The 53,390-nt window shown below is 37.3% G+C and overlaps 1 protein-coding gene across 1 annotated transcript; it reads right to left on the reverse strand.

The window, feature by feature from the left end:
- Positions 1-3,609: 3,609 nt before the first annotated feature.
- kcnk12 (potassium channel, subfamily K, member 12) lies at positions 3,610-37,689 on the reverse strand. Its single transcript, XM_079854516.1, has 5 exons — positions 37,634-37,689; positions 36,516-36,776; positions 36,166-36,252; positions 35,671-36,086; positions 3,610-4,816 (listed from the first exon to the last, which is right to left on the reverse strand). The coding sequence occupies exons 4-5, from the start codon at positions 35,993-35,995 to the stop codon at positions 3,924-3,926; spliced, it is 1,218 nt and encodes a 405-aa protein (XP_079710642.1). The 5' UTR covers positions 35,996-36,086; positions 36,166-36,252; positions 36,516-36,776; positions 37,634-37,689; the 3' UTR covers positions 3,610-3,923.
- Positions 37,690-53,390: the final 15,701 nt, after the last annotated feature.

Genomic DNA, 53,390 nt, shown 5'->3' on the forward strand with positions numbered 1-53,390 from the left:
ATACCGCTACATAATGTGATTGATCATTTTGTTCATACCGCCCACCCCTGGTCTTCATTACATTTCAAACACGTCGTTTGTTCCAACCGAGTCCACCAACACTGCCAGATGTAATACATGAACATATTTGTATATAAAAATAGACCTATAAGAGATACAAGTGGCTCTCGTATGGCTTTACCATAGTAGCATGCAAAAAACTATCAGAAGTTTGAACTACCTGAGGTTGTACATTATAAGCAAGAGCCGAAATCTTCAGTCATTTCACGGTTTCCCTTTTGCAATATGCAAAAAGAATCAGAAATTGTTCTGCTTGACTGTACCGCACTATTTACATTGACGTTTGAGTTACATACAGGTAGATTGATGATAAGAGTATAGGTAGAGAGTGTGCTGTGTGTGTGTTTTTGTGCGTTTGTGTGTTGTGGATGCAGACATGAGACAGCTAATGAAAGCTGTGCGTCTCTGGAGCAGAAGAGAGCTGAGCAGAGATGTTATAGATCACCTGGAGAGAGCTAGCTAATGCAAATACATCTGTGCTGATGCTTTATCAAGTCTTTCCCTCTCTTTCTCCCTCCTCAACTCTTCCTATGTCAGGATTTCACACTAGCATATGTTTCTGCCTGCTACACACACACATGCTGCACGACAGCTCATTTAGCATCTATTGCAATTCATCAACCAGGTCCTTTTATATTCCTTTTATGTGCTTGTTTTATTAAAGCATTTTAATTGATCATTTGGGGAACGGGGAAGTTCGCACAGGCAGATTTGCAGTGAGAAAGCAACCGGAAGTCATTCATTTTCAGTGAGAGTTGGTGATGTGAGACAACATGAGTGACTTTGTTGTAAAGCAACAGAAGTTAATTAGAGTTCAGCTTTATGCAGAAGAGCGGTAATGCATGGTGGCGTTTACCAGTGCAGAATCATGTTTCAAAACTGCACAAAATGAGATGAGGGCAAATGAGTATATGAGCTTATACTGAGTGTGTTTACATGCACAACGAAATATTGATAATTATCAAAAATCTGCTTATTAAAAAAACTGACCCTTCGCTAAGCCACGCCCGAAAACCGTCACAGGCCAATCGTGGCTTAGCAACCGTAACTAGGCGCGGGAGGTCTGGCAAGCTTTCGAGCGAGGGAAACGCCGAAGCGTTGTGCGTATGGATTGTGCAAATCTGATACCCGGTATCCTAAAAGTTTGGACAGAGGGGTGGAATCTTTTCCCTTCCCGAAACCTAAAACCCAAGGGGAGAAATGCCGGGATGACAGGATTAACAAAAACACCTACGTTTGCTCCACGATGTGTTGCTTTAGCCTGGCGCGTTAAAAATATAAGCGGGAGAATGTTATCATTGCAAAGTGGTCAGGCTAATGTCTTGTGTTTATTCCACAAGATTTATGGATAAGCTGTTTGATTTATAATTATTATATTATTTTCAAATTTCACTCACCCAGCTGTGCATGCACATAGCTGTTCCTCAATTTGTGTGTCCCATTTGAACGGTCAGCGTATGAGGCGGCTGCTGCTTGCGCTGGGACCTATAGGCTTTAGCTTCAATTTAGATTAAATTATTCATATTTTGTTGTGGATATATCCCTCAAATGCATACTGCAGTCCCTTTTGTCTTGCTCTCTCAGATATTTCACCTGTTCGCCAAAAATGACTAATTATCTCCTTGGGAATGTCTGACACCTGTGCATTCATACTGTAATCGACGTGCCAGGTGCGAAAGCTTGTCAGGCGTAACAACAGTAATTAAGGAGGGCGGGGCTTAGCGAAGGGTCAATTGTGCAAATCATGAAACTGCCAACACTCACTTTAAATGAGATTTTGAAACGATCAGGATTCAGTGTTACACAGTCACGTCCACACTGAATAAGATGACAGAATGTCGATCAAGTCATTTAAATGCAAAGCAGAATCGTAATAAGTATGTTAATGAGTGCATTCACGTGTGTGATCGAAGGTCATGTCGAAAACAGCTTGACATGTTCTTTTAACTGGGAAGGTTGCAAAAGGTTAAAGCAAAACTGAATTAAACCAATTACACCCATTCCACTTTACATGTAAACACACACACACACCAGCATTTTGTTGCTTTACTCAGTTTGTGCATGTCTTGTTTACATTTTGAAGAAAATGATTTCAAAATCTCATGTGCGTTTCACGCAAATCTCATTAAGCTCACGTCGTCTGCGTTCAGTGCAGGATTGTGCATGTAAACACATTCATTGTGTCGAACAATATAGCATGCACAAAGCTGGTTTTCTTTCTAAATGTTTCTAGACTGTTCTATAAGAAGCTTTCTCTGTTGAAAACCAGGCATCCTACCACACTATATTTTCAGGACAGGTGTAGAAAATATCATCTAAGCGGACGTTTCCTTACTCTATAAGATGATAGCGGAGGGGTTGAGGGCACTAACGTTCGGTCTGGCAGATGAGCTCCGCTGGAAGTCTAGTTCTGCGCTGATAGATGGCTCATATTCTCTCTCAGGGGTTCTTCACTTTATTCTCCTTCACTCTGTCTCACTCCATCTCTTCAGCTCCTCCTCTCTCCTCTTTGGGGAACAACAGAGTTTGGCTTTGAAGTTCTCATTGGTGCATCTCATCATGTTACTATGCGAGGGTGTAAAACCCTCAGCTGGATTTTTCCAACAGTGGCACTTCTTTTCCATGAGATCCCTATTGACAGGAACACCGATTTGAAGGGGTACCGTAAATGCACTCGCTTATACAGTACAAACCTCCCAACTTCTAATCTGCATACTGTGAAGTCGTCATTTGCAAGTATAGAAATAAGCTTTTGCTCTACATTTCTCTTTGACTAATGCTGCATACTAGCTCGCATAATATCCATCCTCAGTTCTAGGTGCATGAACAAACTGTACAGAACAAGTGAGCCTGTGTTATTTTGAGATTTTGTAGTATGTCCAAATACAAACACACACTTAAAAGTAAGGACTTTTCATTGAGGAGTGAAGTACATACATTTAATGCACAGCATAAGTATGCGCACTGGTTTGCGACATGGAGATGATGCATAGTTGTAAATCGAGTGTGCTATCCGAACGGAGTAAAAAGGATGCTACTTCTACATATTTGAGATTTGAAAAGCTCTACTGATATGAATAGCCACTGGTTGAATAGTCAAGTCTTCAGAGCGTTTGTTTAGGTTTAGTTAATGTAGTACAGGACTGTCTACAACTTCTAGAAAACATGATAATCAGGGTTTGTTATGGTTGATTACTTGAATATGTAAAGTCACTTGTGGTGCGAGCAAGTCCTCCAGGGAAGTTCGTATTTACGAGTTGGGAACGTCAGGTGCTTTCAAATAACTTTGGTCGGAGCAAGATGGCCTACACTTACAAAATGAATAAAGAATGCGCTTTGGGTGTGTTTTCGCTTTTTATGTTTTTGATCAATTTATGAAGGTGCAGTAAACTGATTTATTATATATGCTATAGTAATTGTACAATACTATCTGTATTATTATATACTATCTAGTATATGATATTTTACTATGGGGTATTTTGTACATGCAACTTAGTTTTATTGTTAAAAATAACTTGATACAGCTGCTGCATCTGACATGTTTTCTCACTCAGTGTGTCTAATTGTAATTATGACTTTGTGGTGCCGTTCATGTGCATTTAACTCGTAAATACGATCTTTCTAACATGATTTGAATGCACCATTACTTCCTAGCATATGCTTGCAGTCCAAAAACCCTAATGGAAATCCTACACAGTTCATGCATGTCATGCTGTTCTACACAAGCTCAAGACAGAGTCGGGAAATTTAAACTAAATCAATCGCAAATCCAAACCGCGTTACTTCCAGAGAGAGTTGGAGAGGTTTTACTGCTAAAGATAATCGTTTTTGAGATGCTTACCCTGTTTAGGCTAAAGTTAGCTCTACCTAGAGTCACTGGTTTCTGCTAATCGGTTGTTCATAATGCCGAGAGCACCGACGCCACCGGAAAAGCCGTTTTGCCTCGAGCTTCCGCAGACCGTTCTGGGATATCCGTTTGCTGACTCCGACAGCTGTTTCTGCATAATAGCCAGTGAGATTTTATTGGATCCCGTCAGATCCCGCATGGAGATCATCTCACCCGAGAGTCTACGGCCCTCCGTGTCGCTATCGCAAGGCCCGTCCGAGTCCGGCGTTTGCCCGAATCGTCCCTTTCGGAGGCGTGAGCCGGGCCTGATGGCATTGCGGCGTCCCAAGAAAGCGTTTGCTTTGTTGCAGCGTTGGCAACACAAGCAATTCATTTTCCCCAACATCCAGTTGAGGACCTGCTTGATAACGATTGAGATGACATTGAAGAGAGAGTAGATGCAACACACTCCAGCCAAGATGAAGAGACAGTTAGCCAACCGGTAAAGGCTTTGGTAGCCGTACACAGCACTCTGACTGCTCACCAAATCCCCGAAACCAATCGTGCTGAAGGTGACGAAGCAAAAGTAGAGCGAGTCCAAGTACGCCCAACCCTCGACTGGAGTGTACATGGCCGACGCGCAGCAGGAGATCACGATGGCCGATAAACCCAGAATGAGCATCACGTGGTACACCGAGGGCTTCCAGCCTGGCAACGTACTTGCAGCGAAGTCCTGGCAGATTCCCGGCGGGAGGAGACCACTGGTCCTCAGACGACGAAGACGAACGGCCTTCATCACCACAGCCAGCAGGGTAATGATGCGCTCCAGAAACAGGTTGAAGAACAGGATGGTGGCCGCGCAACCTAACAGGCCGTAGAAGATCAAGAAGATCTTTCCAGCTACCGTCACAGGGGTGGTCATCCCGAATCCTGCGGAGAAAAAGACCAAAAGAGCTCATTACAATGAGCACTGCTACAGAAGCATACACTCTTATAGAAAAAAGGGGGTAAGGTTCATTAGTTAGCATGAACTAATAATGAACTGCACTTAAACAGCATTTATTAATCTTTGTTAATGTTATTTTCAACATTTACTAATTCTTTATTAAAATCTTGTTAACATTAGTTAATGCACTATGAACTAACATGAACTGACAATGAACAACTGTATTTTTATTAACTAATGTTAACAAAGATGAACAAATACAATCACAAATGTATTGCTCATTGTTAGTTAATACATTAACAAATGTTAACTAATGAACCTTATTGTTAAGTGTTACCAAAAAAGGTACTAATATGTACCATTTTAGGTCTAATATGCACCCCTTAGGGGTAAATAAGGTACAGAGGTGGTCACTTCTTATTCAAAAGTACAGTCAGATCAATATTATTGATTTGACTGCACTGACACTATTGGATTAGAAAAGAACTGAGCTGGACGATGACATCATTGTTTTCTACAGAGTTGCTTTATAGATGAAATGAACTAGTTTAATAATTGATGTTCTCTATGACAGAACTGAATCAACACTGAAGTGACGTCAGTTGAATAATGAGACTATTTTCTTTTAGAGCTGCAGTACAGCCGAAATGAACTCTGTTTGCATCATTAAATCATTTTCCTGTTATCACTGCTTGTAAATACGCTTTGAAACAATCTATACTGTATAAAGCGCTATAGAAATAAAGGTCACTTGACTTGACTTTTAAAAAAGGTACTGCCCTAAGGCCTTTGTGCCTTCTGAGATTGTAAGGGTAAATCTGTCAAGAACATGTCTGTGTACAGTAAATATATTACATATAAAAGAAAATGAGGCCTGTTTGCAAGACAATTAAGATTTATTTGCATTTTGACATTTTCATGACTATTAAGGCCCTATCTTGCACCCAGCACAATTGACTTTTTACACTGACGCATGTATCATTCCTATTTTGCACCCGACACACAGCGGACTTTTCCCTCGACAGACGCACGTCGGTAAATTAGGGAATGAACTTGCGCTCCCGGGGGCGGTTCAGCGAAAGGAGGAGGCGTGTTCCGGCGCAAACGTTCCCTGGTGCTATTTTGCAGTTTCAGAAAACAATTCCACCACTGACCAGGAGAAACCTCGTCTAAAGTCAGTGGTGCATTATTCAGATGCTATTTTAAGGGTGCATGCTTGGCCATAATGTTGCGTGCACAACGTGCATACACTTTGCTTCTCTCATCAACACAGACGCAGCAGTTTTCATTTTTGCAAACCATACATAATTACATGGAAAAATATTACCACACGAGGGAAATTATTGTGGTGTCCATGAAGATGTGAAAAAATAGGCATAAATCTACCTTACATATTTACCCAAATTATTCAGGCTAATTGTAGTAATGACGGATCAAACCTGTTTGACCAATAGTGGCAAGACATTCCGCCGTTATAATAGCAATCCGCCATGGAACAAGCGCGCCTGCTCTTAAAGGGAATGTGAGATGATGCTCTAATTGGTTTATTTCACGTTACGCCCAAACCACTCCTATGAGTAATGAAGCGACGTCAGACCAACACATTTTAGATTTGCATCGGGCGCAAGAGTCATTTATCCCGCCGGTATAATAGCAACAGCGCCCGAGATCCGCCCACAAAGTTACTTGCGTTTCGCGTTTGATACTTGCGTTTCAGATCGTTAAAATAGGGCCCTTAAACTAATTTCCTCCCCAAATTCTCATTACTTCGAAGCATAAAATGGTACATTATTTAAATTTTATGATCACACTTTATATTAGGGTCCAATTCTCACTCATAACTAACTATTACACCTTTTGCCTCAATAAACTCTTAATTACTGTCTATTAATAGTTAGTATGGTAGTTGTTAAGTTTATATTGGGCTTTAATGGATGTAGAATATGATCATGCAGAATAAGGCATTAATATGTGCTTAAACAGCCTAATATGCATGCCTATAAGCAATTAGTTAATAGTGAAAATTGGACAATAAACTAAAGTGTTACCAATTTTACAAAACACAGTAGTTACATGCCTTTAATTTATGCCGATTAAAAAAAAAAAAAAAAAGTTTTACACTAGGTTTTACTAATGAAATGTAAGAAATGTGGCATTTTTGTGAGATTCTCCCATATGCTGAACAGTATTATGTTAATATTTATAAATATAAGGTTATGAGTAGAAGAAGTCTTCAGAGATTTCTCTGCAGAATGTGATGGCTTTCGCTGTCCAGATGAAGGTTGCAAAATCATTGACTGTAACTTGACTTGACTTGACTGCGAATGCTGGGAATTTGTTTTAGCTGATATCCCCAAAAATTGATTATTCCAATAAAGACTGACCTTCAGCAATGCTGCCACATGTACGAACATCCCAGTGATTAAACTAGCTCATCTTTGACAGGTAGCTGGAACTGATTTAGAGGGCTATATATTAAAGAGGATGTTTTCTGGAGGATTGCATCTGGAACACATCAGCGAATAGAGTCTTCTGAATAATTAAAAAATCCCTGGGAGAAAAAGATAAAGCCCTTTTTTAAGCAACACTTTTGCCACTTCAACTGATTAAAGGGAGAGAAAGAAAGAGAAACAGCACAATGAACTCTGCTGAAAAACAATAGCATTAAGATTTCAAGTAAGCTTATGTGAATGCAAACACTTCTGGTTATATAAGCTTGATTTCATGTGTTGTTCATGTTCATTGCATAGTAGAGTAACATTCTGTGAAATTCTGTTAATTCCTATACCACCCGATGCACTCGTTACATCATAAGAAGAATGGCATCCACGCTAATGTTAGTCTTTCTGTTTATTCCGAGGTTTACTGTAATCAGCCGGATCTGGGTCGTATCCAGATCAGATGGTGGACCTGCGCCTGGACACGACCACAACAACACAGTCTCACCCCAAAACGTCACATACTGACGCGTCTTGACCAAACGGCAATATACGACGAAAAGGGTACCCCTAAAACGTCCGTATGTGACTATTCGGGTTATGGGTAGGTTTAGGTATGCATTAGGGTACCGCTAAGAGGCGCTGCTGGTGCATTTTTTTCCCATTCTGTCACTGATGGAGTTTTGGTTCCTTGCCACAGTTGCCTTGGCTTTTGGCTTGCTTGGGACATTTAACTTAATAATCAACAATATTATTGATCTGCCTGCATTGACACCGTTATATGAGAACTGAACTCAGCTGGACGATGACATCACGCTTTTCTCCAGAGCGGCTATATATATATAAATGAACTAAATTAATAACTTTTTTACAACAAAAATGAAACATCACTGAACTTACTTAAGCTGGACTGTGAAGCTATTTTCTTCTGGAAACAATCTTTGTTACATTATTTTCCTGTTATCTCTGTAAAGCTGCTATCTGTATTGTTAAAATCTAAATAAAGGTGACTTGACTTGTTAATGCAAGTCAATGGGAGATTTTCCAACTATTAAGCACAACAAAATGTATATATATAAACTGCTCATAATAAGGTTTTCCCCCTTAAAGATATTGCACCTGTTTACCAAGTAGATGAAATATGAGAAATAAAAAGTAAATGGTAAATATTTTATCACTAAACCACAAATATTACGAATATCACTTGTGAACAGAATATATATTATTCTGTGTAATTTCCAATCAAGCTTAACATTTTGCCAAATTATTCAAAAAGTGTGAAAATATTACTTAGTGGTGTGCAGGGCTGTGTGGGATAAATAAAATACAATACTTATAAATAAAATAAATAAAAATAAAATACTTATAGTCAACAGAATGTGTTGAAGGGACCATCAAAATAAAGTGAAACCAAAATTTTTGGCAATTTTGTTTTGTTTTTGCCATTTTATTAGTTAAAATAAACATGTCTATGTAGTTTTTATAAAGTTTTAGTTATTTAAGTACATCAAGTTAAACTAAATGAAAATGAGAAATGTTTCCTTGGCAACTAGCTGAATTAAGTTACATTTTATTTCAGTTAATGTTACAAACAAACAAACAAAGTAAGTGTAACATAATTTTGTTTTATTTTAGTTGCAGTTTTTACTTTGAATCAGACTTAGCAAATCAAAGGAATTTTCAGCAATTTTATAATAAAATAAAAAATAAATGAAAATCACAGTATACTGTTATCTGTTGGACATAGTTAGATAAAAAAACAAAAATGCCCATGGAAACACCCCATGATGCCTTCTGGACTGTTAGATAACACTTTTAGCCTCAGGAGGCACTGAAACATTATCCAACAACGACAACTAAAACATTCTCCTGATGCACAACAGCCTCTCCTGAAAAACAGCCCATTCGCTCGGGCATAAAACCACATGGCACTATCAAGCGGGGGGTCTTTAGAAAGAGAAAAAGAGAAAAAAGAGCACAGAATCAAATCTAGCCTCTTGGCCGTTCATCTCTAATTAATTAACCCTACTCGTTTTTCCACTGGCCTGGAGAGTGTTCTTGTTAAGAGGGCATTGAGGTTTCGTCTGCCAAGGGCTGTCCAGCTCTCCTTCATTAAAATCTCAGTTACCTCTGTCCCTGAAGCATCGATTCTGTGTGCTGTTTCAGAGCCAACACTTCAGACTGGATCTCCAGAGACTTCAGGGACAGAGCTGGAGAGAAGCAAACACTCCCAAAATAACCTGCAACATCCATCGCCATTGTGGAGAGTTACAACTCAAATCTGCTGCACAACTCAACAATGACATTGTTTTATGATCTTATGTTTTATGATATATTTGATATTCAGGACAATCTGGAAACAATCCACCGCAGATGTATATTTCGTTTTGAGGTCTGCATGACAATAAAAGCCTCTTTTCAGAAAATAATGTTAATTATCAAAGCAATTAAAAATTAGCGAGCAACAATCAAAATTCACAACCCATTTTATTTCTGTAAAGTAACCAAAGGAGGTCTATAATTCCTGCGGAAAGCGAGTATGTGAATCACAGGAGTGTAGAAAGAGAGGACAAAAATGAAAATTGGCCACTAGAAAAAACATAATGAATATCTGAGATTTAAAAGATCAGAATACGCATATAATTTTGCATGGCCTTCAATGGACGAAGATGCTCTTAGAATGGACTAACTGGACAATTCTATTAAATATAACGCATTTGCAAGTGAAACAGGACATATACATTCATGCATTTAGTAGACGCTTTAATCCAAAGTGACTTGCTTTATTGCATTCAAGGTTGACATTGTATGCATTATGCATGCATTTGCTGGGAATCAAACCCATGACCTTGGCGATGTTAGCATAACGCTCTACTGTTTGAGCTACAGGACGGTTATATTCAAGAGCTCAAACAGTTGTGCATGGCGCTAGCAATGGCAAAGTCATGGGTTTTGATTCCCATGGGAATGCATGAACTAATAAAATGTTTAGTGAACGCAATGTAAGTCGCTTTGGATAATAAAAGCGTCTACCAGATGCATGAATGTAAATGAACAGCGGGACATTATTGGAGTGTCAATTTATTGCATAAAGTGTGACAACATGCCACACTATACAGTCAATGTGTGTTCAACCAATTATGTCTGTTCAATAATGTTGGAAATGTTCAGCTTTTTTTTTTTTTTTTTAAAGAGTATCTATATAGAAATTGACTTTCAAAAATAAACCTACCCTGAAAAACATTCACTAGAGAAAGAAAAAGTGTGACAATTAACCCCTCTTGTTGCATATTTTACCATAAGTCTGGGTTGTTTTCATTTCGTATATATACAAAAAAGCTGTACCATAAATAGTGTAAGAATACAGATTTTAAAAAAAAAAATTTTTTTTTACCAAAACCATTTAACTATTGAGAAATAGCACTGGCAAATAAAACAAAACATTTAAAGTCCCCCTGTACTCAATAATTGTATCCCTTAAAACTCATCTTTGATCACCAAAACATTTTTGGCATCCTTGCCTCATTTAGTATACGCGGTTCTATGAATATGCAAATGAGCCCACTCACTCACTCAGCTCAGAGATCCACTGGTTGACGATCACACGTTGATCTGATTGGTTACAAGGTAGTTTGTGACGTCAGAAACACCAGCGATTGTGTTTTTGAGACTGTCTTTGGTTCACTGCAGTTTTAAGGAGAAAATACTCAGCAATGGTGTCGACTTATGAATTTACACATGGTTTGTCTTAAAGCATATTAAAAACACCACATAGACATATTTAGACAGACTAAATTAAAAGCTTGAGTTTCACCACATGGGGACTTTGACAACATCATCAACATTATTAAAATGTATTTTCCACTCAATCCACAACAAATACTTTAAATTGAACAGTATTCAAAACAGAACAAGAATGAAAAATATATGTATAAAACAAATTACAGTGGCATTCATTATAAACAACATGCATTATAAATGGCAAGTCTAAACAAATTTATTTAAAGCAAAACTGAAACTACCACCATGTAAATGGCCTGTGCAAATAACCTTGGGCTCGTGTTCCTCTCTCATCTGGCACCGATCCAATGTTTTGCTTGTTGCTTTGGAATATAAGTCACGGTATGTTTCAAATAAAAAACGACTTATGTTCTGTAAAATATGGTAAACATCATGTCGTTTGCCTGGCCTTCAGTGTGTTACAGTTTTTGTGCTGGTATGTCATGCAGTAAGTCAGTTTTCTCTTAAGAAATGAATAGCATATGAGTGCTTCACTGCGACAGATGGTTTTAGCTCGTTTCCAAACACAATGCAGCGTGCAGCAATCTTTGCCTCACAATATGCCAGCACAGTCTAGATATTTAGCACCTCTGAAAAAAACACATACACAGCCAGCAAGCACATAAAAACATCATTGTTCGCAGTGACAGTAAGAGGCATAATGTCACCAATCTGGCATTTTGCAGCCCTGGACAGAGACCGTTTCAGTTGTCCTGCTGTCTTCAGGGATCCGAGTATCAAGCCAGATACATAAAATACAGAGATGGGGGTTTTTTTTCCTGTGGAAATCATTAGTCATCGGCTGGAGTGCAGGGGGTCTGCGGAGAACGGGTCCTGGGTGAGATGGGGAGGAGAAGCTGAGTAAGAAGAATCTGGCTCGCTCTCTTCACTACACCACCATCTGCCCATCACTCGCCCTCATACACATCATGCGTCGGATTATTTATGGGGACACAAACACACTTTTTTTTGTTGCTGAACAGAACCCTGCAAAGGAGGGTTTTCACAGCGATGCCATTTATCGAGGGAAGGAGACATAAAATAAGGAGAAACAAGCAATGAAAGCATTGCTTATGCACGTCTTTGTAGATTTTCTCAGCTTTATGTTCCAAATGTTGCTTTTTTTTATGAAACTTACTCACATTCAAGTGTTAATTAAAAAAAATAATGCATAAAAATGTATTTTGTTCTTTCTTTTGATATATTGCATGGTCAGATATTCATACAATAAAATATTTCAGGGGCCACAACATTTTGGTGAAAATTATAAAAAATGTTGGAAGTGGCTGGCAACTTTGTTTTTACAACGCTGACAGAGAAAGAGTTAATTAAATTTAAACCCGAAATAACCTTTTTTTTTTTTTACTATAAAGAATTCATAGATGTTAAAGGTTCTTCATGGAACCATTGATGCCAATAAATAAGCTTTATTTTTAAGAATGTATGTTGCAAGAACAAAATTAAAGAACTTGAAAACGCAACATAAGAAGATATGGTTCTAAATTGAACTAAATTCACGGTGGAAGTAAAACGGTACACAATCTGTTATGGTGATGTGGAGATGAACCCAATCGCAGAGAGTAAATACTTCACACAAGGTTTATTAATGACGAAAACAGAAAACAAAACCCACAAGGGGGCAAAACAAGACAGGATAGACTATTTTAGACTGACAAGACTAGACTAAGACGCAGACAAAAAACTAGACAATAAACTAACAGCTAAGACAGGATCAAACTCTTCTTTCTGGACAAGACTTTCAACAGGTTACTCACGGATTGTTTCACACAATGAACCGGCACAGGACAGCAAACACAAGGGGATTAAATAGGGAGAAACTAATGAGGGAAATAGGTGACAAGGGTAAAGCAGTGATGACTAAACGAGGATAACAAGGGGGCGGGGCGAGGAACGAGACAACACAAGCACATGGCCCAGCAAAAGGCCATGTGTGTGAACAGAAAACATGGGTCTGTCATGATCCTTCCTCAAGACCAGGGAAAATCAAAGACTAGAAGGCAGAATCATGACACAATCACTGCTTTGGTGGCTGTAATCGTTCTTTAAAGGTAAATAAAGTAAATAAAAAAATTCAACAGTTATTTATTTTTTTAAATATAAACTTAATTTATATCATTAAACACTCTCTTAGAGACAGTTATGCAGCTGTGCAATGAGAGATATTTTGGTAACATTTTAAAACATTGATTTACACTTTAAATTCTCTTTATATCTACACCTGAGATAAATGCTGTCTTAGCAATTCTTTCATGAACAGTGTGACAGAAAATCTGTAAAGCACAGCAATTTAATATACAGAAATATATGCAAACAATATTTTTGAATACAATATATTATTTAAATGTCAATTTTACTGTAAAAAATAGTAGTTTAAAAAAATTTATGTCATGTCTCTTGCCTGGTCTACCGTTTGTTAAAGTTTTTGTGCTAGTGTCTCATGCAGCAAGTCAACGTGACCTTAAGAAATCCAACTTTTTTTGCTGTGCTAGCAGACTGAAAAACACCCTGCATGTGAGCAACGAAGCATACTTATTATTTATTGATTTTGCACAGTAAAGTTTATGAGTTTATATGGTGGCTTGCCACATGTAAGGCATCCGATCAATACTAGCAATGGTGAAATCAGCCGATCTCTTCATACACAACTGTCTGTAAATTGTCAATAAAAGCATTTACTGTACTGTTATGCAAGTCACATAGTAACGAGAGCTGACAACATACACAAACAACATGGACTTTATTTCAGCACTGATTCCACAGAACTGGGAAAAGGAGAGAGAGACGTTTGCAAAGGTTTGGCTCAATGCTTTCACTCTGTCACATCTTCATTGGCTGTTGCTTTTGCTTGTCAGGGACGGTCGGCCAAATTTCAAACTAGTTGGAAATGTATCGTAGCATCTGTGACTATATTGCAATGTTTCTTTCTAGAGCGCGACAGGCACATGCTGTGAGTTGTGCTCTTGGCTTCACTACACTGAAGGGGGGACATCTTTACATATATAAAGTATTTTTGCAATCAAAGAAGGTTTTATCTCTCACAAATACAATGAATATCCTAACCCTGCTCTCATTAGAGTGTTAGTTGCAACGTTAGTAGAAGCAACGTTACTTAAAGTCTACATGTCTGAAGGGGACCATCAAAATATTACCCCGATTTCTGCAAGCTTCATTTAATTATATAGAACTTTTCAGGATTCCCTTTCCGAAGTGTGTGTGTGTGCGGAAACTGTGCTTAAATTGTGTTTGAATGGGAAAGCACATACTGTGTTCAGACATGGGTGTTCACACAGCCTCTGAATGGAAAAGCTCACCTGCACCCCAACGAGAGCGTACAGAGATGTGCGAAACGCAGCGTTCGAACAGTAGAGGCGACTACATTCAAAGCTCAAGAAATGAAGATGCTGCATTAAAAAAGACACTCCGACTGCATTTGAACAAACACTGAACGATTCAAAAACTGTCAAAAGAGTGAGATAAACAGCAGAATCCAATATGCGTTGGTCACCATGTTGTGAAAGTTGACTGTAAAGTTGTTGTTTTTTTAATTAATTTATCTGCACTGTTGCTGGAAAACAACTATAACGCCCGTCTCACACATACTCCGTTTGCAGTGCAGGAGCAGCACGCGCTATAGTGCTTTCACACATGCTGCGTTTGCAGTGCGTAACTGATCCACGGCTGTACCACAAACACATAGTCACTATTTTTATTTCAAATCCAGAAGTTATGCAGCAACTTTTATTACAAAAAAAAAAAAAAAGTTTTGTCAGCATTGGGATTCTCTTTGTCCACATATACACTCTTTAATGGACATATGTACGTTTAAACACAATTTAAACAACGTAGGGCTATTATTCCATGCATTACTTCTATTAAGTTGCTCAAGCAAGTGATCAAATATTTAACCATGTACTTGTATCAAAATCGCAAACATTTTAAATTAAAACTTAAAATTGACAAAAACAGCCTTTTCTTTTGCATTTAAATCTTTATACAATAAATCTTGCATGTCACAAAGAACTTGTTTCTCCACCTCCACGAATGAGACGAGTGTTGTTCATTATTGCACCTTGTTGAGGTAAATTGTAGTTTTCTTTGCTTTACCTCGGTCTTAAAGTAAAAAGATGACTGTGAAAAATAGTAGTATTTAATTAAATACATTTATAGTGAGATTACTACATTTTCATGTCAATCTGCGTTCATTTTGACCATGAACCATTCGCTTTAATTCAGCGTTTGCAGCACAGCAGAAATAGACTCGTTGCGGAAACGATCGCTGAAAATCTGGAATCTGAGGGTGCAAAAAAATCGAAACATTGAGAAAATCTCCTTTAAAGTTGTCCATTTATGTTCGTGATTGTGCTGCATTCACTCACAAAAATAAATGTTTTATATATTTACGGTAGGAAATGTACAAAATATCGGAACATCATCTTTACTGAATATCCAAATGATTTTTGGCATAAAAGAAAAATCGATAATTTTGACCCATACAATGTATTGTTGGCTATTGCCAAATCTACCCGTGCGACATGTGACTGGTTTTGTGATCTAGGGTCACATTTAGTCTTATCCCCATCATTCTCATTGCGGCACAAGAAAAGAAGATTTCACTGGAATGACTGCGGAAAAGGAGGAAAGACTGACACTGCGGGTTTCCATCAGTGACGACTGCAACAACAGCTCAGCAAACATCCAAATCAACCAATTCCAGCTCTGCGTCCACATTCACTACAGCTTAACAGATGGAGATGCTTCTCCTGCATTAGATATTTCTCTGTTAGTGGCCATCGGGCCTGAACACAGTCTGGTTTGTTCGAGTGTCTTTCAGTATTTAATTTTACACACAATACAGAGGCGAGCTCAACGTCTCAGTCGTTCCTTCTATTGATTTATTGTGGAGAAACTGAGCAGCGCTGCCTCTCTCTCTGCTTTTATTTCCTTATCGACTCAGACTTGTTTTGCCACAGACACTTTAAAGTTGTTTGTGCAGTTCGGTGTCAGAGGATTACTCAGGTCTATGACATATTTATAGATATCATGGAGGAAAGGCTGGCTGAGACAGCATATCTTAGCTGTAGAAGTGAAGTTATAAATTCCTGGAAAGGTTCATGTCCTTTATTCATGCAGTTTAACACTACAAAACAGAATTGTGATTTAGGACTTTTTACAAAAAGATCCAGATTGTCTTGTATAATGCACAAATATAGTGGGCCATGCAGGTATTTTATGCAGAGATTTTTAAAATCTTATTTCCTGTAAAATATATAAAATTTCTTGAAACAAAATAAGAAATTTACGGTCAAGAAAAGTTTAGGGTCAGTAAGATTTAAAAAAAAAAATGTAAACTTTTATTCAGCACGGATGCATTAAATTGATCAAAAGTGACTGTAAAGACATTTATAATGTTTCAAAGGGTTTCTATTTTAAATAAATGCTGTTCCTGAACATATCAGCACAACTGTTTTCAACATTAATAATAATCATAAATGTTTCTTGAGCATCAAATCATCATATTAGAGTGATTTCTGAAGGATCATGTGACACTGAAGACTGGAGTAATGATGCTGAAAATTCAGCTTTGATCACAGGAATAAATTACATTTTACTATATATTCACACAGAAAACAGTTATTTTAAATTGCAATATTATTTCACAATATTACTGTTTTTACTGTATTTTTTAACTATTAAATGCAGCCTTGGTGAACAAATCTTCTTTAAAAAAAAAAAAATAATAATAATTTAACGATAGTGTATTTCTGTAACTAGATGAGAGGGGAAAAATATAACACATAATACTTGTATTAAAGATACAATACAATTGTAATATATATGCAGTTGTGCATGAATCTTGTTTAATGTATTTTTTGTTGTTGTTGATATTTGAACTAGAAAACAAGACAAAAATACTAATTATGAATATGATTTTTTGCAATTCATGTCAGTGTATGTTACAGTATTCCTCAACTCTAATGAAAAGAAGATCCATATCACAGTGTCTCTAGTGGCTTATTAGAAGAAAAAAACATACAAGATACATACATACTTAACAAAACACATACTGTTTTTTTTACTATGAGAATTTCTCAATAAATTTCTCTCTGCTTTTTGTCCAAGTGCTACGAGTGGGATGTTAAAAAACAAGGAATACCTCGGAGACCTGGAGCTCTGCACAAATGTATTTTGTGAGAGAAATCCATTCTTGTCTGCTTGGCATTTTATATACAAGAAACGCTGTTCAAAACAAAGACAGCATCACTTTCCCCAAGCAAACACACCTGCCCCTCTGGGTGTTTTCTAAAGGCTGAACAAAAGCACTTATATCTGCATAAAATCTTTTATATGACTCGATGAGCACAGCATACAAAACACATCATGCGTTAGAGAGCCAATTACAGTCATTCATACTCTGATAGCGCTCACGACACGCTCCGAGAATCCTGCTCTCTCCCAGTAGGAGTGGAGAGCACTCGATCTACGACGCTGTTCATAAATTAAGAGGAGGCGGAGATATTTTGCAGACGTAAGCACAGAGACACGGTTGAGTTAACGTGAAAGTGAAACAGAGAGAGGGAGAGCCGGGAAAAGGTCAAAGCTAATGGCTAACACCACACATATAGCTCGTGCATTTAAGAAAATCGTGTCTATCCATCACTAGTTAATTCGTAATATAGATAACCACTGACCCTTTCAGACGATGTCATGGTGGTGCATTTGACTTTCAGAAATGTTCTTAGGACATCTTAAGCTTATCCTGGCGGAGAATCTCCCACTAGGACAAGAAGAGGGGACCAAACACATTTATCTGATAAATAATAGAGAATAATAGAAAGGCATGCACTGTAAGCACTAATAAGTTGGCAGAACTTAAAAAACTAGACGTCAAATTTTGTTAATTGCAACTTAATTGAAATCATTATTAAGCTGACTCGTGCATTTTGATGGATTAACATCATATTAACTCAGATCTGATTTGAAGCTTGTGGCATATAAACACACCTTTATTTAGACTTCATGTAAACACTACGTTCGGATTCATCAATCGAGATTATTTCATTCTGACTGAAATAGAAGTCCATATAAATGTAGTCTTCAAATTTCGCAGTCCATCCTCAATCTAACCAAAAGCTCTACACTGTTCACCAAAATGAAGACCTACAAAACTGCAACATATAGTAGAAACCCCTATAAATCCCAACATAGCAGAAGATTAAACACCAACACGCTTTTCCAAGTGCAAAAGCACTCAAAATACATTTAATTTTAACATTTATTCTCCTTACGCAATCTGACAGAAAGCATGCAGGGAACTAGAAATCTGCTGCAACTCATTCAGTTTATGTTCATCTTAATACACTCACCTAAAGGATTATTAGGAACACCTGTTCTCATTAATGCAATTATCTAATCAACCAATCACATGGCAGTTGCTTCAATGCATTTAGGGGTGTGGTCCTGGTCAAGACAATCTCCTGAACTCCAAACTGAATGTCAGAATGGGAAAGAAAGGTGATTTAAGCAATTTTGAGCGTGGCATGGTTGTTGGTGCCAGACGGGCCGGTCTGAGTATTTCACAATCTGCTCAGTTACTGGGATTTTCACGCACAACCATTTCTAGGGTTTACAAAGAATGGTGTGAAAAGGGAAAACATCCAGTATGCGGCAGTCCTGTGGGCGAAAATGCCTTGTTGATGCTAGAGGTCAGAGGAGAATGGGCCGACTGATTCAAGCTGATAGAAGAGCAACTTTGACTGAAATAAGCACTCGTTACAACCGAGGTATGCAGCAAAGCATTTGTGAAGCCACAACACGCACAACCTTGAGGCGGATGGGCTACAACAGCAGAAGACCCCACCGGGTACCACTCATCTCCACTACAAATAGGAAAAAGAGGCTACAAGGGGTCAAACACAGTATTAGTATGGTGTTCCTAATAATCCTTTAGGTGAGTGTATAATCATTTATTGAGTTCACTTAACTTCTTTCTGTTAAGTACAATGAACTTGCAGTGATATTTGAGGGAAATTAACTCCTTTCATTTGGTTAATTTCACTGTTTGTCTATGTGTCTCAAACTAAAATTCGAATTATCTTAAAATAAAAGAGGAATAATATCTAAAATACCTAAGAGATTTAATGGCATTAACTTCACAAACTTTAGCAAATACAAGGACTAACTCTTTCTCACTGTAAAAAAAAAAAAAAAAAAAAAAAAGGTTGTAAATAAAACCAAGATTACTGGTGAGAAAATACTATTTTAGTCTTTCTACTTCAAAATGTCACATTTAATTCATTGTGTTTCTGGTCATTTCTTTGTAAAAAACAACAACAACAACAACAACAACAACAACAAAAAACAATTCAGTGTAATATAGTACCTTTTAAAAACAGTTTCGTTTCCCTGGACAAAAACCTGTAAAAGTGCAAAAAAAAAAAAATTTCCGCTTTCCAGTTTTGTTTGCAATTAGCATCAGACGGCCAGTAACTGGGCTGTGACGGCCCGTGTGTCTGCCAGCTGAGACTCACTTTGCTCACACTAGATGCAAAAGCTCTTTGATTATGTGAAGCACACGCAGCTAAATTTACACCGGCACATGGGAGGGAACACCATGTCCAATATATGAAGAATAATGCTGATGCACTGCAGAGTTCTCAAGCTGAATCTCCTGACAGTTTTCAATTTGATGAAAAGATGCTAAAAGTTTCAATAATGCTCAGAAGTGCAGGATCTGCAAAGCTCCTGAGCGCTTCAGTAATGACCCTGTACTGTATTACAGAAACAGGGCAAGTGCAGCCATACTGAGCTCTTACCACCAATTCAATCAAGCATTCATTTTTAACAGGAAAATCCACTTAGGTGAATATTGCAAAAACAAGCCATCCTCCAGCACAAACACACACACACACACACACACACACACACACACACACACACACACACACACACACACACACACACACACACACGCATACACACACACACACACACACACACACAACAATAAGCTTTAGCCAGTTTTAGCAGTTATAGACTATAAAGACACGCTCATCAAGGCACTAAACCTCAGTATAATTGTCTTACACACACTCTCACACACACACACACACACACACACACACACACATATATATATATATATATAACCTACAAGCAGGACGATCCAATAAAATATGCTTAATTATCAAAGGTACAGTATCTTATCTTATCATATCATATGCCAGTGACTCTTAACCTTTCAATAAAAATGTCTTAATTCTTGAATGAACGAAACAACATCTTGTGTAATCAGTTCTAGTTTCAAAAGTAAAACAAGGGAAGAATCTTTCATGTACAGTATGATAAGGTTGACATCATATACTATAATTTGTTATCCATTCCAGTTGTCCATATGAAAAGTCCATATGATGTGTTTGTTGTTCACACAAAACTTTATAGTCATACGGACTGATACTTTTATAGTGCTTTCTTGTCCTTTTTGCAGGTTGACAGCTCTTTTTTACTTTGTCATTTATCGTGCTTCTCTTTCATATTCATTATTCAGAATTTCACCTTTTGTGCTCTATGGAAGAAAGAAAGTTAAGGGTAACTCTCGCCAAAATGCAATCTAGGGTCTTTTTGTTAATCTACCCGAGGCAAACTTTCATGTAAAGGCATAATTAGAATGAAAACGCCACTTTTAAGATTGACCGTATTTTCGTTTTCGGTCAAAATGCCTTTTGAATGGGAGTGCATGGGGCACTACTAAGATAGCATCAAAATTGCTATTTTTAAAACACTAAGAAGGCTCGACACAACATGAAACTGTGCTGAAGTGTCACCAGGGGCTCGACACATGAACTCCAGCATTGAGAACATTGTTTGTGTACACAGAGTTTACTAAAAAGAAAGATTTTGAACAACTCACTGTCTCTGTGTCCGCCGGCATTTTGACAGTCAAAAATAGTCAAACTCCGAATGCAGCGTAACAGGGAGGAGAGTAAAGATGGAAAGCTCCTAAAGCTTAGTTCCATATAAATTCACGGATAATTTGTTGTTTTGTCGTTAGTGAAAATCAATATTGACCTTGTATTTGAAAAAGGATCCTCATATAAGAAGCAATACTAAAATTCAGAGTCAGTTCATTCGCATTCAGAGATCGACTATTTTTGACTGTCTCTAAACTATTTTTAAACTTCTCCCTCAAATCTGATTGGTTGATTGGAATGTTGTTCTAGGATCAACAAAGACGTGGATCCAGGAACATTACCAAAGCATCCCTACACCTAACCCTACCGGTTAAACACTTTATTCCCACTATTAGGCGCTTTATTCCCACTTTACCTCTCCAAGCTGATATGTGATGGGGAAAAGGGAGAAGAATGAGTTTGGAAAAAGGAGGATTAGGACTTCTTTTATAATTTCATCCGGCTCAATCAGACATCGGTGTGTGAGTTGGTGTAAACAGCCTTATTTGCTTTTTTTGTAAATATTCACTCCATTACTTTTTTTTGGGTGAACTCTCCCTTTAATGTTGGATTGTTGGCTCGCCACTCCGAATATTAGTTCTGTGTGAAAGTGCATCTCTTCTGACCTTTCTGATCAAACCAGTATGCTGGATACTGATGAGATTTGTGTTTCATTTCAGCTTCTGCCTTCTTCTGAATAGTAATAATTCAGGCAAAAAGCATGAGGAGTGGAGAGGGACGTTTATGAGGCGATGTTTTGATCTGTGGGTAATGCTGTGACAGCAACAAATCTGTGGTTTTACTTAAGCAATTGGTGTTGTCTACAGAGCATACTGTATGCTGTGTGTGATTTATTCTCTGTTGAGCGCGAATCAGATGGGAACGCTCCGCATTGAGATTTATTTACAGCCTTGGTGTGTTTGCCAGGCCGGATCACGTACATGGATCAAGACAGAAAGGATGCAGGACAGAGATAAATGCACAAATGGGACAGGCATTTGTTCCTGACTCTGATTTGTCACCGCGTGGGTGTTTGTGTTTGTCTGTGTGCACATGCATGTATACAAAAGATGTTAGGCTACAAAATGCAAAGATTGGAAAGAATATCAGTTTTGAACCAGTTGTCAGTTCAGCATTTACATTAAGCGCTTACAGGATAAAACATGGCAAAAAAATGATTTAGTGCTGCTCTTCTCTTCTCTATGTGACACATTTCTGAGTGAAACTGCTTCTCAAACATGTTGGGCGGGACTTCATTTAGTCCATCAGGAATTGATTGGATGGATGGATGGTTTGCTATTGGTGGATCACATGTGAGTGACAGGTTTGCCCCGCCCTCACGCCAGTAAAGAGATCATCAGAGAAGAGATGTTGTTGTCGGGAGGGGAAATTATTTTAATCAAAGATTACGAGGGCATATGAATTTTAAAAAAATATGATGTGCACGGATAAATCATTTATAATAAATAAAGCAATATTCCATAAAAAAGTAGTAATTGTCCATTTTGATTTTATTGTGACTTTAACAATTTGTGTCCATATACTCTCAGCCACTCAGTTTCTCATCCACTGTAATGGAATATATCACATATCCTATGTGATAGACAGTTTTAAAAGGCTAAATTAACTTTACAAGCATTAACATAAACGAACATAAAACATCGTACCGGTGGTGAAAGCCACAGTCACATGACCTACATTTATGCCGCTTGTGTTCTTTTGTAAGGACATGAATCCGACTGAGTTAAATTAAATGACTGCTCAGAGTGACTAAAATGCATCATGATAAATGGTAAGAAAATCTCCAGTATTTCCAGAAAATAACATAAGAATTCCCATGTCTTCATTTATTATAATATAAAGGGCATGTAGATCTCACCAAACCTGTCAAGAACATGTCCAGGTCACCCCAAAAAAATGTCATTTTTACCCAAAGATCAAACATATATATATATATATATATATATATATATATATATATTGACACTTTGACACTTCTTTAATCACGTTCTGTCTCACCAAATCTCATTCAGTATCTGTGCTGAGGACACACTGGTGAGAACAGCACACACTCCTTTTATGTAGATCCACGCCCTCTTCCATTTTTAACTTTGACATTTTCCAGCCCTCTGTTTTTACAGAGCGACCCAGGAGATCAGAGAGAGAGAGAGAGAGAGAGAGAGAGAGAGAGAGAGAGAGAGAGAGAGAGAGAGAGAGAGAGAGAGAGAGAGAGAGAGAGAGAGAGAGAGAGAGAGAGAGAGAGAGAGAGAGAGAGAGAGAGAGAGAGAGAGAGAGAGAGAGAGAGAGAGAGAGAGAGAGAGAGAGAGAGAGAGAGAGAGAGAGAGAGAGAGAGAGAGAGAGAGAGAGGTGCTGCTCTCTGCTCCAGGTTTTCTGATGATAAGCAGAACTATAAATCTCGGCTATACTCAGAACAGAATATACTACCACACTACTAGTATATTTTGCAGCCTGCAGCATGTTTATTATGCACAATATCCACATTTGCTGTGCTTGGAATACTTGGATGACATTTGCCAAAAAGTGCCACATACAACAGAGCAAACTGAGAGCAAACTGAGAGCAAACTGAGAGGAGGGCTGAATTGCACAATGGCCATGTGACGAATAGAGCGCTACAGGGATGCCGTATTTTTGTAGGCCGACCAGGAAGTGTTTGTTGTTGATTTTTTCAGATTATAGCAGAAAACAAGGTCTGTGACCAACAAAAGTTTCTTGTACATTTTGTTCATCAAAATAATCTTCACAGATGAACAACTTTTATGAATTTTACAGGCTAAATACAATCGTCAGAAGTAAAAAGCTAAGGATATAAACAAACTACACCACCGTCACATGACTTTAACATCACCACCTTTAACCTTCGCCAACTCTTTCAATCTTCATTTAAAATCTACAAGTTGGAAAGTTTGAGTCAGAATAGTTTGCAAGAGTGCGATTATAAACTCAATAAGGCGAGTAATAGTGCTTAGATGAGTTTATCTGTTCAGAGTAATGACGTTTAAAGGGGTCATGACATGGATTTTTATTTTTATTTTAATGTTTCTTGAGGTTCACTTATAATGTTAATAAAGTTTTTTGCACAAAAAAACAAATATGTTTGTTATTTTCAACCCTCATTCTGACCATCTGCCTGAAATGATCCGCTTTTAAGGCGCCGCTCCTTTAAAGCTTGTCAGTAAGCAGCCAGTTATGATTGGCTAACGACCAGGCACGTGCCCACCCAGATTGACCGGTGGCCCACCCAATCAGATTAATAAAATAATTAATTTCGTTCATTTTTTAAATAAGAGACAATCTAGTGCTGAAATGTGTTTTTTAAATCAAGTGATCAAAGTGCTCGTTGCCGCTGCGATCACGCATACAGTGTTTTCTCGTGTGGCTCGCGCACACCGCATTGTCTTCACTCGGACGCGCGCTTCAATCCGTTGCGAAGACTCTCTATTCGTTCTGGTGAAATAACAAAACATAATACACACAAATGTGTCCCTGTTTGATATACAACCACTGATGAACATAATCGGTTTTGATGAGGGGAAAAAAACTACGATTAAAAAAAAAAAAAAAAACTATACGAGTGCGGATTTGAACCCAGAACCTCTGAGACGGTTCACAAAAGTTCTACCACTGGACCATTAAGATATAAGATGTTCATATAGGCGAATCTATGTATTTAGTCACACAAAAATTTTCGCCACTGACAACATATATTACGCTACATCTCATTAAATGACTAATTAAACCCCATGTAGCCTACTATTTAAATCGATTGCTGAACATCGTAATGTTATTGTACATATATCTGATTTAGCAAAGTTACGCCACTGGGCGTGTAAAAATGAGGCCCCTCCGTATATTCACCAGGCCCACCCATTAATGACGTTCTGTATCCGCCACTGCTAACGACATTGCAAATTAAACAGTATCAAAGCCCACTCACTATTGCACGAATTGCACACTATATATAAAAACATAATTTACAGACAAAGCATTATGAATTCATTTTCTTGTGGTTTGTGATGCTGCTGTTGTCGGATCTAACACCGCTGACTGCTTCATCTGTCAACAACAGTTTCTTTGCGAACTCTCCTGTACACTGTGCCTCGTTCACAAAACTAAATGTTCATCTAAACACCTCGTTCACAAAACCTTGTTCATCTAAACATATAATCCTCTGACTCGATCCGGGACGCCATTAAGATAAACCATCCACTTGTTTCCGACACTGGTATCCTTCTGAAATCTGAAATCTGCACAGAGACGCAAACCAGCTGTTTAAACTGGACGCAAACTTTCCTTTACTCTTCCATTTGTCCTGTTGTCAACAGGCTCATGTGTGTAAAGTTCGTCAGAAACTGAACACACATCTGTATACTGTATCAGTGTAGACAGCGTCAGTGATTATAATCTGAATACACATCTGTATCTGTATCAGTGTAGACAGCGTCAGTGATTATAATCTGAACACACATCTGTATACTGTATCAGTGTAGACAGCATCAGTCATTATAATCTGAACACACATCTGTATACTGTATCAGTGTATCAGCGTCAGTCATTATAATCTGAACACACATCTGTATACTGTATCAGTGTAGACAGCGTCAGTGATTATAATCTGAACACACATCTGTATCTGTATCAGTGTAGACAGCGTCAGTGATTATAATCTGAACACACATCTGTATACTGTATCAGTGTAGACAGCGTCAGTGATTATAATCTGAACACACATCTGTATCTGTATCAGTGTAGACAGCGTCAGTGATTATAATCTGAACACACATCTGTATCTGTATCAGTGTAGACAGCGTCAGTGATTATAATCTGAACACACATCTGTATACTGTATCAGTGTAGACAGCGTCAGTGATTATAATCTGAACACACATCTGTATCTGTATCAGTGTAGACAGCGTCAGTGATTATAATCTGAACACACATCTGTATACTGTATCAGTGTAGACAGCGTCAGTCATTATAATCTGAATACACATCTGTATCTGTATCAGTGTAGACAGCGTCAGTGATTATAATCTGAACACACATCTGTATACTGTATCAGTGTAGACAGCGTCAGTGATTATAATGGCTTTTATTTGCTTTTGATGCAATGTGACACTTGCATCCAATCAGCCGTTAAGCGAATGAACACCAGTGGGCGGGGCCTATGGTGCGATGATTTATGCAAGTCCTATGAAAATGTACCCGTGTGAGATCACAGATCCTACAATATCCAAACCAGACGTTTTTGGATTAAATAAATGTTTTGTTTATAATGGGGAGGACTATGAAGCTATGAAACTGGCAGGATGTTTTAATGGTACAAAGACCTATTATACATCAACAGATCAAGACAAATCTGATTTCTCATGTCATGACCCTTTTAATGTCCCTGACAACCTCTGTAGTCCCATTTAGCCATTTGTCAACCACCATTTAATACACACAAAAAAAATATTTGAAAATAATTACTAACTAATTTCTGAGTTCCTGCATCAATTACCTCAAGCAAAAACAACTGTGATTTAAAAAATAAAAAAAAATAAAAAAAAAATTCTTTATTTGGTCAGACTGCCAAATGTGAAGATGTTTTTACACAAAATTGGACTAAAAAATAGCATTAAATTTAAAATCATAACAGGATGTACTGTAACAACAGTGTAACAAAATACTGCTTTAAAAGGTTCATCCTCGTGCATTTCTTACAGTTTCGAATAGGTGAATCTCCCAAAACAGGACACATTTTACCTCAAAATCAAAAGAAGAAAATTTGAAATTATTATTAAACAAACCTTGTTGTATTATTTTAATTTAATACTGTGAAGCTGCTTTGATACAATCTGTATTGTGAAAAGCGCTGTACAAAAATACTTGGCTTGACTTGACTTGACTATTAGTAATGGAAATATTGAGCCTATTTCAGGACCAATGATACTTATGATACTTAGGCCCATTTCCACCAAAATTTTCATTACTGCAATCATGCAGAAATTGTACTTTTGAGTTTATTTTTAATTGCTAATCAGATTCTCATTACTGTAACACGATGATTTTTCATTTAGGATGTTTTCTGCATTGGCGTAATGAGAATAGGAGATGTAAATGTGCTTAATTGTCATAAAAAAACAGACTTCATTTTCTTTATGCATAAATAAATAATTTCTATCTTCTTTTTGAGTTCGGGTAAAATACGACCCAGACATGTTCTTAACAGCTTACAGTGTACAGTAAGCAGAACACTACTATCGCTGCTGTTTCCAGCATTGCACTCGCTGTATTATATAAAGATAGCTTGGTAACCACATTTCCCCTTCTAAACGAAACATGCTTTTCATTAACCCGGATGATGTTTTAATGCATAATGATGGCGAATCAATGTATCATAAGTCCCTTTTTCATAAGTGAAGTCCATCAGTGCAAACAGTGTGTGATTGAATACAATGAAATCAATAAGAGGGACAGGGAAGAGAGGGAATCATTCCTCTGCATTAGCGGAGCAGGTTATATTGATAGATGAGTGTGAGGAGAAAGAGAACATCGCTGAGGAGACAATGATGCATGATCCAATCAAAGCGTGGTGTAACCGGAGCCAACTGCACTGATTACTACGCCAGGAGAGAAGACACGAGAGAGAGGGATGGAGAAAAACGGAGAGCTGCAACGGGAATCCCCCAGGTTTACACGTCAAACAGCGTTAAAGGAGAAATTCACCCCAAAAAGGAAAACATACGGTCTTGCTAACACAATCAAAAAATATATATTTAGGCCTCAATCTAAGATTTACATATTTGAATTGCAGATCAAATTTCCACCCGTTTGCATTGCACAGTTTCAAAATAAATAATAAACTTAATTTGACGCATATTCATACCTAAATGAAATCATGTTTTAAATTAGCAAAGTTCAAAAACGGATGCATTAAGGTGTACTAGCTAGTTTATTGTTGCATTATCAAATCATCTACATTGAACATAGATTGGATCCATTTAACATTCAACGGGCCAAAATAAATACATAAATAAATCAGAACAAAGATATGTGAAATAAACAGTGCTTTTCAAGCAGGTCTAACAGTAGTTTTCAGGGACAGAAATTAAATAAAGCAATCAAATGTAAGATAAAACTGATGTATAAATTAAATTAAATATATATTAATCTTTATTAAGTTACAAAAGTTATAGTCAAGAGCAGTGTGATTTTTGTTGTTGTTTGATTAATATAGAAAAGACAGTCTAAACATTAGGCTGCTGTCACTTTAAGAGCTGCACAGATCCAATAATACACACGTGTGTTTTATTTCTCAACTGTTTACGTTCACTTAAGCCATAACTACTAGGATACTCACCAAGATGAGCATTTTAATAATTTTGAGTGAATTTGTCAGTTCAAGCGCAAGAGGAAGCGAAAGAGAGCTCAATTCAGTATTTGTGTGCCGTCTAAAACATGGCTTTCCGGGATGTATGTGCACACAAAACTTCTCATAAAGCGAGTACCAAATTGAGTTCTCTTTCATATCTTCTTGCGCTTGAATATTTAAATCGGCAAGACTTAAAAACACGTGTCTAAACTTTGGTGAAGATGCAGCACTGGCCTCATCGGGACAGTGACAGTTACAGATGCACCAGTCCGTGTTGTCCAGTGCTGCTATATTGTATACAGGTTTCATTTTGTTTTAGGAAGTATTTAATTATTTTAGCCAAAGAAAAACATTGGAAAAATTATGCAACAGACATTATTCAAATCAGTGCCTTCACGTGGTTAAAGGTGCTCTAAGCAATGTCACGTGTTTTTTAGGCCAAAACATTTTTTGTCACATCCAGTAAACATGTTCTCTCTATCTGCTCGCTGCCTGTCCCCTGAACACACTGTAAGAAAGCGCGGTCTCTGTAGACAGCCCAGGCTCCACAAACGGCAAGAAAAACAAACTGGCCCAGCCTGGACCACGAAACATAACAAACAGTGTTCCAGCCAATAACCAACAAGAATGATGTGGGGGTGGGGAGTTAGTGCGCTTGCACATGAAGGGGGGGGGGGGGGGGGGGGAGTGGAGGAGAGAGAAGCATGAGGAGGGAAGTTAGCTAGAGGAGAGATGTCCTAGACAACGACAACGACTAACGTTAAAAAATTATATTCTTGAGAATTTTGATATGGCCGACACACGACCAAAGAGACCACATTCCGATGAACAAATAACAAAGAAGAGAGAAAAGGAGAAGGAACGCGCGAAGTCCGGCAGAAGGGCTTCCAATCCACCATTCAGCTGGCTCTGTTTCTGCTGGACTGGTGTGTAAATCCAGTTTGGTTTTTCTAAATGGTTCATGACTGTTTCAGGAAGCACGGAAGGGAGGGGGAGGGGACGGGATGAGGAGGAGGGAGGGTCGAGCTAGCCTCCGTTTTGTTTGACAATACTTCGAACGTCAACAAGAAGTGACGTCACCCAACATCGCTTAGAGCATCTTTAAGTAATAAAAACCATCGGCATTGGCCTTTTTCATGGGTGCTATGCTGATGATTTTAAAATGATAAAAAAAAATCGGCCGATAAATATTGGTGCATCTCTACACATATATACTTACAAGGCAACAATATCAAGTAAAACCGGACAAGAAGGGATGATATCCATCCTAAAACCCTCATGTAACACAGAAGAAGGATCTGCTTGTGGGACTCCCAGGTGTGTCTTCTCCAGAGAGTCTGTGGAAATCAGTCTCTGTTCAGACAGGCGTGTAATAGGCTACTGTACGTATCTGATCTATCATCTTCCTCCAACCAAACCCAATAGATCATCACACGGGTCAAAAGGAGATGGCCAGATCCATGCAGGCTCATTTAAAACTGCTTCGTCAACTCATTTTGAGCTTGCCTTTTGACTTTCATATAACTGTTAGAGTCTGATAAAATGTTCCAACAGTCAAACACTAGTGTCATAGTTTTATATCAGACCAAAAACTGTTCATTTAGTTCCCATTGGGAATACAATTCACAAATGAGATCTTCCTTATTCCTTATATCTCAATTGCTCTCATGGCAGTAAGATTAAGTGGAGAGCTTCAGCAACGGCGGAGACTCGGATGTTTGAGAAAATAATTTCAGAAGAGAAAAGTTTCAGATCACAAATTGCCAAGATACCAAAAGTCTGCAATCAAATATCAAAAATCTCACTATGAACTCACACTGATCTGAGCTGCTATCCACATCAATTTATAGCTTACACTCTTACGTTATGATAGCAATCAACACATTTCTGTGCTATTTTAGGAAAAAAACATCTAAGATAAAGTTGATGCATAAATGAAACACACTAATTGAGAACTCCATTCTGTCTATTCTGCAATACAAGTCTCCTAGACGAGCCTGCAAAGCCAATATATACACCGCACACACTGCAGTCGCCTCCACACACTGATAATTCATCATTCAGACAGTCATCTAAAACATTAGACTGTAATATTTCTCTGCAATAAACAACAATACAAATCACCTGACTCATTTGTGTCTACTTTTATTTCTCCTAAGGAATTGTAGAAGAAACAAATGTAATACTTATATGAAACCTAACTTCCAACTTCTAACACTTTCATTCTCATGCTGTTCTCAAAATAAAACACGATAAACATCTTACTGGGGTCCAGGTCCAGTGTAAAAATGGAAAAAGATAAAAATAGGATTAAACTAAATAAAAAAAAAAATTAAATTAAAATAAATAAAACCCCAAACTAATAAAAAATATATATATATATTTTTACAGTCACAATGAAATCAAAATAGTTTTGTCATATCATTGCAGTATTTATGATAATTTTTTTATCTGTGCACATTTTTTAATTCATGTGCCTGTACATTTTTTAAATCAAAAACAATAACTTCCCCTCTCCTCGCAACAACATCTCTTTAATGGCGTGAGCCGCAACCTGTCACTCAAATGAGATCCACCAATAGCAAACCACAACCATCTAAGCATCCAATCAATTCCCCAAAGAAGAAATCAAGCCCCGTCCTACATTTGTTCTGGTTCCAGAAGCCAGAAACAGAAACAGTACAGATAAAAACATCTAACAGTACAGGGAAAAAAAATGTAATAATGTAACATAATACAGTAAAAAAATACTATTATAAATATGTGTTAAATATGATTTAGAAAATATTTTCACGTATATATAATATAAATTTTTCATTGTAGAAACTGGCATAAAATTAAAGGAAAATGTATATATTTTAGGATGGGGGTCACTTGCACAAGGATAGTCATATTTATTGTGTGTCTGTGCATCTGGAAGATTGGAAACCTCTATACTAGACTTCACATGACATCTAACTATCCAGCTCTGCATTTGAAGGCTGTCTCCTTAATGAAATAAATGACAAAGTGAACAAAAACAGGCAAGTAAGGTTAATCATTTTTAAACAGTGGTTCTATTAATAGTATGAGACCTGTTCATGCGTTCTGGGCAGTAATGAAGCTCTCCTGTCTCGCTGACATGAGTGATGAGTGATGGTTGTAGCCTGCAGAAACGTCTCCAGAGCTCTGCATCACACACAACTGACAGCATGTTTCTAACCGCCTGTGTTACACAACGTTTCCTCTCACCCTGAGCTGAAGCTGCTCTAATACTTCAATTTTGCATGAAGACCAAAATATGTCTGCTCACAACCACGAACAGAAATAGAATAAATAGGTCAAATCAAGCACTGTGACTTTCGTTCTGTCTAAATTTAATTATGCATCCTAAAAACTTTTGTTGTCAATCAACATACATCTTGTTTTTTTTTTTGTTTTTTTTTTTTGGTGGTGCACATAAGTTACACAAATTTTCATTGTAAGTACATTTATGCTTTATGTTCACTACCGTTCAAAAGTTTGGGGTCAGTAAGATTTTTATTTTTTTAAGAAATACAGTATATATATATAGAGAGAGAGAGAGAGAGAGAGAGAGGGAGAGAGAGAGAGAGAGAGAGAGAGAGAGAGAGAGAGAGAGAGAGAGAGAGAGAGAGAGAGAAATATATATGTATTCCACAAGGAAACATTAATAAAAAAAATCTAAAATGTATCACAGATTCCACAAAAATATGAACCAGCACAACTGTTTTAACACTGATAATAATCATAAATGTTTCTTGAGCATCAAATCATCATATTATAATTATTTCTAAAGGATCATGTGACACTGAAGACTGGAGTAATGATGCTGTAAATTCAATAAATTACATTTTTAAACATAGAAAACAGTTATTTTAAATTATAATAATATTTCACAATACTACTGTTTTTTGTTCATCAAATAAATGCAGTTTTGATGTTCAAAAACATGAAAAAGTCTTACCGACCCCAAACCTTTGAATGGTTGTTGATATAATATAATAAAAAAGTCCAATTTACTCAGTTCAATTACACCGTTCAGTGCACTGAATGCCTTTATTAACTTCCTTGGTTACACTTTATTTCGATATTCCACTTCAGACATTCTTCTAACTATAAGTTACTTTGCAACTACATGTCAACTAGCAGTCATTAGAGTATTAGTAGACTGTTAGGTTCAGATTAGTAGAATAAGTTGACGTACTTGCAAAGTTACTTACAGTATAGTCAGTAAAATGTCTAAAGTGGACCATCGAAAAAAAGAGTTACCAATTTCTTTAACATGTTGGGTTACACTTTATTTTAAGGTGACAGTTTTATTGTACTTATACTCAAAAAAGTACTAAAAGCTTGTTGAGCGTTGGCTTTTTAACTCACCTGAACACAACTGTGTATGTTTGATTGCACAAACACCAGTGTAAACAGTCTGTTGCACACTGTACGGCACTAATTTGTATCCCGAGTATGTTTTCCAACAATCAGACTGAGACATTATAATGGGGAAAAAATATTTATTCACAGATGCATCATTGATTCAATCAATTATTCCTCAAACAATAATGATAATTTGAATTTTAAAGTAATTATTAATCATTCTGTTTGTTGGAAAACATACTCGGGATACAAATTAGTGCCGTTTCGCTTAGACGAGGAAGAAGTGTTCGAGAAAAACCCCATCATGACAAAGCCCGAGCACCTCTCATTCACGGGCTTTGAAGCTCTTCTGAGGGGTATAGAGACTTCACACCGAGATGAAAGGAAGATGGAGACGTATCAGTGCACAAAACACACATTCATTTAAGCTTAGTTGGTAAATAAAGCTGAATTATACTTATTGCTTTTTAGTAGTCCTGTAGAGCCAGACCTGTCCCTGCCAGCATGTAACTCGACAAACCACATTCGCTTTGTTTTACATTTCGTTTAGATGCCGGTTAATATGATAATGCTCTACAAAAAAAAAAGTTACAAACCGTGAAGACTTTTTGATAAGAATTTCTACACATTCGAAAATAAGTGCTTTTTCTCACAAACTAAACGATAAAGTTCTGCTGGTGTTCATCAAGCTTACTTTCAGCCAAGTGTCTATGAGAGTCTTTTTGATGCAACAAACCTCCAAACTTTGATAAATCCAATGATTAGTTGTTCATTTTATCAACATGGTCCCTAAAACCATCCAATCAGACTTGAACACCCAAACGTACAACCTTTCTGCCTTAAGAACAAATGGTGCAACCAAATTAAGAACAGAGTTAGTTACAAACTAGCTAGTGGTTACTAAGCCTCTATTGTGGACTTTACGTTCCAATTTATTTGAGAACATACAAATGGCTTGTGCAACCCGACCCGAATCCTGACGGTTTTGAGCCTGAAACAGAACGGCACCCATTCACTTCAGTTTTCATCTGCGAAGGCGACCACTGAGCGTCATGCAAGCGTACGGTGACAGTCCTGCTGAATACATTACTCTGAGTTGAAAGAACTACAAAGTGCAAGGCTATTGATTATTCACTGCCGATGGAAAGTGTAAAACAGGAGCCAAGGGCTGTAGGAAGCAAATACACAATAACCAGGGGGTTGCCTCGAAGGGGTACTTGCTCTTTAGTGACCTATAAACGGGTAAATGTTATCCAGGACATGTGGGCATCAGCACATTTGGTTTTTGGGACATGAGCCCCACAGCAAACTGCAAGCCTGAGGGTTTGTCCTGAATGCAGAAGTCCAGCAGGGAGTTGGCTCGGCCGCCTGGTGCCCGAGAGAAAGAGTCAACACTAGAGGGTGTTTATTGCTCTTCAGAGGACTTCTGCTGGGGAAATGCCAATGGAAAAGTGAAGTCTCTGCAGAGAGCGAGGAAATGTTGTCTTGGCAAGGCAAAAGGGCGCTGTGAGATTCAATGAAAGGTCATGGGGTCAAGCAAGGAGCCAGAGGCTGTTGCTGCCAAATACAAATAGCACTTGCTGACTGTACTATTTTCCATTTATGTGTCCTGTAGTTTTATTCTAGGTATACAGTGTTAAGGTCCGTCCTTTCACACCAAGGATGATAACTATAAAAATCATTCCAAATGCAATAGAGTCCACAACTTTAACGATAACGACACAGAGGAACAATATCATTGGAGTCACTTTCAGAAAAAACAAATTCCCAGCTGATGAGTGATAAAAACATTGACAGCCAATCAGAATCCATCCGGCTCGAGCATTAAGATTGCATTTGATATCAGTCTTTGGGGAAAATACAATTGCACTAGTTCACCACTAGTTTATGGTTCACCCCAAAAATAAAATTTCTTTTATTCTTCCTTACGCTTTCTTTTATGACTTACTTTCCTCTGTGGTACACAGGAGAATGTTCTCACATGTCATTTCCATACAATGAAAGTGGACAGGGATTTATACCAACAAGGGAAAAACAAAAGCATCATAAATGTAGTACCTTATGATAGTTTTAAGCAAGTTAAAGACTGAAAACCATTATTTATTTAAAATATTACCCTAGTTTAGCCACAACTCTCACATTTAATTTAATTTGCATATTCAAATTTGGCCCATCAAAACCTTATAAATAATAAGTTTGAATATGTGCTAGCACTATTGAGATTTCAGATCTATGGTGGCAGCAAATAAGCCCATGTCCTGATCAACTTCCACTGTACTTTCGTAATCAATAGAGCCGGTTTCACTTTATTTTGATTATCACTTTAACACATTCTGTTAAATATGAGTAACATTGCACATACATGTCTACTAACTCGCATTAGTAGACTGGCAGGGTTAGGGTTGAATAAGTTGACATGTACTTGCAAAGTTACTTATAGTCAGTTGAATATATGTTTGGGAGCATCAAAATAAAGAGTTAGCAGATAATACTCTAATGACTGCTCTAATGACTGCTAGTTGACATGTAGTTGCAAAGTTACTTATAATTAGTAGAATGGCTAAAGTGGACTTAAATACTTACTCAAATAATTACTAAAAGCTTGTTGAGCCGTTGTAAACTCACCTGGAGACAAGTGTGTGTTTGCAGTTAGCATATAATAAGCAGTTACGAAGAGTTAGTACTTGCAAAGTTACTTATAGTCGACAGAATGTTCAAAAAGGGACAATCAAAATAAAGTGTTACCATAAAGCCATATGAATTAGGAACAACATTAGCAAACGTTTAATTGAGTGTATCTTTTAAGAAAAGCACTGAAATCGATTTTCGAATAGCCCAAGAAGCTCCATTATTATGAATAATTATTCCCATTAAAGAAAATCATGCATTTTGGTGACTTACCTATAGTGGACACCACTGTCCCAACAAAATAAAACGCCCCTGTAAAATCCCATCTGGGTCGAAGAGCATCGACCCGAGCTCCAGCAGCAATCGCAACCTCGTACTCTTTCAGGAAGGAGCTCAGATCCTGCAAACTGATATTGAACGTGTCACTGAAGTTCAGGAGGGTCCGGTTCCAGCGCCCGTGCGCCCGCAGCTCGGACGGCCTCTCGATGGCGGAGAACACCGCAGCGCCACACAGCAAATACACGATGATGAGCAACGCGAGCAGCAGAAAGCGCCCATTGTCTTCGTTAATGTGAAGGGAGCGGCAGCCCTGCATCATCCAGATCTCAGCACCACCGGCGCGGTGGACAGCGACCAATGCAATGACATGGATCCACTACACCTGCTTCTTGAGGACACTCCGAGACCTCCTAACATAACGTTAATGATATGTATCAAACACTTCAGATAAGTTTTAGATAAGAGAAAGCCTTCATTTAAGACGCTTACCAGCTTCATTTATCCATTTGCCATTTTCAGTGACATGAATCCTCTAGCGCTGCTGCTGCCTCTGCTGCTTTTGGACACTCCGGTCTTCTAAAGGATATTGCACAGATATTTGTATCAAACAAGAAAGATAAGTCTTGGAAAAGAGAGAAATTTAACTTTCCAAGTTCATACTCTTTATTTTGCTTTCTTCTGTTTGAGAATTGCAGGAGGGTACCAATTATGAATTTTATTTATAAATATTGTTGCATTCTAAATAACCTGCCCGAATCCTTCAAAGGATACATTTCCATCAGATACACCACTTGTGGATCCGCTTTAGCAGATATAGTTTGTTAAATAACTAGACTCACCCTCGCGCTCATTAAAGTAGTTCTACATCCATCTCCGTCTCCATCCCATGGATTGCTTATCCACATAAATCCACCTTTAAACTGTTCAGTTGCAGGCTAAAATCCCCAGCCGATGAAATTCCCAGACTCCTGGTTGTGTTTTATTGCAGGGATGCAGCAGCAGTGTGTTCTCCTGCTTTTCCATGTTGCGGATGAAGCATCCAGCGCATCCTTTGGGTCGCTGCGCAAAATCTCTCGTCCCGTGAATCACATTAATTTTTGCTTCAGTGAAAGATACAGCGGGGTCAATGCAAATAAAGACATTTAGTGACCATTTGAGCCAGTTGCAATTTTTTTTGTGAGGCAGATCTCCAGTCTATTCGCTGTGGGATGTTTGATGCCCGCAGTCCTAATGAGGCTGATCTTCAGATCAAATCTGTGCGCATAGAGTAGCCTACAACTATGATTTACACTACAGTAACGTTGGCAGCTACAGTGCTTGTTATTTTACCTGCTTGACGTTTAACAAAGTTAGATGCCTCTTAACAGTTTGACCTTTAACAAAGTTATTTAATATAAGATATTAAAAAGGCAATTATTTTTTTCTTTAACAGTCATGTAGTTTTACGTCGCATTTCCTTATCGTTATAGTAGTTAGAAAATACAGCCTAGCTAGCTTATATTTTATTTGACACTTGATGTTATTTTCTACTTTGCCTGTCTTTTAGTAGGCTATACAAATATAATTTATTCCGTCTTGATGTTTGAATTATTAAAATCTTTTTATTTCTTTCATTTTTGTTTTCGATGTTGAATTGAAAAGCACGCTGTGCTTTTCCCGCCCTTTTTCCACAAACAACTCACGAGATCAGAAGGGAGCGCCAAAAACATCTACGATGAGGTGAAATGTGTCGACAATAACGTGATAATGGTAAATGTTGATTCCATCCCTCAGTAAGTCCATGTTGCGCCTCTAACGCACGCCTTGCCTTGTCACAGTCTCCCCACAAATCACGAGGAAACTATGCGGCACGCGCTACTACAACTGCCGCGCGCCCTATTAGAGCCGCTCGAGCGCACCGCGATAACTGGAAGAGGTGGGCTTGTTATTTCTGACAATTAATCGATGGCATAATTACCTGTGGCCAGCATCACCACTGCCAACAGTGAGTCCCGAGACAGAATTAGATGAGTCTGACTCCAATGCAATGGCTGGCATGTTTAAAATCCAAAGTGTTAACTGCTAGATAATCAGTCTTTCCGGTCATACAACAGATGTCATGCTATGTGTCGTTAGCATTAAGTTACTAATTACTGATTAATCCAAACGAACACCATCTACTTAAAGGTTCTACTTAAAGGTAACAGTGCACTCATAAAATAATCATTGTATCATTTACTCTTCCAAACACTAATGACTTTTTTGGTAACACTTCAGTTTAGGGTCTCAATTCTCACTAATAACTAATTGCTTATTAGCATGCATGTTACTATTGGCTGTTTATTAGTAGCTACTTATAAAGCACATATTAATGCTTTATTCTGCATGACCATATTCTACATCCCTTAATCCTATACTCAAACTTAATAACCACCTTACTAAGTAATAAGCAGTAATTATGAGTTTATTGAGGCAATAGTTGGTTGATAGTGAGAATTATTGGACCCTAATCTAAAGTGTGGTCATTTTTTCTTCTGTGAAACAAAAAATGAGATGTTTTGAATGCCAAAGCTGCTTTTTTTTCCCTCACAAATTTTCACCCCAGGTTTTTATTGATCGGATGGGGGAAAACATAGATGCATTTTATAAGGGAACAGTATGTGATCAAGCTGTGTTGAGATAAGATGGGACATGAAACAGTTTGAACAACAGTTTGCAAGCCCCAAGTTTGACCAAGTTTAAACATAAAGAAGCTAAATTATTAGTGAGTAACAGTGACTGTCACGTTCAAAAACAACAACAAATAAGAACATCATTGAGTGCTTGCAAATGTGTGAATTTAAATATTCCCCTCTGTCACACATCATTCATGTTTGTGCATATTCAAACGTGGTGATTATGAGACATGCAAGACTCAATGACAAAAGTAGTCACCATGTCCAATTTAGCCTGTCCCATCTTGAGGCAAAGATCTGAATATGAACAAAAGCATGAGATTTGAGAGCTATGATGGAGGGGAAGATTGAATGATTTTTGTTAGTTTAGTTTTCCTGTTGCTCAAACAGTAGAGCGTTGGCGCTTGCAACGCCAAGGTCATGGGCTTGATTCCCAGAGAAAGCAAGAACTGATAAGAGTGTAAATGTGTACCTCAAAATGCAATGTAAGTCGCTTTGGATAAAAGCGTCTGCCAAATGCATAAATGTAATGTAAATGAATTGTATGTTGCTTTGGCTAAAAGCACCTGCCAAATAAATAAATAATGACAGCATTGTACAGTTTGGTGAACCATTCCTATTTACAGATGTAGTCGTCTAACAGTTAACAGATGGAAAGACAAAGGTTTAAAATAAATCACTTGCAGTAAGGAGAAGGTCGCCCTGTAACGAGAGTGATTGCGATTACAGATCTCTTTTATCAACACTGTGTCCTTGAAAAGAATCACTTAACCCTATTTTACTCGAGGGGAGACATGATACTCCATTCATCAGATTACCAACATCCCTTTCTTCTCTGGAGTCTAATTCAAAGCTTCACTTCTGATACAGAAGGCTTGTTTGAATACATGAAATTTAGTTAATCATAACATTAAACAATGCTAATCAAATCTATCTATCTATCTATCTATCTATCTATCTATCTATCTATCTATCTATCTATCTATCTATCTATCTATCCATCTATCCATCTATCCATCCATCCATCCATCCATCCATCCATCCATCCAATCAGATATAAGAACATTTGTGCACTAACCATGTTCACTCCTTTGGGGGAATAAAATTATTTTCTTTCATCCTTATTGCACATGTTGTCCTTTACTTACACACACACACACACACACACACACACACACACACACACACACACACACACACACACACACACACACACACACACACACACACACTACTGCTAATAATGTAGTCTACGGCAAGGATGATGATGTTAATGACAGCATTAACATGGATAAACAATGCCTCTGTTTTAATATAAAGCACTCATTTTAAGTCTATTGTATAATGCATATCATTCTTATGAAGTGGCTTATGTATCTGGTCAAATTTTTTGGCCATGAATATGTTTTTACACTGTTTTGTTGGTCCTATGATAAATGCATTAATGTAAATGTAATTGAATTATTTATAGCGGTTTTCTTTGTTCTTTAACTGTTGATATCGCTTCTTTCAGAAAAACACAGAGACCCATTATTGTATTGCTTCTTTCGGTGTCTTGTGGTGGGAAATTTTGATGGAGAATGAAATGTTTTCTTTAACAGAGTGGCAAAGAAGGTGTTTTAAGAAGATGGAAACTTTTGTTATTTCTCTAATTAGTTTAACTATCAGCCTTTGCTTTGAAAAAATGTGCTTATGTTGCAATAAATAAATGATCCGCATGTTCTAGAAAGGGTAAAAAGGACGTCATGGTCCTTTAGTATGATCTCTATATGCATGCCATGTGATCATATAGACTAGACTTAAATAATGCTTAGCACAGTACAAATAACAGTCATTTGATTGGCTCAGATCATTATCAATCACCAGATTAGTATAACCAATAACAGTGGTTATATAATACAGTGGTATAATATAGTCATGCATAGGCCTATATATATTTCGACTTGGCTGGGAACAAAGAGAAAAACGCTGATGAGAAAAGAGGAGACAAAATCTGCTTCTCTACTCTATTGATGCAGCTTAGGCAGATAACATATGGTTGCATCCATCACTAACTTGTCAAGATTCCCCCTGAAAGTTGCTTTTTATAATTACCTGAGCGATTAAATGACAGTGCGTCTCTGGGCTGACAGCAGCGGAGGGGCTGAGATAGATAGATCTGTGGAGAGGGAGGCATTGGGAAAGTCTATCGATCCAGTGTCATTCTGCAAAGAACAGGCGGCAGAGTCAGCTCTCATCTACAGATACAGTACACTCACGGATCAGCAAACACACACATACAGTATACACATTCATCTGACTGAGCAAACTCGCTGCAAATCTGCAGATGTGTGCATGAATATAATTACTGACATAGGCCGATCGTACCCTGGAAATCCAGAGATCTTGCGAGAGCACAATGAATCTTTCGGATTTGGGTCTGGATTTGCACACTGTAAACCCGGATAAGTAGAATCTACTGAAAAAAAACAAGGTAACTCGTTGCCTTAAAATTTTTAAGTAATGAAGCATTAGTTGAATAAGTGAAGTTCAATGTACTTAAGCCCATAATGGAATGGAATAGAACATTTAAGTTGAATGTACTTATAACCGAGTTACAGTAACTGAAGATACTTAGTTTAAACAATCATTCCCCACCCATTTATTTAACTCAGCTTGTTAAGTAAGCATTACTCGATTACCAATTCAACTAAATTGTATATTCTAACGGACCCAACTTAACTTTTAGTTCCCGAAACTCAAAATATCTTTCAATCAATAGAGCCATTTAAAATACACACATACAACTGCAACATTACACTGATCTAATGTTTTTTTTATTGAACATGTCTTTTTTTTAGCAACAAAAGAAACAAAGCCATGGTCTAATAGGCTTCTAGTGTGTACACTGAAAAAAATGATACTTTGGATTAACTTTAAAAAATTGATGTAATTTGTTACAGCTAATTTTTTTTAGATTTTCTCAAATTGTATTTATGATTTAGTTAAAACCATAAATGTTGATTAAAGTCAAACCAAAATTTTAAGTTTTACCTTTACCCAAAGTACACAGCAAAAACTCCAGTGTTAAATTAACACTCAAGAGTGTTAAAGTTAATGAGATAATTAAGTGATTAATTTAGTGATGATTGAGCATTATTGAAGACACCTGATGTTAACAAGTAGAATCACTGAAGGAGAAAATCACAAATTGTAAGTTACCATTATGGTGATGGGTGTTTGCTTTAGTTGGGCTCTTCACCCTTATATGTTTACTTTAAATTTTGTTTGTCTGCTGTAATTGATTTATAACAGTCAGATGAACAAAGAAAAGTGTGATCTGATAGTGTTGGTTATGTTTTGACATAATCATGCTGTGATCTGAAAAACGACACTTATTGAGATAGTTTGGTTTAACTTGTTAATTACAGCAGCTCTGTGATTCTACAGCATACGATTTTCAGAATTTTTCATATAATCCAAAATATTTAATAAACATTGTTCTAATCAAAAGACTTTCAAATTAATTTATTTAAAAACACAGACATCAATAATCAGCCTGTGAATCTCAACAATGGTGACAATAATAAAGCATGTTGCAGTGGCTGCCACCAATCACAACTCATTAATGGCTCCCATCATGCATTGCATTATGAATAAATTATTATCTGAATTGTCTATGTAATTTACTTTTCCTAATTGAATATTTTGCTTGTCACCATTGTTGAGATGCATAGACTGAATCTTGACGTCTGCGTGTGCCTAAAAGAAAGTTTTTTTTTTTTTTTAAACAACAAGAAATCCTTTGTATTATATCAAAAATTCTGGATATTTATGCCGAATCAGTTATGCTGTAATAAACAACATAAACCTATGTCAGAAATAATGATCTTAATGTGTTCAATGATCAAGTTCAAATGATGATTGTCATAATATAACCAACACCATCAGATCACTTTTTTTTTCTTTGTTCATCTGGCAGTTATAACTCAGATACAACAGCCAAAGAAAATCTAAAGTAATCATATAAGGGTCAAGAGCCCAACTAAAGCAAACACCCATCACCATAATGGTAACTTACAATTTGTGATTTTCTCCTTTGGTGATTCTGCTTGTTAACATCAGGTGTCTTCAATAATAGTCAATCATCACTCAATTAATCACTTAATTATCTCATTAACTTTAACACTCTTGAGTGTTAATTTAACACTGGAGTTTTTGCTGTGTACTTTGGGTTAAGGTAAAACGTTGAGTTGGAAAAAATTAAAATTTAGGTTTGACTTTAATCAAAATGTATGGTTTTAACTAAATCATAAATACAATTTGAGAAAAACTAAAAAAATTAGCTGTAACAAATTACATCAATTTTTTTAAGTTAATCCAAAGTATCATTTTAGAGAGTGTAACACTTACTTTGAGGCAAAGTGAAAACAGAAGGTATAAACTGAAAATCACAATTTTCCATTGGACCAATGCAAATATATATTTTGAATGAATTGCACTGATGTTTCACTTTTTTCAGTGTTAGTTTCCTCAGTGATGGCATGAAAAAAAAGAAAAAAAAGAAAAACAAATGTCAACCAACGCTAATGCAGTTTTAAATGAGGTTTCATCAATTGTACATTAACATCAACAATAACGTCCAGAAATCACGAACTTACCTGTGACTCATAATTCACGATTTCGTATTTTGTTTTTGACCCTCTGAACTTACCGTTGGACAGGCAAAACTTGGTGATATTAAGTTGTTTGAGCTCAAACACATAATTACAATAAGATAGGCCATTAAAAAGTACAGTTTACTCAGAATTCATAATTAATGTAAAGAAATGACACATGTTTAAGTAATACAAACTCAGTTTGAGTAGAAACTACTGATTGGACTTAAAAACTCAATTACAATAAGAAAGGACAAGAAAAAGTTCAGCTTAATCAGAATTAACAAGTAATGTCAATAAATTAGACACATTTAAGTAATATGAACTCAATCTCTTTGAGTTGAATCAAAATCTAGGTTTACAGTTTTGCGCAATAGTTTGATATACTCACTCTTAAAGTCTCCCTGGGGTGAATATCAAGTTTTTAATGTTGTTTATATGTGGTGTTTTTAATACGCTTTAAGACAAACCATGTGTAAATTCATAAGTCGACAGCATTGCTGAGTATTTTCTCCTTAAAACTGCAGTGAACCAAAGACAGTCTCAAAAACACGCTTTGAAATCGCTGGTGTTTCTGACGTCACAAACTACCTTGTAACCAATCAGATCAATGTGTGATCGTCAACCAGTGGATCTCTGAGCTGAGTGAGTGAGTGGAGGCGGGGCTCATTTGCATATTCATAGAACCAAGTATACTAAATGAGGCAAGGGTGTTGAGATACATTCGAGCTATTTTAAGGCATGAATAATAATGTGTGTTTTTTTTTAATGTTTAAATATGTCATTTTGATGATCAAAGATGAGTTTTAAGGCATAAAATGATTGAGTACAGGGGGACTTTAAGGCTCGTTCACACCAAGAACATAACTATAAGATCATCATGCTGCAGAACGATCATTACAATTATAGCCGATATCTTTATCGTTATCGTTATAAATATTGTCCCTATTGGCACACAAACCTCAATAACAGTGACAGCAAATCAGCAAATGTGCAGTAAAAAGTCTATCTCTGTACACACTACACACAAATAACAGTGATGACAACAACAACAACAACAACAACAACAACAACAACATCATTAACTCAGCAACCCACAAAATTATAAACCTATAATAGCAACTGCATCATTAATTAATGTTGCAATGCAGGCGAGGAGCTCAGTAAATCAGCAACATTGTTCAATTTGAAAATATTTGTTCAGACAAGTGAGTCTAACATGTGTTTTAATGAAGATTCACATGTAATGTGAGGTAGTTCACTTTATTTCTTAGTGACTCAAAGAGTCCCATACGCTGGATAAAATGAACGCAGTGTTGAGCTAATTATAAAAGAAGCAGTTGGGATTCACTTTGCTTAGTGTCGTTGACAGCGTCTCTCATTAAGGGATTAATTAGCATGTTCACAGTAAAACCTTTCACTTAAATGGCACAGTTTGATATTAGATTATCAATCAGTTATATTGGCTGGAACAAATGTTTGATAACCTTTTTAGTTCCCTCCAGGGATCAATTTCTTGTAGTTGTAGTGCACAGCGTTCCTTATTTTCCACCAGTAAACGCCTACAGAATTATCCATGGAATGGGGAACACAACTCATTATCTTATGGCTGTAATTTAATTGCCAGGTTTGGCAGAAATCCTTTGCTGACTGTGTCCTTTCCACGGCTCCTCATTTTCATCTCTTTCTGTGTGAGAGAGACGATCTCTGAGGATCCAATTAAACCGACCATTGACCATCCCAACATCAAGAACAGATAAAGAGGAGACGAAAGCATCAGAACACTCCTTGTCCAAAGATGATGAACAGTTTGTTTCCTCTAATCTGAGTCAAGGACCTTTGTGACTTGAAAATGATCCAAGATTTACAGTAGTTTGGTGGATCAGAGATGGCGTCTGATTTGACGATCATTTTAGATGTTATCAAACCAAGCAAATCATTTTAAAGAGAACATCAGAAAAAAAAACTATCATTTTAATTTATCATCAATTAAAACATACAATACAAAGAAAGTAAAAAATATTTTTTTTCTTTAGCACACTGGGTCATGATAAAATGACAAAGCAAAGCAAGTCAAAGCAGTGATATTTTTTAAAAATCACCTGTTGTATTAATTGCGATATTGTGATAAAAGAAAAATAAATAATATTATTTCAGTCTTTAAAAATTGTAAGTTTAATATATATATTTTTTGTATTATATTCATTTTATATTAATATTATTAATAGCACTATTGTTCAAAAGTTCGGGGTCAGTGAGATATTTTTTAAAAAGAAATTAATGCTTTTATTCAGCAAGGATGCATTAAACTGATCGAAAGTGACAGCAAATATAATGTTGCAAAAGCTTCTTATTTCAGTCAAATGCTGTTCTTTTGTACTTTCCATTTATCAAAGAATCCTGATAAAATGTATCACAGTTTCCACAAAAATCTGAAGCAGCACAACTGTTTTCAACATTAATAATAATCAGTATATTTTTTAATTACATTTTAAAATATATTCACACAGAATTTTCTTTTAATTATAATAATATTTCACAATTTTACTATTTTTTTAATCAAATAATTCAGCCTTTGTAAACAAAGAGACTTATTTTATAATTTTTTTTTTTTTTTTTTTAAAGTCACACGACTCCGAACTCTTAGTGTATGATGCAGAAACATATGACCCTCCTCAGAATCAGAAACTTGATTCAATCAGACATCATACTCTTTTTTTGTTTTATATGATCAAACATTTTGGGTGACTTAAGCTAAATTTGAGGAAAGGAGAAAATTGGATCAAAAACAAGGATCTGCATAATCAGAGTCAGTGTTAAACTGACATGGATATAAAAATAATCGGTGACATAACCACCGTATAAAACAGATCAGAAAAGGCATTGTCAAAGCAGTTGTAAATTGATCAATTGAGTCATTTGATCGATTAATCTCTATCATGGGGCACAATAACCGTTCTTTCTATAAAGAAACTAATAAAGAAGTTGCTCATGTGCTTATAAAGTTTCTCATGATACCCTCAATATACACTATTAACATGCATTTTCTGAAATGCATAGAACAATGATTACCTGTTTTGTCCTTTTGTAGGGGGGAAATTGCCATGGTTTTGCTTGTATCAGCCATAAGGCATGAATGAATGCTGAAATGAATGCTCCGCTAGCTGGACAAAACCACAAAAGAGCAATAATCATCATTATCAGGTAATAAGCTGAGGTTTCTTATTGTAGTGAATGTCTCTGTGTAAACGATACTCATTGCAGGAAAACACAGGGCTGTGATCATAGACCGTCCTCTGTGGGTCCTCTGCAATAAATCAACACTGTGTAAATCATATCAAATCTTTCAAATAGTCATATTGGAAAAGCAATAAAAAAGATGGAAACAAAGAATATATTCCAGTACTTACATCAGACTTTCATTTCCAGGTAGCAAGGCAAGACCAGTTTAATGATACAGTATAGCACATATCACGGTAATGCAAAGTGCTTTATATGGGCAAAATAAAGAAAAGTAAAATAGAGAGAGAAATAAACATAAAAATAAAGTTTGAAATCATTTAGGAACATAAAGATGAATAAGAATAAGAATATTAATAAAGTAAACGTTTAAATTAAAAAATGTATTATCTACAGTGATCTATGAAACTGGTGGCGTTTCCATTTTGTAAAGTAAATTACTGTAAAAATGTAAAAATCTGTCAAAGAATGTCTTTATGTGTTTATAAAAATGCATTGTGCCAACTCAAGATGAATTAATTCAAATTAATATGCTGATATATTCTGAACTTGTGATGCTGCTGTTTGTTTTAGACAGAGAAAAGCAGTTGCTGCAGATTCATCGACTGAGAATCTCTCGTTCCTCCACATGCCAAATCTGCTCTACTGGACTGAGATCTGGTGACTGTGGAGACGTTTGAGTTGAGTGACTCACTGTCATGATCAAGAAACCAGTTTGAGATGATTTGAGCTTTGTGACGGCATGTTATCCTGCTGGAAGGATCCATCAGAAGATGATACACGGTGGTCATAAAGAGATGGACATGGTCAGCAACAATACTCAGGTAGACTGTGGTGTTTAAATGATGCTCAGCTGGTACTAAGAGTGTGCCAAGAAAATATATAACACACCATTACACCTCCAGCAGCCTGAACTGGTGATATAAGGCAGGATGGATCCATGCTTTTCACTCTTTACACCAAATTCTGACCTGACCATCTGAATGTTGCAGCAGAAATCGAGACTCATCAAACCAGCCAACATTTTCCCGAACTTCTATTGTCCAGTTTTGATGAGTCCGTGTGAATTGTAGCTTCAGTTTGCTGTTGTTATCTGACAGAAGTGTCATTGGTGTGTGTCTTCTTCTGCTGTAGCTCTTCTGCTTCAGTGTTGGACATGTTGAGTGTTCAGAGACGCTCTTCTGCAGATCTCGGTTGTATCGAGTGCTTATTTGAGTTACTGTTGCCTTTCTATCAGCCGAACCAGTCTGGTCATTCTCCAACAAGGCATTTTCACTCACTGGATATTTCTCTTTTTCAGACCATTCTCTGTAAACTCTAGAGATGGTTGTGAGTAAATCCCAGTAGATCAGCATTTCTGAAACACTCAGAACAGCCCGTCTGGCAACAACAACCATGACACGCTCAAAGTAACTTAAATCATCTTTCTTCCTCATTCTGATGCTCAGTTTGAACTTCAGAAGATCGTCACTAGACCAACGCTTTGTCCAAAATCGCATAATGTCTGAGTAGGTACTACATTGAAATATGAAGTTTCGTCATGACCGTTAAAAAAAAGTATGAATGAAAGTCGGACTTTCTACATCCAACATGTTGTTACTGTCCTTTCTGTCTGTGACTAACCAGCGTCAGTTATCTGTCATTCATAAATCCTCTCCTGTGGCCTCATGGGATAGTAAACTGTCCATCAAATGCACACTTCAGAATCTCAGTGGAAGTAGTAGGTCATCCGGATGCTTTTCACTTACTGTTTTTCGAAAACAATATAGTAGAGAAGTATTCACTTTCGGACACAGGGTATTTCTACATGCCTAAATGCATTGGGTTGCTGCCATGTGATTGGCTTGTATAGTATATATACATTTACATTACATTTACATTTATTCATTTAGCTGACGCTTTTATCCAAAGCGACTTACAATTGCTATATATGTCAGAGGTCGCACGCCTCTGGAGCAACTAGGGGTTAAGTGTCTTGCTCAGGGACACATTGGTGTCTCACAGTGGATTCGAACCCGGGTCTCTCACACCAAAGGCATGTGTCTTATCCATTGCGCCACACCACCCCCTTAGGATTATATACACTCACCTAAAGGATTATTAGGAACACCTGTTCAATTTATCATTAATGCAATTATCTAATCAACCAATCACATGGCAGTTGCTTCAATGCATTTAGGGGTGTGGTCCTAGTCAAGACAATCTCCTGAACTCCAAACTGAATGTCAGAATGGGAAAGAGAGGTGATTTAAGCAATTTTGAGTGTGGCATGGTTGTTGGTGCCAGACGGGCCGGTCTGAGTATTTCACAATCTGCTCAGTTACTCGGATTTTCACGCACAACCATTTCTAGGGTTTACAAAGAATGGTGTGAAAAGGGAAAAACATCCAGTATGCGGCAGTCCTGTGGGCGAAAATGCCTTGTTGATGCTAGAGGTCAGAGGAGAATGGGCCGACTGATTCAAGCTGATAGAAGAGCAACTTTGACTGAAATAACCACTCGTTACAACCGAGGTATGCAGCAAAGCATTTGTGAAGCCACAACACGCACAACCTTGAGGCGGATGGGCTACAACAGAAGAAGACCCCACCGGGTACCACTCATCTCCACTACAAATAGGAAAAAGAGGCTACAATTTGCATGAGCTCACCAAAATTGGACAGTTGAAGACTGGAAAAATGTTGCCTGGTCTGATGAGTCTCGATTTCTGTTGAGACATTCAGATGGTAGAGTCAGAATTTGGCGTAAACAGAATGAGAACATGGATCCACCATGCCTTGTTACCACTGTGCAGGCTGGTGGTGGTGGTGTAATGGTGTGGGGGATGTTTTCTTGGCACACTTTAGGCCCCTTAGTGCCAATTGGGCATCGTTTAAATGCCACGGCCTACCTGAGCATTGTTTCTGACCATGTCCATCCCTTTATGACCACCATGTACCCATCCTCTGATGGCTAGTTCCAGCAGGATAATGCACCATGTCACAAAGCTCGAATCATTTCAAATTGGTTTCTTGAACATGACAATGAGTTCACTGTACTAAAATGGCCCCCACAGTCACCAGATCTCAACCCAATAGAGCATCTTTGGGATGTGGTGGAACGGGAGCTTCGTGCCCTGGATGTGCATCCCACAAATCTCCATCAACTGCAAGATGCTATCCTATCAATATGGGCCAACATTTCTAAAGAATGCTTTCAGCATCTTGTTGAATCAATGCCACGTAGAATTAAGGCAGTTCTGAAGGCGAAAGTGGGTCAAACACAGTATTAGTATGATGTTCCTAATAATCCTTTAGGTGAGTGTATATATACTATTTGTATAGTATTATATGTTGTGGACACAATCGGTATTCCCAAAACAAACGTTAGCCCTTCTTCAAAAATGAATTTAGGCTTGAAATCAACACTGATTACCTTGTTGGCTCGCCACGCTCCTGCAGTAATAGATCTGTCACCGATATAATGGCTACAGCAACTCTCAAGGGTCAGTGAAACTATTTCTCCACCACAGGCATGTGTATCACTTCAGATGTGATGCTGTTCTGTAGTAGCATGACTTCTCTCTCCGCTCAGACGCATCTCTAGGCCTGTGTGTCGCTGTTGAGTGCTTTGGACAGGTGCCACGTCGCTGAATAACACTCCTCTTACACCTGTACAATCTGTTCAGCAACAATCCCATCAGCCCACAGGGAGCTGGAACAAGACCTGCAGAACAAACACATTACTTCCTGACAGGCTAAATACTGTTTGACTATAAACGACATCTTTATAGCTCCGTTCCAAATGAAGTGAACTGCCTTGCTGTCTATTGCCTATGTAGGTAACGGCCTTCTAAGACGCATCCTAATAGAAACTAAACTTTATTGGCAGGCCCATACCCTCAAAAAGCACCTCCAATAGATTTGCAATGTTGCCATTCACATTGTTCTACACATCACCATCAATATCCTTTAAACATTTTACCATGCTTAAATACATTCTGCAGATTTTCCCCGGCAGAAAATGTGTGATTTGTTTTCATTGGCCGCAACTCTAAAGTAGTGCTCCTCAAGGAATCCTAATTAATTATTCTATTAATGCGGTTCTATATTAAATGAATACAGAAAACTTTTTTTTAAAAATTTTAAAAAAATTATCTGGGCAATGCATTATGGGATTGTTTTCTATGGAAGCTTGTTTCCGCCACAAAATAAAACATTTTAAAAGATAATTGCAACTTTTTAATCTCACAATTGCGAGTTTACATCTCGCAATTCTGACTTTATTTCTCACAATTGCGAGATATAAAGTCAGAATTGCGTGAAATAAAGTCAGAATTGCGTGTTATAAAGTCCGAATTCTGACTTTTTTCTCGCAATTGCGACTTTATATCACGCAATTCTGACTTTATTTCTCAGAATTGCGACTTTATTTCTCACAATTCTGACTTCATATCTCGCAATTCTGAGAAAAAAAGTCACAATTCTGACTTGATATATCGCAATTCTGAGAAAAAAAGTCAGAATTGTGAGATAAAAAGTCGCAATTATTATTATTTATTTATTATTCAGTGGCGGAAACAAGCTTCCATAGTTTTCTCTGCAAAAGATGCATGAAAGTTTCTTAGAAGGCAGGATAATTATGCAGCCTACCTTTTGGAGGTCGTCATTGATGCTGTAGGCAGCTCATTATGGTTGTGGAACAGACCTTACATATACACTTTTGTTAGGTGAAACTACACGTTTATTCCTGTAAATTGTGTATTTGCGTAATTGCACTGGTGATGAAATACCTTGGATCATGTAAATACCATGGTATGTGAATATAGAAATCATTCAGTACCATGATATAACCATCCGATTACTTTTTTGTAGAGATTAAACATGGCAAAGCGAGAAAACCAAATCATTGAGGTAACAGCTGATTATAGTCTTGTATGTAGGCTACTCACCTTAAAGTTCATTTCACAAGCAGAGAATGACTTTAGAGATGTTTTTGAGTGGTCATCGGTTCATTACAGAGGGTACTAACAAAACATTACAGATACATTGCTGGTCAGAATTATTTGCCCCCTTGGTAAACATGATCAAAGATGGCTGTAAAAAATAAATCTGCATTGTTAATCCTTTCGATATTTTATTAAAAAAATTAGCAAAAATCTAACCTTTCATTTAAGTAAAATAATTGAAAGTGTGGGGGGGGGGGATCACATTATGAAAAATGGTTTTCTCTAAAACACGTTGGGAACAATTATTTACCCCCTTTTATTAAATACTTTTTGCAACCTCCTTTTCCCAAGATAACAGCTCTGAGTCTTCTCCTATAATGCCGGATGAGTTTGGAGAACAGCGACCATTCCTCCATACAGAATCTCTCCAGATCCTGCAGATTCCCAGATCCATGTTGGCACTTCTTCTCTTCAGTTCAGCCCACTCCTCTTCCATAGGGTTCAGGTCAGGGACTGGGATGGCCATTGCAGATGCTTGGTTTTGTGCCCAGTGACCCATTTTTGTTTTGATGTTTGTTTTTGGATCACTGTCCTGTTGGAAGATCCAAACATGGCCCATTAGAAAATGTCTAGCAGAAGTTGTCAGGTTTTGATTTTTTATGGACAGACGCAACAACAACAAAAAAATAGCTTTTTGGCAGCAAACACTTAATATGGGTTTGGTTCATACAGGGATAAAAAGTACCCCATGTGTAAAATGAAATACTCTGCTGTATCTTTAATGCTGTGGGCCTAATTTTCTGCCAGAGGTCCTGGACATCTTGTTCAGATACATGGCATCATGGATTCGATCAAATATCAACAGATAAAAAATCTAAACCTGACAACCTCTGCTAGAAATCCTATAACAGACCATGTTTGGATCTTCCAACAGGACAGTGATCCAAAAACAAACATCAAAATCAAAACAAAAATGGGGCACAAAACCAAGCATCTGCAATGGCCATCCCAGTCCCTGACCTGAACCCTATGGAAGAGGAGTGGGCTGAACTGAAGAGAAGAAGCACCAACATGGATCTGGGAATCTGCAGGATCTGGAGAGATTCTGTATGGAGGAATGGTCGCTGTTCTCCAAACTCATCAGGCATTATAGGAGAAGACTCAGAGCTGTTATCTTGGAAAAAGGAGGTTGCAGAAAGTATTTAATAAAAGGGGGCAAATAATTGTTCCCAATGTGTTTTGGAGAAAAACATTTATTTCATAATGTGATTATGAAATAAATACCCCCCCCCCCCCCCCCCCCCCAAAAAAAAGCAAATTTTTTGCTTTTTTTTTAAGATAAACAAGGCAGATTATTTTTTTACTGCCATCTTTGATCATATTTACCAAGGGGGCAAATAATTCTGACCAGCTCTGTATATTGCAGAGATGCAGTGGAGGAAATTGATGTTCTTACTGATAATAACACCCTTCAGTGCTCAAACAAATTCACCTTTGCACTTCCAGCTTGCACACAATTACTGTCATCCACACTGTGTTCTGCTTTGCTGATTCTACATCCTCGACAACCTTCGCCAGACGTTGCACAAAGACACAAATTATCTCACTTTTATCAGCCTTTGCACAGACCTGGACATATTTACTAAATGGAAAAACCTCCACCTTTTTTCACAAACAATCCTAAAGGATGTAGAGCATTGCGCTAGCAACGTCAAGATCATGGGTTTGATTCCCAGGTAATGCATGAACTGATAAAGTGTCTACCTTAAATGCATTGTAAGTCACTTTGGATAAAAGCATCTGACAAATGCATGAATGTAAAATTAATATCATAGTCGTAAAAGTAAATGTAGACTGTATTGTCCACTGGCGTACATTATGCAGCACTCGAGCTGTCTTCTTCCCTCTGAACAATCTGCAAAACATCACCGACCTCAAAGCAAAACTGACATCTCAGATTGGAAATGGCACACAAAAGTTTACAGCTCAAGAAGAAAATAGGGCAAAGTAACTGAGTCTATAAATAAATCAGGATGATGTGTTGCACCAATGCAAATTACCTTTGAGGGTCTGATCCATAATTAGTGGTGCTTTCTGAGTCAACCACCACTATTAGTGTTGCTCACGCTTAAGGGAAGGGATTATTTGAACAAGCTTAAAAATACAAATACTTCAAATCATGAGGGGAGGTGTGTTATTATAAGTATGGACAAACTTAATATTTGACTTAAAATGTCAGATTTCTTTTTAATAAAC

The sequence above is a fragment of the Squalius cephalus genome, assembly GCF_949319135.1.
Source record: "Squalius cephalus genome assembly, chromosome: 21".
NCBI classification, from domain to species: domain Eukaryota; kingdom Metazoa; phylum Chordata; class Actinopteri; order Cypriniformes; family Leuciscidae; genus Squalius; species Squalius cephalus.

Coding starts and splice junctions, on each gene's coding strand:
- kcnk12 (XM_079854516.1), bottom strand. CDS start 35,995: ATGATGCAGGGCTGCCGCTCCCTTCACATTAACGAAGACAATGGGCGC. Junction 4,817..35,670: donor GACAGTGGTGTCCACTATAG/GTAAGTCACCAA, acceptor TTTTCTCCGCAG/GATTCGGGATGACCACCCCT.